Here is a 71878-nt window from a genome sequence, read left to right as displayed (position 1 = left end):
AGCCTGCCAAGTAGCTGGTATTATAGGTGCGCGCTACCATGCCCGGCTAATTTTTAAATTTTTTATAGAGACAGGGTCTCACCATGTTGGCTACGCTGGTCTTGAACTCCTGACCTCAAGTGATCCACCCGCCTCGGCCTCCCAAAGTCCTGGGATTACAGGCAGGAGCCACTGTGTCCGGGCGAGAAATATATTTGATTTTTGAATATTCATCTTGTATCTTGTAACCTTGCTAAACTCATTAGATCTAACAGTTTTTGGTTTTGTCTCTGTTTTAGATTTCTTAGGATATTTTATATGTCATCTGCAAATAGAGTTTTACCTCTTCTTTTCTAGGATTCTTTTTCAATACTGACCGGAGATCTGAAAAGATTAAGAAGCCTTTGCAAAAATAATATGAGATCATAAGGAAGCTCTGAGTTTCCTCTTTTCTGAAAAATCATGCTTCCTTGGTTTTTACTGTGGGACATGAAACTCACTTTAACAGAAACAGAACACATTTGAATGCACTGTAGAAAATGGAGCTTCTTCCGAGAATGTCTATGAAACCAGTTAACCTCTAACCTTATTCTTTGGTACTTTAAATGAATGTTAAGTTCAGTGGCTTTAATTGAAAGCTGTGCTTTAATAAGTGAGTAGAACTTTATGGTCATGAATGTGGCGTGCGTTTGAGCGGAAAGCCATGGCTGAAGCAATACTCACCTGTTTGCAGCATCCTCTCTTTTCAGTTCTGACTCTGAAAGTGAGCGCATCTCTTTTTGTTTTTAAATTTCTAAAAGAGGCCGGGCGAGGTGGCTCACGCCTGTAATCCCAGCACTTTGGGAGGCTGAGGCGGGTGGATCACGAGGTCAGGAGATCAAGATCATCCTGGCCAACATGGTGTAACCCCGTCTCTAGTAAAAATACAAAAATTAGCCAGGCATGGCAGCAGGCGCCTGTAATCCCAGCTACTCAGGAGGCTGAGGCAGGAGAATCGCTTGCACCCGGGAGGCAGAGGTTGCAGTGAGCCGAGATTGTACCACTGCACTCCACTCTGGTGACACAGTGAGACTCCATCTCAAAAAAAATTTTTTTTAATTAGTATTTTAACTACGTGAATATATTTACATTGTTCAAAATCCTAAAGGTGTGAAAGAATACACCACATAAAGTTTCCCTCTCACCTCTGTACCTCAGTTTCCCTCCCCAGTAGCAACTAGTAAAAACCATGTATTATGTAATTTTACAGATAATATATACATATACAAGCAAATACATAATGACTGTGGTAAGCAAAAGAGTGGCTTCCCAAGGTGTCCACGCCCTAACCCTGTGAATGTTACTTTGCATGGGAAAAGGGCTTTTGCAAATGTGATCGAAGTTATGAGCCTTGAGATGGCCGGATTAGCCTTGATTATCCAGGGGAACTCAATCTAATCACATAAATCCTTAAAAGCAGAGAATCTTTCCCAGCTGTGGTCAGAGAGAGAGGTTTGATGATGGCATAAGAGTCAGAGAGGTGCTATGTGAGAAGGATCTGACTTCCTTTTGCTGGTTTTGAAAATAGAGGAAGCCCCAAGCCAAGGAATGTAGGCGGCCTGTAGAACTTGGCAAAGGCAAGGAAACTGATCCTCCCTAGAGCTCCCAGAGGGAAACACAGCCAACACTTGGAGTTCAGCCCAGTGAGATCTGTCAGACTTCTGACTTACACAACTGCAAGATAATCAATCTGTGCTGTTTGAAGCTTGTGGTAATTTATTATAGCAGCCACAGAAAACCAACGTAATAACCATTTTCTCCATTTTTACACAAAAGGTACCTTAATATATACACTATTTTGTACCTGACTCTTTTGTCATTAAATATGAGAAATCACTGCATACCACTCTTTTGAAAAGAGAAAGTAAAATTCCATTGTCTGGATATGCCATCGTTTACTCACCCAGCCCCCTACTAATACTCACATAGGCTGTTTCCTATCTTGTATTATTACAAACGGTGCTGTAATGAATAACTTTACACATACATCATTTTTTATATCAGGAGGATGCATTCCCAGAAGTGAAATTGCTGGGCCAAAGAGTATAATATGTATTTTTAGCTTTGCTAGATATTGCCAAACTGCCCTCCGCAGAGGTTGTAAACTGGTATGGTCTCCCTGCAACATGTGCCAGGCAGCCTAGGAGGACCTGCTTCCCTTGACCTTCCCCACACAGTGGCAGCTTCCTCTAAAGCTAACTGTATACACCTGAAGTCTGGACTGAGCGCAGGCCTCTGAAGAAAGCATGATACAGATCCTTCAAATCCCCACCACCTCCCCAAAGCCTTGGTGACCAAATCCCTCCTCAGGGTCAGATGAGGAAAGTTTGGTGCACTCTGGAGTCCTACCTCCCTACAGCGAACACATCTGACTTTGCACAAGATTCAAAGATGACTTGTAGAATCGTGCACTGTTTCAGGTGAAAGGTATTTCCCATCATCCCCTTTTTTTTACAGAGTCTAGAATGTCACAGCGATTTTGGCTGAAGTGGGCACTGAAAAGAGCCCTTTACTCAGCATTCACCCCCCGCCCGCACATCCTATCCTAGTCACGGATTCTCATTGCAATCAATCTCTTGCCCAGTTGCCACTGGGAACAATGAGGCCCATTTTGTGTGGCTTCCCCAGGACAGGGCTCTGCGTCTGCACGACAGTGGGGAAGAGGTTGCAGGTCCCCAGAGAACCACAGGGTTTTGCTCTGCTTGTTGTCTCTGCAGTATCTCGGAAGATGGTACGAAATTGAGAAGATCCCAACAATCTTTGAGAATGGACGCTGCATCCAGGCCAACTACTCACTAATGGAAAACGGAAAGATCAAAGTGTTAAACCAGGAGTTGAGGTGAGTGGCTGTGGGCGTCCGGGGCCAGGCCTGCGGAGTGCTGACCCAGAGTGACTGGGTGTCCGGCAGCCTGGGTCAGGGAGGATGGGAACCTTGCTGGGTCGGGACTGCCTGCTCCTAGCAGGAATTGAGAGGAAAGCGTTTGGCAGGCAAGGATGGCAAGGGCTAGGATCCACTTATGCGTTTCCATGACCACCTGCGGGGCACAAACTGACAGGGCTCCTGCCCTCACTGCAAAATAGATACTCTGGTAGCAAAGAACATCAAGACCATCTCCTCTGACCTCCAGCCTGGGAGAGAAGCCGCTTCGACACCATCTGCTGACAGAAGCATCCAGCTTTGTTCAAACACTTCCAGGAACTGGGAGCTCATCACCTTCCAGGACAGTTCATCCCATCTCTGGGCAGCTTAGTCTATCAGAAAGCTCCTTTTCTTATTAAGCAAGAATCACATACACAATATTCCCACTCTAGGTTATGTAAACAGGATATCCTGTAGAAGTGTACATTTCTATTACTGAGGGCTTCTAACACAATAATTAATCCAAAAAGTTGCGCTTTGGAAAGCAAATATAAACTGAAAAAGAGCGCCAGGAAGAGCTCCTTCCTACCCACCTTCCACTCTTGAAAATACAAATGCAGTTTTTCCATGAACACGTTGTGACTTCATGGTCAGAGACTGGTGTCCTGAAAACCGTTCTGGAGCAAAATGCAACTGACGGTGAAAAGGGTAGAGTCTGTTGGGAGGAGACTGGTTTGTTGCTAAGTTAACATATGCAGATAGAAACAGACCATCTTCCCCAGCTGTCTGAGATGCAGATGAGAGAGGAGGGCATGGTCTCCAACTTTACATGGTGATAAACAGAGAACATACTTGGGAACATCAGAGCACAGTTCCCAGAATCCCTGGCCTGTTGCTCATTGTCCTGTTTCTAGGACATCCGTCACCACTAACCATAGCATTAACCTACTGACTTGCTTTTTTTTTTAAATTGTATTTTAGTAGAGACGGGGTTTCACCATCTTAGCCAGGCTGGTCTTGATCTCCTGACCTCGTGATCCGCCCCCCTTGGCCTCCCAAAGTGCTGGGATTACAGGCGTGAGCCACCACGCCCGGCCAACCTACTGACTTTCTAACACATACGACTGCTCTAATTTCAGTTGGCCTCCCTGCTCTGCCTTGAGGATTGATAATCAGACATCCTCTCTCTGTTGGCTTCCTAGGAAGAGCACCCTGATGCCTTAGCACCCTCCCTTTGGTGCCTCCATCTCCACACCTTTCCCCTTCTCCCAAGTTCATGGGGCCATTGGGAGTCATCTAGATAGTAGGCTCATTCAAAGAGGTGAAAGTATTGCATCCAATCTAAGCCCCCAGCTTTTAAGACACACCACTGCGTTATATGCCACTAAGAAAGGAATGACACTGCTAATTGTCAGGTGGCATCAATTGTGAGATATGTATTTCTTCACATTTAATGTCTCTGAAATCTGGGCATACCTGAGAATCACTGAGATAAAGTAAATGTTTCTTCACTGCCTCCTTTTACTTGGCCTACATTGAAATCCCCCACACTCACTCAGAGGCTTGCTGAACTGGAAGGAGTCTCCCGACTCAGGCCCCTTGATGGGACAGGCGATGTCACATGATATCACTAAGGCCCAAAGAAGGGAAACGCTTTTGTGTCTCCCTGTTTTGCATTATTTTCAGTGATCAAGTCCATCCTCATCTGTTCCTTTGGCCCTTCTCGTTTTAAAAAGAAGTGAATCTGCCAGGCGCAGCGGCTCACACCCGTAATCCCAGCACTTTGGGAGGCTGAGACAGGTAGATTGCCTGAGGTCAGGAGTTTGAGACCAGCCTGGCTAACACGGTGAAACCCCATCTCTACTAAAGATATAAAAAATTAGCCAGGCGTGGTGGTGCATGCCTGTAATCTCAGCTCCTGGGGAGGCTGAGGGAGGAGAATTGCTTGAACCCGGGAGGCAGAGGTTGCAGTAAGCCGAGATCGCACCACCGCACTCCAGCCTGGGGGACAGAGCAAGACTCCATCTCCAAAAAAAAAAAAAAAAAAAAATGAACCTTCTTTGTGTGTTGAGTTGTTTTTCCATTCTCTTTTCTCCCTTTCTTTGGAGTCTGGGAGCAGGAATTGGTCTTTCAGGCCATTGCAGATAGTCAGAGATAGTGTTGAAGTGCAAGGGCCTAACATACTGTTCCGTCCTGGAGCTTGTCAATTGTGGCTTCTTATCACCCCGCTGCTCTCTTCCCCTGCTTGCCTCAGAGACAGTCACAAGGGAAAGGGCAGGCCATGGAGCTAGGGTCTAGCCTGCCTTTCAGAGCCTCTCTTACCAGAAATCACGGTGTTGGCTGCCACGGTCCTTAGTGGCACAAATCTTGCCTTTCATTGCTTATCAGCCCTCAATGAGTTGTTTTTCTTTTCTCTTTTCTTTTTTGTTTTTTGTATTTTTTCTTTTTTTTACTCACTGCAGAGCTGATGGAACTGTGAATCAAATTGAAGGTGAAGCCACCCCAGTTAACCTCACAGAGCCTGCCAAGCTGGAAGTTAAGTTTTCCTGGTGTAAGTATCCACTTTTCCCAGGAGGATTCAGGGACAGGAAATATGCAGACTGAAGGCTAGCGCCCCGGCTTGGAGAATTCCTGAGACACCTGAGTGTCATCTATAATCACTCAGCACATAATTATCTGTCAAACACTTACTGCATGTCATGCACTAGGGTTGCCATGATGAGCCAGGCAGAGCTGGCCTTGTTACTTACGGAGCTCACATCCCAGTGTGGATACTGACACATGACCCCGCAATTTACTATAACTAGCTAGCGTTTCAATAGGTGAAACACAAGTAGGTGCACACAGGGTGTGGGCTGTAGAAAACACAACCCAGTCTTGTTTGCCAAAGGAAACTGGGGCCCGAAAAATTAGCAGATATTAGCAGAACAACCTGCACGGCGCAGAAACTAGGAAGCAAGAGATGACAAGAGTGACGGCAAGTTTGAATCCTGCTTCCGCCACTTTCCAGTCCCATTGTTGGGGATCCTGTGAGATATCTAATGACAGGCATTTGCCTCTGGGTTCTGAGCTAACTGAGGAAGGGACACAGGCAATAGAGAAAGCACCAAACATTAGTTTTATTTCCGATGAAGATACACTAGAGAGTTCAACCCAGAGCCGTGAGGCTTTCTAACACGAACAGTGCTTGAACGCCCCTTTCCCACCTGCAGGGCAGACACTGAAGTCATCAGCTACAAAAATTACTCCCTGCACTTCCCACTTCTCACCCCTGCCACTCCTCCACCCCACACCAGTCGAGTTCCTAGAGGGGGGCGGAGAGGAAGTTCTAATTTTATAGACCAAGAAAGGAATGCTGGGAGGAGAAAACAGTTCTTCTCACACATATGAATATGGACAACTAACTTCACATGTGCAAGCCAGAAATAACTGCCCAGTGTCGTGAAAATAAACTAGATAAACACACTCTGTAAACTGTAAAGGGCTTTATACACAGTTTCTCTTGTTATTTTTATCAAGAAGCAAGCTAAAGTGCAGGCAGGCTGAGTGACGCAGGCCGTCACTGAACTCATTAGAAGTAGAGTTGGGACCTAAACCTAGGTCTCCAAACTCTCAACTGAGTATTTTTCCCGTAGGGATCAGGGACGGGAATTGGAGCGAAAGCTAACTATTACATGCATAACAAGGATTAGATGTTTGCGTTAGGCCTTGTAGGATGTATGGGAGATTATGGAAAAGGATTTCCAAGTGAAGGGAACTGGAACATAGAAGAAGGCCTGAATACAGGCGTATCACGAAGTCAGGAGTTCAAGACCAGCCTGGCCAACATGGTGAAACCTTGTCTCTACTAAAGATACAAAAAATTAGCTGGGCATAGTGGCATGTGCCTGTAATCCCAACTACTCAGGATGCTGAGGCAGGAGAATCGCTTGAACCCAGGAGGTGGAGGTTGCAGTGAGCTGAGATTGCGCCATTGCACTCCAGCCTGGGCGACAAGAGCGAAACTCCATCTCAAAAAACAAAAAAAACAAAAAACGAAGAAGAAGAAGGCCTGAATAAAGAAGCCTAGAGCCTGGGAGTGCACATGGAGAGGGACATGAGGTTAGGAAGGGCCTTGAATGCCACATTAGACGGCTTGAAGTTTCTTCCATAAACAATAGGAGACTGTTAAAGTTTTCAAATAAGGAGAGACGCATGAAGTTTTCTGTATTGTATCTGGGTAAATTTATTCTTCAGAGCTGGACCACGAGAGGAAGGCAGAATGTGCCGGCCTGGGTGAGTGCAGGTGGGCCATGATGCCGCTGCTGGCAGAGGTGGGAGACAGATTTTTTCAAAATCACTCTGGGCTTAAGAGTTCTCAGTCCACCTGGGAATACACAGAGCAGCTGAAATGTGCAGATGGGTGATGACTATAACGCTCTCTCTCTCTCTCTCTGTCTCTCTGTCTGGGTGAGTGAGGCAGGCAGGCAAGCAGGGCACCAACAGTGCTAGAAAGGGTAAGTCAGAAACACTCAGTCTAAGCTTTCGTCCAAACTTCTTTCCAGGGTCTTTCTGTTTCTGGATTGATAAACAAAATCAGAGGTGGGGGGGCTTGGTGGGTGGTCGTCTGGGCCAGCCTTCTTGTGTTGTCCTGAGATTTCTCTTGCCCTCTCCCTCCAATAATGCTGCCTCTCTCTGGTTCTCAGTTATGCCATCGGCACCGTACTGGGTCCTGGCCACCGACTATGAGAACTATGCCCTCGTGTATTCCTGTACCACCATCATCCAACTTTTTCACGTGGATTTTGCTTGGATCTTGGCAAGAAACTCTTATCTCCCTCCAGAAACAGTGGACTCTCTAAAAAATAACCTGACTGCTAATAACATTGATGTCAAGAAAATGACGGTCACAGACCAGGTGAACTGCCCCGAGTTCTCGTAACCAGGTTCTACAGGGAGGCTGCACCCACTCCATGTTACTACTTCTGCTTCGCTTTCCCCCACCCCACCCACCCCTCATAAAGACAAACCAATCAACCATGACAAAGGAAGTTGACCTGAACACGTAGCCATGCCCTACCCTGTTACCCTGCTAGCTGCAAAATAAACTTGTTGCTGAGCTGCTGTGCTCACAGTAGATGCCAAGTTGGATTAATTATTGTGGGTTTTTCATTATAAGCTTATGCTTAGACATCCTTAAACAGGCTGGTCGTGGTGGCTAATGCCTGTAATCCCAGCACTTTGGGAGGCTGAGGCAGGAGGATCACCTGAGGCCGGGAGTTCAAGACCAGTCTGGGCAACATAGCAAGACCTCATCTCTACAAAAATGTTTTTTAAAATTAGCTGGGTATGGTGGTGCACACCCATGCTAGCTACTCAGGAGGTGGTGGCAGGAGGATCACTTGAGCCCAAGAATTCGAGGGTACAGTGAGCTATGATGGCACCACTGCACTCTAGCCTGGGCAACAGAGCAAGACCCTGCCTCTAAAAAGAAAAAAGAAAAAAAAATCCTTAAGCAGTTATGTTGAAAAAAACCAAGCACTGAATTGTCCTCGTTTAAAGGTAACAATCCTGTTTCTGGAGTGGCGGTAGCTGACGGCAAAGGCATATTTTGGGTGACCTGAATCCAGATGCCCCCATTCTGGAGTAGATGCTCCTTTCAGGGTGAATTACTTGGGGGTTCGGAGTCCCTGTGGGGCAGTTTCTTTGAAGTGTTTACTTTCTCCTCAGGTCTTCAGAGCCAGGCTGAAGAATGAGCCCATCTAGGGGTTTATGTAAGGAAGAATCTCTGAGGAAGAACATAGGGAGTTTCTTTTAAGGAAAAAAATACATATATATATGTTGTCATTCATTCAACTGATATTTATGGAAGCCCAATCGCATTCCAGGCATTGAAAAATACAGAATCCCTGTCCTCCCACAGAAGCTCACAGTCTAGTGACAGAGAAACAAATAAAGATGCAGTTATAATCCAAGGTGAAGAATGCAAAGGCAGAGGCACACAGAGGGTGCCAGGGAGCTCCACGAAAGTCCCAACCCCTCTCAGACACAGGTAAGCAGTAGGGTTGTGCAGCTACACCTACGAGCACTCCAATTTCCCAAGACCAACAGGTCTCGAGAACCTCTTTGTGGCCAGGCACGGTGGCTCACGCCTGTAATACCAGCACTTTGGGAGGCCAAGGCGGGTGGATCACCTGAGGTCAGGAGTTCAAAACCAGCCTGCCCAACATGGTGAAACCCTGTCTCTACTAAAAATACAAAACTTAGCCAGGTGTGGTGGCGGGCACCTGTAGTCCCAGCTACTCAGGAGGCTGAGGCAGGAGAATCTCTTGAACCCGGCAGGCAGAGGTTGCAGTGAGCCGAGATTGCACCACTGCACTCCAGCGTGGATGACACGAGACTCCATCTCAAAAACAAAAAAACCTCCTTGAGTTTGTTTTTTAACATTAAACAAACTCAGAAAGACCTCAGAATGATCGCCCTGTAATTTAACTTAGCTCACATAACTGACAATTTACTGTTTTGGGAAATGAATAGAAAATTAAGCCATTGCATTAGATTTTTGCTTTTTTAGCATGAATATGAAATGTTCATTTTCTGGAGCACTCGAGTCTCTTTGATGCTTTAATGATTACAAAAATCCCAAGGATTTTAATATATACAATTTTCATTTAACTAAATAAATACGACCTCAGAATGTAGCTTCCAATTCTAAATCCCAAAAGGCTGAAAGCCGTTAGCAAAAAGGCAGTGAGGAGGAGGTGGGCATGGAGGGAGGAGGGCCCCTCCTGGGCTCTGCCTGCAGCTGCACCCTACACTCTGGCACACTGGCCCCACCACCCCCCGCCAGAGGGCATTTGGCTCCTCTGCTGAAAGACAGTTATTCCTGAGTGTTGCACTGGGGAGCTGGCTTTTATCTCAGGGTGCAAAATAAGTTGTGATTTCATTCCTCTTAAGAGCTGTCTAGTAACATCTAAAACAATGAATGTCACTATATTTTGCAACATTTTTCATGTCTTGAGCAATACATAGGCTCACTTTTTTTTATGTGAATGAATTACTGAATAGGTAGATAGACAAATGGACTTGAGTTTTTAGGTAAGGAAGGAAAAGGAACCTATGAGGCAGATGTCAGGGGTAACCGAACCTGAGAAAAATTGGGGGGAATCACAGGGCAGTATATGAGTACCACATGTCTAGAGGAAACATGGGGACTAACAACAAAAAAATCCAGAGGGGACAGAAAGAGAAAGGAAGTAGGACATAAACCACAAAACAGAGGCAATAGTGTATCATAAATCTCACGCACCCATCATCAGCTCCAGCAGTATATATAAAATATAAAATCATCTTAAATTCCATAGAGATTACATTCTCTGAGCACCTCCAGAACGGAAAACATAACCTTGCACTTTTCTATTGTTTAAAAAGTGTATTTGCGAGAGATTTCACCAATCTTGCTTCAGCTTTCAGCACCCCCTAATTTTTTTCCTAGAGTGCTTTGAAGCAGATCCCACGTATCACATCCTATTATTTTGCCCATAGCTTCTTCAGTAGAAATCTCTAGCAAATACAGACATTTTTTAGACAACAAGAAAAAATTGCAAGGTTATGTTTTCTGTTCTGGAGGTGCTCAAAGAATGTAATCTCTCTGTAATTTAAAGATTATTTTATATAATCTGGAAGATGAAAAGGAAGATGTATGCCCAAAAATGTTCATAGTTTTACTTGTAGCCATCCCCAAGCTGAAAGGGGTGATAAACTAAAGCTAACAGCAGAGGAAGGGTCATAAATCATGAAACAGCCACTTGATGTGATGTCATCTGTGCATGAACATTTGTAGTTGTAAGAACTACGAAGCCACACTCACTGCTGGGGGGGTCCCAGTGCACGGCCTTGCTGCCCTGCAGAGCTAGAATCTAAAGCATGTGACTCCACCTCCCCAGCCACAGCTGATTGGACCAATATGTGTCCACCTGAGCTAACGACAGCCAATCCACAGGCTGAACAGAAACCTCTGACTTTTATGGCCTCACTAGATGGAAATGATAAATTGAGACAATCAAATAAGGGTTTGACTTTAAGCAGTCTGGAAAGAGGATCATTGAAAGCTCTGGTACTGCAAGGTCACGTGGTTTGTAGTGGCCACTACTGGCCATGCACTACTGAAGTGATGTGTGCGGAGCAGAAACGCAGGGTAAGCAGAGATGTCCCCGCCCACCCAAGGCCCCTGACAGCAGCTTCAGTAGCTGTTGGCGCTCCCTGTCCTAGCACCAATTCCCGGGGAGCTTAGCCAGCTTAGACGCCTGCCCTTGGTTTCTGTAAGATTAGGCACGTACACACAACTATTTTCCGAGACAATTTAACTTGACTGAGTAAATGTTCCTTGCAACCAAAATAGTCCTCAGACAAAAGCGTTCACAATATAATGTTGAGTGAAAGACAGAATGCTGCATTTTAACTATGCTGTATTTATAGCCTCATGAAATGATGGCATAAAATTAAGAACTAAAAGTGAACAGAGGAAATGAAGGCAATTAATGTGTTAGAGTGGTGGAATTATGGGTAATTTTTCCCCCTTTTATAGTTTTGCTGCTGCTACTCATAGTGGAGGCCCTAAAACTTCAGACCCTAAAACCTCCTTCTAGTTCAGCCTGACCCTCCTGTAAGTCAGGTGTCCAAAGAAATAGGCTTCTTCTTCCAGCAACTACCTCAGACTTTGAGACCTTTCTGGACTATTCTCCTATCCCACCACATCCACAGAACAGCTGTGATGTACGAGTTTGTGAATACAGGATGTGTTGTAGTTTAAAATTTCTCTATTAAAGCGATCTTTATTTACTACCAAAAAGGCTCTCTATACACTTTTCTAGGAGACATTAAGATAGATATCAAGTAATTTAGAAAGTTTTTATTCTTATTTTTATTTTATTTACTTATTTATTTATTTTTTTGAGACGGAGTTTCGCTCTTGTTAAGCCTAGGCTGGAGTGCAGCGGCGTGATCTCTGCTCACTGCAACCTCCGCCTCCCGGGTTCAAGCGATTCTCCTGCTTCAGCGTCCCGAGTCGCTGAGATTACAGGCATGCGCTACCATGCCCAGCTAATTTTTGTATTTTTAGTAGAGACGGGGTTTCACCATGTTGGCCAGGCTGATCTCGAACTCCTGACCTCAGGTGACCCACCTGCCTCAGCCTCCCAAAGTGCTGGGATTACAGATGTGAGCCACTGTGCTTGGCTGAAAGTTTTTATTTTTGTAGTTGTCTAAACATTGTTTTATTTTATAACAGATTTCCACCCCAAAAGCAATCATTTTCACCTTGGTAGTGAGAAACTACTACAACTTTTTTATATTTGTTAAATATGGTCAACTTTCACGCTACAATCAATGTTTCGAGTAAACACAACATTCAAATAGACTTCAGAGTTCTCTAACATTTCCAGCAGAATAAGGCGATCGGAACTAATCATTGGAAGTGCTAAGGAGCAGTGTGGTGGGAGGTACTGGGAGTGGGCCCAGCACTAGCCCTACCCCACTCATGAGCCACTCACTCCACCAGATCTCTCTAACAACTCTTCTAGGTCAAACATTTAGTCTTGTAGTTTTGTATATGACAAATAAGATGAGATTTTGCTGACAAAGAGGGAGTCTTATATCATTTTTAGGGACAATAAGCCACAAACTTATTTATAAGACCAACCCTATAGATTGTTTTGTCTTTCTAAACCTTACCAATGTATATGTTATTTTGCAGTCAAATGTTCTAGCCCCAAGCTATGCCCCCACTTAATTATTTTGATGTATATCTGGCTCCTTGGGGATACGTATATTTTACTCATATTCCATATTATAGTCTATAAATGCAAGAAAGTACTGTATTTTATTCTCCGGAGTTTTCCTAGTATTCTAATTATAATTAAAATATTAAAAAGCCAACCTTCAGCATCTTCAGTACACCCAGAGATCCAGGAGGAACAACAGCTCATTGAATTATAAAGCGACTCTCTCAGTGAACAAGGTTGGAAGACTTGAGAAAAGAGCTATCAAAGCTGGATCATAATACATGTGGTTAAACTCTACCCCAGAGCTCTTGGTCTAAGGGTGCTGTAGCCCTAATGCTGCCTCTGGGTATCTGCAGAGGGGAAGGTGCTCAGCTTCTGCTTAGAGACTTTCTGTGACCCTTGATTGACATGCATCCTCCTGGCTGGGCATCTCAGTCCTCCCCACCCAACTTGCCTGCCTCTTCTCCTGTGTCTCCTTCTCAGGCAGCCATTTTTGGTTTTCAACCAAAGCATGTCGTAATTACCCGGGGCGGAAATATATTGGTTCCTTGGGAAGACATCCCAGAATGGGAAGACAGAGGGCAAAAGGCTGCAAAACATTCTCCAGGGTGATTCAAACCTGCTTCCCTGACTTGACTGGGAACCACTGCTTTTTCAAAGAAAACTAATGACCACTTCCCATGCCTCCGCTATCTGTACCTTTAGTACACATCACTCCTTTTGTTGAAATGTCCTGCTGCCAAAATCCAACCCACATCTGCTCTTTCGCGGAGCGATTTGGCAAAAGCTAGTAAAGCTGAGGATGACCTAGTAATTCTCTTCCCTGGTAAATATCCTAGAAACACTTCTGCACATAAGCAAAGAAGACACATATGAAAATGTTCACTGCAACACTGTTTGAAAGACGGAAAAACCAAAAACAACCTAAATGTTCATTAACAGAAGAACTGATTTAAAAATTGTAGGCTGGGTACAGTGGCTCACGCCTGTAATCCCAGCACTTTGGGAGGCCGAGGTGGGCAGTTTACTTGAGGCCAGGAGTTCGAGACCAGCCTGGCCAACACAGTGAAACCCTGTCTCTACTAAAAATACAAAAATTAGCTGGGCATGGTGGCGCACGCCTGTAATCCCAGCTACTTGGGAGGCTGAGGCACGAGAATCACTGGAATCTGGGAGGTGGAGGTTGTAGTGAGCCAAGATGGCGCCACTACACTCCAGCCTGGGTGACAGAGCAAAACTCCACCTCAAAAAAAAAAAAATTGTAGCATGCACACATATGTGCAGGTACGCATACATACCATGGAATACTATGCTACAGAGAAAATTAGAGCTACATGTATCAACATATATAATCTATAAAATATGTTGGGCAAAATGCAATATACAGGATATAGTATGAAATATATAAAATGACATTATTTCAGAATACATAAGTATGCAATAAAGTATAATGAAATACAGGAAATAATAAACACCAAATTCAAGGTCCTGGTTCTCTCTGGAGAGTGGAGGGAGAGGGTTGCAGTTGGGTAGAGGAACACCAGTGGCTTTCATTGCATGGGTAACTGTATTAGTTTCTGTGGCTGCTGTAGCAAATGACCACAAACTCAGTGGTTTAAAGCACCTGAAATTTATTCTCTCATAGTTCTGGAGGCCAGAATTCCAAACTCAGTATCACTGGGCCGAAATGAAGGTGTGGGCAGGGCTGTGGAGGCTCTAGGGGAGAATCTGATCTGTTCTTACCTCTTCCAATTCTGGTGTTTTGGTGGCTGCTGGCACTCCTTGGTTTGTGGCCACAACACTGCAATCTTCCAATCTGCTTGTCTTCACAGGGCGTGTCTGTGTGTGTGTGTGTGTGTGTGTGTGTGTTGTGTGTGAAATCTTCTGCCTGTCTCCAAAAGAATACATGCAATTACATTTAGGGCCCACCTGGATAATCCAGGATAATCTCCCTACTTCAAAAGTCTAACTCGGCCGTGTGCGGTGGCTCACGCCTGTAATTCCAGCACTTTAGGAGGCTGAGGCAGGTGGATCACTTGAGGTAAGAAGTTTGAGACCAGCCTGGCCAACATGGTGAAACCCCGTCTCTACTAAAAATACAAAAATTAGCTGGGCGTGGTGGCGCATGCCTGTAATCCCAGCTACTCAGGAGGCTGAGGCAGGAGAATTGCTTGAACCCAGGAGGTGGAGGTTGCCTTGAGCCACTGCATCACTGCACCACTGCACCCCAGCCTGGGCGACAGAGTGAGACTCTGTCACAAAGGAAAAAAAAAGTCTTATTCATATCTGCTATGACATTTTTTCCAAATTTAACATTTCCAGGCTTCAGAGATGAGGACCTGGTAGCTTTGGAAGAGCATTTTTCAGCCTATCACTGTAATATTTTCTTAAACTGAAAGGTAGGTAATAGAAGATATAATGGCTTCCCACTTGGGCCCAGCAGAATGACTCCTGCAAAAAGGGTAGCCAGAAAAAGGGGGGTCATTCTGCCATCAATGAGGCAGTGACCTGAGGATACACCACCAACATTCACAGGTGCACCCATGGAGTGGGCTTCAAGAAGAATGCCCCTCAGGCACTCAAGAGAGATCCAGAAGTCTGCCATGATGGAGATGGGGACTCCAGATGTACGCACTAATACTAGGCTCAACAAATGTCTGGGTGAAAGGAAGGGCCCTACCACATCCATGTTTATCGTGCAGAAAACATAATGAGGGTGAAGGTTCACCAAACAAACTCCATACTTTTGTTTAACTATGTACCTGTGACCACTTTCAAAAATCTATAGACAGTCAGTATGGGTGAGAGCCAACCACTGATTGTCAAATAAAGTGATAAAATCATACACACACAAATAGACATACAATCATGGCCCTTTACCTTTTTTTTGAGACAGGGTCTCATTCTATTGCCCAGGCTGGTGTGTAGTGGTGCGATCATAGCTCACTGCATCCTCTGCCTCCTGGGGTCAAGTGATTCTCCCACCTCGGTCTTCTGAGTAGCTGGGACCACAGATGCGTGCCACCATGCCCAGCTAATTTTTGAAGTTTTTTGTATTTCACCATGTTGCCCAGGCTGGTCTCAAACTCCTGGGCTCCAGCAATCCACCTGCCTCAGCCTCCCAAAGTGCTGGGATTACAAGTGTGAGCCACTGTGTCCAACCTTATGGCCCCTTACTTTGAATAACAGTTGTCTATGACTATATCTTAAGGCAGATACAGACTGTGAATCTTTCATAGAAAAAGAGGTCTCCATACCCCTGAACCCAAAATGAAAGCTTTTTTTAAAGAAAAAGAGGTCTCCAGGAAGCTGAAGGGCACTGTAATATGGGTAACTCAGTGGGAAGGTTAGAAGACTATGTGTCATGCTCTAAAAGTAGAGTGTATGAATTTGTCATTTCAGAGGTGGGACAATTCTGGATAAAATGAGATCCAGGGCCTAACATCTATAACCTGATTTTGCCATTCTGAGATTTTTTTGTGAGTCTTTTTTAATATGTTAAATTATGTTTCTAAACAGTGGTATCCTCCTCCAAACATTCACATTAGTGAGAGAGCTGAAGATCAAAAATCAAAGAAAACCTTTCAGAACCAAGTGGATTGGATACTAACTTCTAGCAGAATTCCAAGAATTGTGGACAGGTCAGTGGACAAAAATTCCCATCATACTACCTAGGCAGCCACCAGCTCCACCTGCTTTTAATCTCCAAGCCTTCTGTTTCCCACCCCTCCCAGGCCAAAATTACCGCCAGTTCTCTATGAGTCAGCTCTGTCCCCAGGAAGTGACAAATGGGCTCAGGAGCTGGCATGGACAGCACTGGAGGAAGCAAATGGCCACTCCTTTGTCATCACAGTTCACTAAGTAGTTGTTTGTTCTTTGCCTGCAGCCTGGTCCCAGCAGGACTGGTGAGAGCTCGTGTGTGCACCAGAGTCAGAGGACACCCTGTGTCCTCCCTCCCCAAACGGGGGAGTGGTTGGTAACGACAATGACCAACCTTACTGGAAGATGGTATGAAAATCCACAAAACTGAAGCTGACATCTGTGGCATTTTGCTTCAGGGCATTTTGTCAACAAAGCATACTGTGCACTAGAAACAGTCTAGGTGGGTCATTTGCACCTGTAAATTACTAATAAAAATAACATCTCAAGCTTGGCAGGCTTAGAGGCTGAGATTGTTGGCACTTCATCTGTCAAGTCTCAGCTCAGATGGCATCTCAGAGGCATCTGCCTAAAAGTGATTGCCCCAGTTACCTTCCATCCGGTCACACTTTTTATCTCTTTCTTACCATTTTTCATAATCTGCAATGATTTTATGTATGTATTTGCTTATGTATTTGTGGTCCATCTCTCCCACTAGGAGGTAGGCTCTCTGAAAAAAAAAAAATAAAAGACCCTGCTTTTTTGGTACCCTCTTATATCCTCAGACCTAGAATGGTTCCTGGCACATATTTAAGTACTCAATAAATATTTATTGAATAAATGAGTGGGTGAATGAACAAATGAATGTACAAATGCAGAGGCTGAATATAAATGTCCCAGGGCCCAGAAAGAATCAGTCACAGAAGGGAAAACAGGACCTAGATAAAAATGTCTTATATTCATGTGCCTCAACAGATCTGGCTACAATTGCTTCCCAGTTTGCTATATCTGGTATGTTCCCACAACTTACACTGGACTATCACAGGCACATTCATTCATTTTTCAACTGGGGAGACTGAAGCCCAGCATAATGAAATGACTTAAGTGAAACTATGTGGCTAGTTACACTTATAACTTGAACTTGGACCCTGTCTTCCATCAGAAAAATAACTTACTCATAGGATGATTTGGGTTTTTTGCCTCATTTTGTTCATTTCCCCACAAACAAAACGTATTCTATGAGAAAAGTGTTTTTGTCTCCATGAGACAAAAAAACATGGTATAAAGTCAGTGTTATATTTTGCAAGTCAATAACCACTACCTAGGGGATTCTATTCAAGGACTAATTATTAAGGAGGCAACTTTGGCCAGGCTTGGTAGGACTCACAGTAACAGAGATGAGTGAGATGAGGACGTCCTGCTCCCAGGGCCACCAGGTACATGAGACCGTCAACAGGAAAGTCCTGGACTCAGACCCTGGCTATTTTTAGCATTAGGGAGATATGGTTTCAATGGTTAAGGGGCAACTCTACCAGGACGCAGGGAACTGAATGACTCCATGAGACACTCCCAGCTCCAAGGGGCCTTCTGGACAAGAACAGCACAGGCAGCAGGAAGAATAGGTGTTTTGAACAGACCCACTTCCCCTCCTCCCATGAGACTATGCTGCCTCCTTGTGATTGAAGAAGCAAATGCTGATTGCAAGTACTTCATACATCAACTGAGAAACATTAAAATGTTCTTAATAAGCATGAAAGATTTATCTGCATCCAGTTCCCATTTCCCCCTTATATGTTATAGAAAGTTTACTCCAGCTCATTCCTTCATCCTTTGCTTCTCCCTGAAAATGTCAGGTGTTCCTAAACCTGTTTTGAATTATAACAGAAAAGCACCACTGTCTGTTACTGAAAGGAGAAAGAATTTTTTCATTTCATACAAATAAAAGCCCTGAAGGATGATATCTTCTCCTAAGTAGGTTCACTGTCAACCAACAGCAAACAAATTACCCACAGTAAGCAGTGACTCTGTGAAAATGAGTGATTTATCAAAGAATAACCTTAGAGAATCTTTCCTAGTTCTCAAACCTCTTTGTTAACTAATATTATTCATTAACTATGTCTAGTATTGTGGGTTTGTTTTTTTTTTTTTTTCCGAGATGGAGTCTTGCTCTGTCACCCAGGCCACAGTGCAGTGGCGCCATCTCAGCTCACTGCAACCTCTGCCTCCCGGGTTCAAGCAATTCTGCCTCAGCCTCCTGAGTAGCTGGGATTATAGGTGCCCACCACCACACCCGGGCAATTTTTGTATTTTTCATAGAGACGGGGTTTCACCGTGTCAGCGAGCCTGGTCTCAAACTCCTGAACTTGTGATCCACTGCCTCAACCTCCCAAAGTGCTGGGATTACAGGCATGAGGCACTGTGCCTGGCCCTATGTCTAGTATTGTAGCAAACACTTCCACCACCATCTCATAGAAAAGCATCTCCTTGAAAATCACAAAAAGCAAACGATGGATGGCTTCCTAAGGGGCAATTTTCTACACAAATAATGTTTAACAAAAAACTGAAAAAAAAAAAAAAAAGGACAAAGCAAAGCAACTTATAATGTAGAATAATTAGAATAATAAAAGAAAATTCAAAGGAAACTATTCAGGTAGTAAAGCAAATCTCTAAAACAGAATTCACAGGACACCCCGGAAAATATCGCATACACGGCCACCAAATTCAATACCAGCAAGAAATAGTATGGTGGATTGCTGCCTGCGGGACAATGGTTGGTAACCTAAGCAAACCTATGTTTGCAGTTATCTCCTCTGAGGACTGGTTCGACTCATTATTTGATTTATGCCTGAGAACTCTGACCCTCACATGTGCGCTCTGGCAGAAAGGCAGTTAGTTCTTGTCCTTGGAATTACTGCCTCCAAAGATAAATCCAATATGTCAACTCAAAATCATTTACCTAAATTACCTCCTTGATTAACTGTTGGTTTGCCAGCCTGTCTCTCCCACTAGATGGTGACAGGAACCCTGTCTCATTCATCTTTGTATTCCTCACTTCTAGTACAGAGAAATGAAGTTACCAAAAATTAGCGTGGAGCTGGGCTTAAAAATCAATCCTTTTTTGAATATTTAATTGTTCCTATCTTTTTGGCATTTTAAGGAAGTTTAAAAATATTTTTAAGGCCAGGTGCGGTGGCTCACGTCTGTAATCCCAGTACTTTGAATCACTTGAGGACAGGCGCTTGAGACCAGCCTGGGCAACATAAGGAGACTCCGTATCTACAAAAAATAAAATGAGCCAGGTATGGTGGGGTGTGCCTATAGTCCCAGGCACTCAGGAGGCTGAGGTAGGAGGATCTCTCGAGCCTGGGGACTTGAGGCTGCAACGAGCCACGATTGCATCCCTGTACTCCAGCCTGGGCAACACAGTGAGACTCTGTCTCAAAAAAAAAAAAAAAAAAAATTTTTTTTAACCAAAAACACCTTAGGCTCCGTATCTCAAATTAGCTCATAACAGATTCACATTTTATGAATGATGGTGTTGTTTAGTTCCCTTGGGGCTGTTACTATTCTGCTATTATTAATCAAGATCTCAAAAATCACAAAATAATACATTGAATTCTGAAATATTAATTATAAAACCTATAAAGTACAAATCCTAATTTGTACCAAATATTACAGGTGACTGCAAGCAAGTTATCTCAAGCATTTACAGCTGGGATCCACCCAGAAACGATCATCGTTAGAGTCTCCACGTGTAACCTCAGCATCTCATCCACAGCAACGCCCCCAGCTGCCTGCTGATTGCTCCATCCCCAACTCAGTGTTCGTGGCTCAGTATCCATTGCAGTACTAACACTATGCCTTCGGAGAGGAGTGCCTTAGAGTCCACAGCTGAAGTCTATAGAAATCTAGCAATTCTATCAAGAGAAAGCAAAATAAAATGTCGAAAATCAGGCCAAAAGAAAAGAAAAAAAAAAAAGCACAGGATACTCCCAATATGTGCCAATAGAGCAATGATTTAGGTACAGTGTTTTGGGGAGAACTGGAGTCTGCTGGAGTTGCTCAGAGTCTAGAGGGAAAGAGAAACAAGAAAACCGGCCGTGTAGATGTGGAGATCAAATAAGATGAGAGGCTGCAATGGAAGGTAGAATGAGGGATTCTGGGGGAACAGAGGAGGGCCACCTGATGCTGTCCTGAAGAGGTAGAGGAGGCTTCATTCCAGAGCAAATCCTGAGCTGCGTTTGGAAAAACAAGCTGGAGGTAGTCAAAAATAGAAGGGGGAGGCCGGGCGCGGTGACTGACACCTGTAATCCCAGCACTTTGGGAGGCTGATGTGGGCAGATCACGAGGTCAGGAGTTTGCGACCAGCCTGGCCAACATGGTGAAACCCCGTCTCTACTAAAAATGCAAAAATTAGCCGGGCATGGTGGTGTGCACCTGTAATCCCAGCTACTCAGGAGGCTGAGGCAGAAGAATCGCTTGAACCCAGGAGGTGGAGGTTGCAGTGAGCTGAGATCGCGCCATTGCACTCCAGCCTGAGAGACAAAGCGAGACTCCGTCTCAAAAAAAAAAACAAAGAAAGAAAAGAAAAGAAATAAAAGGGGGAGGAGGCGGTATCCCAGGCAGAGGAAAGACTGCCACCAAGTAGGAACTCAATTCCGCAGCACCCAGGGTCCGGGATCCTGTAGAGGAGAAGTAGAACAGGTGGCCAAAGGTCAGATCACTGACAGCTTTGTAAACCATGACATGGAGCTCAGATTACAATCTGAAGGTGACTTGATTCAAGGACTCAATTCCAGGAAACAATTTAACTTACATCTTAAAAATGAAATCCAAATACCAACTTGTTAATTCACGGCAGGAAAAAAGTCACTAAAGAGCAAATCGAGGCTGGAGTTCTCTGAAAGCAAACGCTCTGTCTTCAGGTTGGCTATAGAGAATGCCAGGATCTGATGAGGAAGGGGCTGGTAAAGTTCAGGCAGCTGACTAAAGCAGCGTCATTCATGACGCTATGGGGATCCACCTACCTCTTGCCCTGGGAGGGGTACCGTCCGCAGCACTGAGTGATGGCTCTAGCAGCAGAGGAGAATGGAGAGAGGATGCATGGGCCTGACAGCAGGAGGACCTGTGAGATGGCCAGTGCTCCACTGTGTCATGATGAGGGCCTGAACTAGAAAGTGGAAGTAGAAAGGAGAAGGTAGATTTAGGAGATTTTTATTTTCTTCTTCTTCTTCTTCTTCTTCTTCTTCTTCTTCTTCTTCTTCTTCTTATTATTATTATTATTATTAGAGTTATAATCCAATCTTTATTTAAAAATCTAATCTGCCAGTTTAGTGTTTTCCACCAACTCAGGGAGCTGAAACTTTCACAGGCTTCACAATCTTTTGCTTAGGTGCTGCCTTTGTAGGTGCCTTAGCAGCAGCCATTGCAGTCTCTTTAGATGCTTGCTTAGCCATTTTTTGCTTCCTTAGCAGCCCTGATAGCTTGTTCTCTTTGAGCCTTTCTAACTTCAGGTTTCTGATTCCTCTTGGCCATTATAGCAGCAAGAGATACACCGTAATGGCCCTCTGGAATTTGACTGCTCAGAGGGTTCTTTTCTTTTGAATTTATTCCAACTGTCCCTTTTTGTGTTTCCTTCTGTAGAGGACAGTCCAGTTTATCTGCCGAGGATTCCTCTTGGAAAGGAACGCCAACTCGCATTTTGAATTAAGAAACTGGAAAACCCTCCCGTCGGTCCTGGCGTGGCACCTCCTGTGTCCGGGGTAGATCTCGTACCCGCTGAAACTGCACAGGTCAACCTTCATGGCAGCGGCTCCACAGGAAGAGAAATGATGGCAAAGAGAACTATTATTATTTTTTGAGATGGTGTTTAGTTTCGCTCTTGTCGCCCAGGCTGGAGTACTGAGGTGTGATCTCAGCTCACTGCAACCTCCACCGCCAGGTTCAAGAGATTCTCCCTAACTCAGCCTCTGGAGTAGCTGGGATTACAGGCGCCCACCACCAGGCCAGGCTAATTTTTGTTTTTGTTGTTGGTTTTTTTGTTTGTTTTTTTATGAGACGGAGTCTCGCTCTGTTGCCAGGCTGGAGTGCAGTGGCATGATCTTGGCTCACTGTAACCTCCGCCTCCCAGGTTCAAGTGATTCTTCTGCCTCAGCCTCCAGAGTAGCTGAGACTATAGGTGTGCACCACCACACCCAGCTAATTTTTGCATTTTTTTTTTTTAGTAGGGATAGAGTTTCACCATGTTGGCCAGGATGGTCTCGATCTCTTGACCTCATGCTCCACCCGCCTCAGCCTCCCAAAGTGCTGGGATTACAGGTGTGAGCCACCACGCCCAGCCTAATTTTTGTATTTTTAGTAGAGATGGGGTTTCACCATGTTGGCCAGGCTGGTCTCGAACTCCGAACCTCAGGTGATCCACCCACCTCAGCCTCCCAAAGCGCTGGGATTACAGGCATGGGCCACCACACCCGGCCTGATTTAGGAGATTTTTAGGAGGCAGAATCAGGTGATCTGAGGGATCAACTGCGTGTGGGAAGTGAGTGGGAAGTAGGGGTTTGAGATGACTGATCACTGTCAGCCAGAAAAGGGGAATAAAGGAATGCAGGCACTCCCCTGTGTGGGGAGACGATGAGATTCATGACTTGGCTCCTGTCAACTCATAGGATTATCTTCTGCCACTACCGAGCATAGATCCTTTATGCCTGTCAGACTGAACACCTTGCAGTTTCCAAAGGGGTCACCCTCTCGGGCCCCAGTCTGTTTATATACATCATTCCAGACAACACAACACCCTTCTCCCTGCCCTGCTGACTCCTGTTTACCAGCTCGCCAAGCCTGTCTGGCCAGCCTTCTCTGGTCCTTCCCCTGCTCTCCTGACTATCCCACTGTTATGGGTTGAACTGTGTCCCCCAAAAAGATATGTTGAGGTCCTAACTCCCAGTACCTGGAAATGTGACCTTATTTGGAAATAGGGTCTTTGCATATTGAATTAAGATAAGCTCATTAGGGTAGGCCCTAATACAATACAACTAATATCCTCATAAGAAAAGGAGAATACCACGTGAAGACAGAAACACATGGGGAGAACACAGGACGACAGCAGAGACTGGAGTGATGCAGCGGAAAGCGGGGAACGCCAAGGATCGCTGGCCAGCACTGGAAGCTAGGAGAAGGCAGGAAAAGATTCTGCCTGGAGTCTCAGAGGGTGGATGGCCCTGCTGTCACCTTGATTTCAGATGTCTAGCCTCCAGAACTGTGGGAGAATACATTTCTGTTGTTTTAAGCCACAGGAAACTAGTACATCATCATTTCCACGTGTCCATGTTTCTGTGTTTGTAAACACTGTATGTCCACTTAGGCATTTACCACCTAGTCTGGCCATTCTTTTTTTATATTTATTTATTAAACTATGAGCTTACAGCTGGGTGCGGTGGCTCACGCCTGTAATCCCAGCACTTTGGGAGGCCAAGACGGGCAGATCACCTGAGGTCAGAAGTTCGAGACCAGCCTGGCCAACATGGTGAAAACCCGTCTCTACTAAAAATACAAAAATGAGCTGGGCATGGTGGCATGCACCTGTGATCCCAGCTACTCAGGAGGCTGAGGCAGGAGAATCACTGGAACCCGGGAGGCAGAGGTTGTAGTGAGCCGAGATTGCACCATTGCACTCCAGCCTGGGCGACAGAGCAAGACTCCATCTCAAAAAAAACAAAAACAAAAAAACTAGCTTACCTTTCAGGACAAGAATCATGTTTTATACATCTCTGGACATACAGCAAGTTGTTTGGCACAGTGAATGCTTAAGAAATATTTCTTAAATGAGAAAAAATATGGACCAAAGTTCTTGATGCCATTTAGAGATCAGCAAGAGCTTACTAGATGGCAGCCACTGGAAGGAGCACACAGGGGGATGTCATTGACATGAGCCTCAAGAAATTTTTACCCTGGGCCATGGGTCAGGATGGAGGGAATGATGGTAACAGCAGCAGTCGTCTTGGGAGTCAAGCAGAAACCTAACTCCTGCCCAGCTCTGTGCTCCATGGCACGGAATTGCCGGCCACTATTTGTGAGTTGCCTGGGACAGAAAACCCAGCCTTCTGTTAAGGCGAGGAGTGCAGGCAACATTCTGGGAAGGCATCTGGGGTCTCACACTGGCTGATGTGACAGGCGGGTGTGTACCAACACACAGCAGTTCTACTCTGTGCACGGCCACTCTTTTGAGCCTCCAGAATGTTCCCCATCTTGTGACCATCCCTGGGACTCCCCAGTGAGCCCAAAAACTAAAGGGGTAACACCTGGTAGCAGAGGCTTCTCTGAGTGACATGGAGCCATGCCTGCATGATAGCCATTTTCCTTCCTGCTTGGTTGGGGCCTGTTCACACCGTTTGGGTTCTCAAATATCCCGAGTATCACCCTGCACATAAGCAGTGTGTGAGGAATGGAGGCTGGCATGCCCAGCAGGCAGGGCGGCCGAGGAGAAGCTACACGGAGAGGCCGGAAGATGACAGTGGGGAAAGAGGCTGCACGTTCAGGAGCCCGAGGGTGACAGGGATGGGAGGCATGGTGAGCAGACTGGCCTTGGGTGTGAAAGGCCATTCGACTCCCTGAGAGCTGGCTGGGCTTGCTTGGTTGGCTCCTAAAGCAACTATCCCAGGAGGGAAGGGCTTGGCCTAGTGCCAGAGCTGAAAAGATTGAAAGAAGAGTTCAGTACTTGTGAGGGGGAGGAAAAGACACTGCTTGGTTCTGCTTAGAGCTATTATAGCACTGACTTAATTGTATTTTATTTCTAATCCTTCAAGAAGCATTCTGTCACATTTAATAAGCCTGCAGACTTGATTCACCAGAAGATTTTGTTCCTGCCCACTCTGTATAAATTTTCTTAACTTCTATTTTTTTTTTTTTAGACTGAGTCTCACTCTATTGCCAAGGCTGGAGGGCAGTGGCATAATCTCAGCTCACTGCAACCTCTGCCTCCTGGGTTCAAGCAATTCTCCAGCCTCAGCCTCCCAAGTAGCTGGGATTACAGGGGTGCGCCACTATGCCTGGCTAATTTTTCTATTTTTAGTAGAGACGGGGTTTCACCATGTTAGCCAGGCTGGTCTCAAACTCCTGACTTCAGGTGATCCACCCTCCTTGGCCTCCCAAAGTGTTGGGATTACAGGTGTGAGCAACCACATCCGGCAATTTTCTTAATTTCTCTGTCCCTCTATGGAGGGAGAGGAAACATGAAACAAAAGCAGTTAATGCTTTTATGCGTTCTCTTTGACCCTGCAGTCTTAGTTAATTTTTTCCGACTTGGCGGCATCTAGCAAGATCAAAGTGAGTTTCAGCTGTGGTCAGCCATAGAGCTCCACAGTCTTGCACTGCAGCCGTTCCTAGCACAGAGCCAAATGGACTCTGTCTGGACTCTCTTCTGAAATGTAGCAAACACAATTGCCTTTGACAAGCACAGCTGAGCAGCGTATTTAAGAATGTCAGAATATTAGGGGTGTGATAGACCTTCATAAAAAAATTAAGATGAAATTTGTGTTGACTAGGGTCCAGTCTTGGACAGGGTTAAGCTTCCAAGTAGGTAAATCATGAATGACAGGCAGTTAAAAAGAACATTCTAGTTGGTACCTACAAGGTAACAGTATAGGTGCCACCATAAAAAAGAATGAAAAATTTAAAATCTAGAGATAAAGCTAGTTTTTACTTTGGTTTTATTTTTAATTCAATTCCATTCAGGATGCTAGTTAGAAAACCTCCATATATGAGAAACAGTGAGAGGCAAACTCTTTTGTCCCGTAGAATGTTGTTGACATCAAAAAAGAGCACTAGAAGCCTTCAACATTTCCTGTTTATGTTGCACAGATCAGAGGTTCACACAGAAACCACCTGCCCACATGGCCCCTGCTGCTGGTTTCCCAAGCCCCAGCTCTCCTCTGCAGTCCCCTCTCGCACTGCTATCTTCTGATGAAGTCTGGCGAAGTCCTTGGGGGAGAAACCAACGAGACAGCAGTTTATCCTGTGAGAGCCTTGTGGTTCCTACTAAGGGATTCCCCCCTCCTGCCTCAGCCACGGGAGAGCAAAGAAGGTCTTGAGTCCTATCTAGAGCACCACTTGATAAAAACACCTGCTAACACAGGTGCACCTGATACAGGAAGCTATGCCTTTGTGAAAACAGCAACAGCATTCTCCTGGAGCCCAGAGCCAGAGCTAGGAGAGACACATGAAATGAGGGGTGGACATGTGTGTGTGCATGTGTGTATGTGTGTATCTAATAACAAACTTTGTTTTGTTTTGTTTGAGACAGGGTTTCACTCTTGTCACCCAGGCTGGAGTGCAATGGCATGATCTCAGCTTGCTGCAACCTCCATCTCCCAGGTTCAAGGGATTCTCCTGCCTCAGCTTCCTGAGTAGCTGGGATTACAGGTGCCTGCCACCATGCCTGGCTAATTTTTGTATCTTTAGTAGAGACAGGGTTTCACCATGTTGGCCAGGCTGGTCTCAAACTCTTCACCTCAGGTGATCCACCTGCCTTGGCCTCCCAAAGTGCTAGGATTACAGCCATGAGCCACCGCACCCGGCCTAACAATGAACTTTTTAAAGAAAAGGTTCTGAACCTAAAAGGAAAAGAGGAGGCCAGGCATGGTGGCTCATACCTGTAATCCCAGCACTTTGGGAGGCCGAGGAGGGTGGATCACATGAGGTGAGGAGTTCGAGACCAGCCTGGCCAACATGGTGAAACTCCATCTGTACTAAAAATACAAAAAGTAGCTGGGCATGGTGGCGTGTGCCTATAATCCCAGCTATTTGGGTGGCTGAGGCAAGAGAATCTCTTGAACCCAGAAGGCAGAGTTTGTGGTGAGCTGAGATCACGCCACTGTACTCCGGCCTGGGCGACAGAGCGACACTCCATCTCAAAAAACAATTAAATTAAAATGAAAAGAGCAAATACAGTACCTGCTGTAGTTTATTTATGCAATAAACTAAGCAATAGACAATACCTAGAAAAGGACCTGGCACATAACAGACCTCAATAAAGATTTCTGACTGGTGACAGGACAATTTCCTCTTTTTAATGCATTCTCTATTGACTCAGCAGTCTTTCTTATTTCTATTATTTCCTTTCCAGCATTATAGCTGCTAATGCCTTCCTTAGCCATGCAGAACAAGATATATAGTCAGATTGCTTTCCAAGAAATTCATGTTGTTATGGGCACCATTATTGGGGAGGTCGAATTTAGGAACAGTTAATTCATTTATTCTCTGATTCAACTGTGAAAGGAAAATAAATCTTGGGACCCTAAACTCACTAAGCCAAAGGGGAAAAGTCCAGCTGGGAACTGGGTCTTGCACACCTGCCTCCCATTTTGTTCCTAAATAGATAGCTATAAGATAAAAAAGCTACAGACCTCCCTCACAGTTTGCCCACAGGGAAATCCTGTGGGCGCCCAGATCTTTACTCTAAAACAGTTCTGTCGAATCTCACCCTGGCAATGTACATTGATAGCTTATCTTTGCAGGTATGGGGCAAAGGACAGAACTCAAAGACATCCCTCTGCTTACCTGAGACAAAGGTGTATCTGATTGCTTCCTCTGCCCTATGTTTATGTTATGTAAAAAATGCAGATTCGTTGAATGTATAAGTGAATGTATAAGTGACTGTACCTCTACCACCCTCTCACATGTAAATGGCTGATCAAAGACTCAAAAGAATGCAACTGCTTGCCTCTTATCCACCCACGCCCTTTGTAAAAAAAAAACTTTCTATTTCTCCAATATTCATTTTTTCCCTTTAAATATTGAGGTCCCCAGACCCTCTTTGGAAAAAGCATGGACCACAGTTCTTCCTGTGGATCTGTGTTCTTTCCTGAGCACATCCTTAACCTTGGCAAATAAACCTAAATCATCGAGACTCGCCTTGGTCATTTTCTTTGGTTTACATAACCAACATGTATTGAGGGCCTCTTACGGCAGACACTGTATTCATTAAGTTATGCTGTCAGGGGAGAAAGAGGAGGAAGACATGCACCTGCTCCCAAAGAGGCCAAAGCAGAGGGACAGACACTTGGAGAATGATGATACAATGAGACAGAGGAATGCAAACCGTTCCTTAGGATCTCCGTGAAGGTGAACACTGACTCGGCCTGCATGGAGTCAGAGAAGGAGATGACCTTTGAAATGGGGTAATTTAAGAGCAAGAATAGGGGATAGCATTTCACATAGATTAGTAAAGGCATGAAAAAGGGACAGAATATAGGGTGCTCTGACACCCTGAGAAGGGCAGTGTGACTAGTGTGAAGAACACAGCGGAAAGCAAGTGGATGTAAAAAGAAAAGGAGACTAGAAAACCAGATCGGGCTGGATTGTGAAGGCCCAAGGGATTTGGACTTCATCCTAGACAATGAGCAACCACTGCAGACTGAGTTCCTTGAGCAAAAAAAAAAAAAAAAAAAAAAAAAAAAGAAGGGCAAGTTCTTTTTTTTTTTTTTTGAGACGGAGTCTTGCTCTGTCACCAGGCTGGAATGCAGCGGCGCAATCTCACTGCAACCTCCGTCTCCCGGGTTCAAGTGATTCTCCTGCCTCAGCCTCCCAAATAGCTGGGACTACAGGCGCGTGCCACCATGCCCAGCTAATTTTTGTATTTTTAGTAGAGACGGGGTTTCACCATGTTGGCCAGGATGGTCTCCATCTCTTGACCTCGTGATCTGCCCGCCTCGGCCTCCCAAAGTGCTGGGATCACAGGCGGGAGCCACCGTGCCTGGCCAAGAAGGGCAAGTTCTAATTGTTTGCCCAAGCCTAACACTGTGAGTGGCAAAGTGGAGTTGAATTTATAAACTAAGAATCGTTGCGTATCCCAATTTAAAAAATATATGAGAGCAGTACGAAGATGAATGGGCAGTGAAGAAAATGGAGTCCTCAGACCAATCTGGAGACAACAGCCAAATAAAATAATAAAATTACACATTTGAGATGTTTCAAACAAGAATGAGTGCTAACGAGCATAAATACAATAATAAAGTAGAAAAGTCTTCCAATGGTGACTTTTGACTATGTAGGCTTCAAAATATATTTAGGGTTTTCCATGAAGCATTTATAGCAACATCACATATGTTCTGAATCAAAGCCTATACTCCTTATCCCATTATGAGTTCATAGAATAACAAAATGCAAGATAATTTGGCAAAATTGACACAATGAAATTATAATACATGACATTGCTCCCTTACTTCTTGCAATAATTTATAAACCAAACCAGTTAACACTTACAGAAAATTTGCAGTCACAAAAGACTGAGTGATTTCTGGCAGGCACAAGGTAAATTCATAGCTTAGCCAAAAAACTAACTCATATTTCCTACTTACCATTCCAAGGTTTGTTACACTGCGTGTCCTGCATTCTTCATTTGTTTTTGCCTCATAGGTTCTGAAAGAAGTAATTGCCTAGAGTCTCTGAATTTAACCAGTTTTTAAAAGGGTCAGGAAACATCTAGGGACTAATGAAATCTCTGTGTACCCTAGGGGGCCCTATGCCCTGTGAATCTTCTCAGAAAAGTATTTTGGCCACTTGGTAAGGTTAAGGAATCCTTTCAGTAGATGTCTTTAAAGAGAAGAAACAGTGGAGCATTCCATGGTTGCAAATCAAAGCCATTTTTCTTAAGCAGAAAATGATTAATCTTTGTCCTTGGCTTTTTCTCTGAAACTTTGTTTTGTTTAAATGATCTTGCCCCTGCTACCATGAATTTCTACAATGTATTTAATACGACAAAATCTGTGATCTTCTCTTTCCGGGGAGGGATTACCTGAAAAGGAAAAGAACAATGTGCTATTCTTGGCAAGAAAAGAGTTGCTGCTGACTCAGTGGTCATGAAGTGACAACTTTTGGGAATTTTTCCAGATGTTAGGTGGGGGCACTACCCACTTCTCTACTCTGTGGACCTAGCTGATGACTCAGGCAGGCTGGGTGAGCCAACCATGGAAGCCATGGTTGCTTTGGAATTCTGTCCTTGGTGAGAAACCCAATGGTGTTGCCCATAGTCATCTGTTCCAGTGAATGGAGAGCCAAATGACTCAGCCACGTGATGGGGTACAATAAAAGTGTCCCCTCTCCTCCTCCAAATATGTTGTGTTGGGTCAGGCAACCATGATAATGAAGTCTTCAAAAAGAGAGCAGAGATAAATGCCAGATTATCCTTAAATCATGTAAATCTCTTTAAATATATGATTTGCCTTGAGCTCAATAGCTACTTCCAGAATGAAACCAGAATGAAAGATTCCATCTACAATTCACCTCTTGGCAGCCAAACCCTCAATACACAGGAAATGTAACACCAATGCAGCTAAATTCAGTGCTCGGGCTGTTTGGTCCAGATAACTTCCTACAGGAACAAACCTCAGCAGAGGAACAGAAGGAGAGCTCTGTTTAGAGGCATTTGAAAATCTTATTTGGGCCGCCCTGAGGAATAAAGTAGTTCAACTACTCTGAAAGATAAGGAAAAGCAGGCCGTGCGTGGTGGCTCATGCCTATAATCCCAGCACTTTGGGAGGCTGAGGCGGGCAGATCACCTGAGGTCAGAAGTTTGAGACCAGCCTGGCCAACATGATGAAATCCCATCTCTACTAAAAATACAAAAATTAGCTGGGTGTGGTGGCGGGCACCTGTAGTCCCACCTACTCGGGAGGCTAAGGCAGGAGAATCACTTGAACCCAGGAGGTGGAAGTTGCAGTGAGCAGAGATTGTGTCATTGCATTCCAGCCTGGGCAACAGAGCAAGACTTTGTCTCAAAAAAAAAAAAAAAAGCAGTACTGGCCCTCACAATTTTACAAACTATTTTTTTTTAAGTGCTACCAAAGTCATCTTCATCTGCATTCATTTGTTGTGGGTTTGGGAGTGGAAGAACCAGTACAGGAGACAAAAGTTTAACTCTTGATGAGGGAAATACGTTTCCAAGGTTCTTCAGAGAACTCTTCATCACATCCTGTTCCAATGTTTGTTAGTTAATTGACTGTAATAAAACATTTTATGTCATACGATCATAGTCCCTTTCATTAGAGGGTCTGAAAGCAAGCTGTTGCTTAATTAAGGGCCCAGTCACAGTTGAGTTCAGGGCTGCTGAACTCAGTGATGCTTCCCAGCCCAAGCAGGAACAAAGCAAATCTGCCCAATAATTTAGAACATACAGGGAAGTTTGTGTATTCCCTTGAAAACAGGATTGCCATCACTGACCTAGGCTCCTGCTGACAGGGCAGGAGACGCAACACAGGTGTTGAACACTGTGGTGGAAAGAACTCAGGAAGGGAAGGGAGGTGGCCATCCTGCTTCCCCTCGCTGAGAACCCTCTCTCTGCTCCATGGGCTGGACAGGGCTGTCAGGGTGTAATGTTAGATCCACTGAGCAGTCCTGGCCTGGGAGGGAGAGATGGCACCAGTGGATATTCGACTGGGAACAAAGGTGGGGCCAGTGCCAACAGTGACTGTGCAGGCCCCTGGCTGAGGCAAATCCCTGGGGAACACATTCCACTCTGTGACCAGCAACCCTGTTTCCCTTCTCCCCTTCCAGCTCACTTCCCCTCCATTATCTCCGTCCACATCCATTCCCATACTGAGGCCCTGTTCTGTGCCAGGAACTCAGCTAGGAGCTAGGGGCTAGGGGCCAGACGATAAAAACAATCGTTTTCAGAACTCTACAGTCATCCCTGAGGGGCGGAGTCCTAAGGACACAGAACAGGGTCATCCTCAAAAGGCACAGAGCCTGTGTTAAAGAAGATGAGACTGTGCTCCAGAGATGAGCCATGGGAGTGAGACTGCTGCTATAGGGGCTAGATAGGGGAAAACACTTCCTCTCACCCCCAACAGCAGTGGACAGACATTGCTGGGAGCCAGGTGTCAGCTCAATCTAAGAACTCCCTGAGTCAGAGCTGTCCAAAAATAAAATGAGTTGCACGGGGGTGTGGCGAGCTTCTAGCCCCTGGGGTTGTTGGAGAAACAGGCTGGATAGCCACCTCATGGGCCTGCTTGACAGGGTCCCTTCCAGGCCCAGCGGTCTGGGACTCCGCAGGGGCTGGTTCACCGGAGGGGCCAGTTCTGGGTGGCTCAGTCTGCTGTGCTCTAACCTGTGGTGAGGACGATAAAAAGGCCTGATCAAGAAGGAGTCATGGAAAAGAGCCTGGTGATGAGCGAGCTGCGGACTGGACTTAGCAGAGGGAGGGAAGGGAGTGTACAGGAGACACAACAAATACCACACACTGGGTGGCTTTAAGCAATGGAAATGGGCTCTCCGTTCTGCAGGCTTGAAGTCCACATCAACCTGCGGCAGAGTTGGTTCCCTCCGTGGGGGGAACCTGTCGCGGCCTCTGCGGGCCCAGGGGGTCCTTGGCTGGGAGATGTGTCCCTGCCACCCTCCCGTCTCCTGCGCTCTCTGCCTAGACGGGTTGTGCGACGGCGGGAGTCGCTGCCCGTCTGTCCGTCGGCTTCTCCAACGATAAAAGGAGGTGAGGCGATTCCAATGCAGACATTCTATGATTTCATAACAGGCCTCTAAGGACCACTCCAATGCTGACGGTCCATGCTTTTATAATAGGCAGTTCGGCTGTTTACACGGGCGAAATGGAAAGAGGAGATATCCGTTTTCTTCAAGTCAGCTAACCTCTCTGCGGAGTGACGTCACCTCGAGTCTCAGTCTGCTGATCTAAAAAATAAAAATAACACTACGGCCTCACAAGGTGGTGGGACGAGGGTGCTCGAGAGGGTGCGCGGGTCCGGGAAGCTGCAAGCCCAGGAGCTCTCCCGCAAGTTCTCAGAAACAGCTCCCGCCTCCCAGCGCCGCGCGGGGGCGGCGCGAGCAGCCCGGGCGGGACGGAGGGGGCGGGGCGAGGAGGTCGGCTTTGTTCTCGCCCCGCCCTCTCCCCGCCCCCTCCCTAGATATCGCGAGAGGGCGGGCCCGCTTAGCTTCGGCGTCGGCGTCGCTCCAGCCCTGGAGCTCTAGGCCGGCGTCTCTCTGGGAGCCGCGGGTCAAGTGCCGGCGGCTGAGGGTGCGCGAGGAGCCGCCACCCGTTCGGCGTTGGCTCTGGCGTCGGGGTCGTTGTGTCGTGACAACCGCTCCGGTAGCCGTTTCCGAGGCAGCAGGTGCGGCCGCTTTAGCCCTGAGCGGACTCTGCGGCTGCCTGCGAGTCTGCTGTGCCGGCCCTTCTCTTCGCGGACCCCACGCCAAGCAGCGACCCTGAGCCGACAGCCGGAGCGCCCGGCAATGGCGGCCTCGACGGCCTCGCACCGGCCCATCAAGGGGATCTTGAAGAACAAGACCTCTACGACTTCCTCTATGGTGGCGTCGGCCGAACAGCCCCGCGGGAATGTCGACGAGGAGCTGAGGTGAGCGCTGGGAGGGACGGCCTGGGAGCCCCTCCTTCCCGCCGGGCCCGTTACCTACCCAGACCCCAGGCGCGGGCGGGCGGCGTGGATGCGGCTCGGGTGCCGCTCGAGTCTCTTCTCCTGCCCGGCTAGCCGCGGGTGGGAGCGATCTTTAAGAAGGCTGGGCGATGACGTTTATCATGCTTCCTTTTTTTTTTTTTAAGCATATGGGCATATATAATATTTTTAAACATCATCTTTGAACTTTCTGTAATCGGGAACGTCAAAGAATGAAATTGAAGCTTCAGATCTTCGACTGTTAAGCTTTTACTATTTCTTAACCTCATCTCTGAGGTATCTAAAATTCTTCGATAATTACAGTGTATTTTCTTGCTTTGGGAACCCTTTAAGATCTAGTCTCAAGCTAATAGGCGATCCTTCAAAGAAGAGACCATTTCCCCCATTAGCATCGTGCCACACTGTATTTCTGCATCTGCAGCCAGAGTTTTAGGTGCTTTCTAGTTTTTGTTCCTGTTCAGAGATAGATCTAGGCTCAAAACAGTTCAAAGAGGAGCAGCTTGAAATGACCCAGTGATAATTTAGTTGCTCTTGCATACGCTAAAGATACACATGTAAAAAGCTGTTGACCTGAGCATTGTATGTGATAATTATAATATAATTGGAAACGACCCGAAGTCCATTAGTAAGAACTGGTGAAATATTAATTACGGTACGTTTGTATAATGGAACAATATACCAGCCTGTAGAAAAAGAAAGAGGTAGGCGTTTATGCACAGAGAAGATGTTGCAGTACAGTATCTGTAGTGGGTTAGAAGTGCAAGGGAGCTTGGGCGTTGCAAGATACTACAAATATAAGGACTCTACTTTCTGAAAATAAGGCTTAAGAAAATTTACCATTGAAATTGGTAGTCATGAAGCTAAAATGAGGATGTTTGTGAAATCTCAGAATATAGGAACCTAGGGCATTCCTGTATAAAGGATCTTATTTAGGACCACGAAAGGAACTACTGCTTGGTGGTGGTAAATTTTAGGGATTTGTGTTACCTTGAAGAAAATATTGAGTAGATTCACAGCTTAGAATCGTGGCCTTTTGGGGCTGGAAAGGACCTTAGTTTTGTCTAGCAACTCCCACGCTGATGGATGCTTGAATCTTAAATTCTCTCACACACAATTTTCCAACCTCTATTTGGGCTAAGCCACGTTAAACGGAGTGCTGGGGGAGTGTGATGTATAGGTCATGGAATTAAGAAGACAAAATTTCACCAGAACGTAACTGAAGCAGGAGAACCAAGTTAGTTAAAAGATAAATAACATCCAGGCGTGGTGGCTCACGCCTGTAATCTCAGCACTTGGAGAGGTCAAGGTGGGAGGATTGCTTGATCCCAGGAGTTTGAGACCAGCCTGGGCAACATAGTGAGACCTCATCTCTTAAAAAAAAAAAAAAAAAAGAGAATTAAAAGATAAGTAACGTAACTACAGAAGGCTCAAATATAGCTTCAGGGTTTTCAGCAGCAGGAATGTGGTCCTTACTGGCATTTATGTTATTTAGCTATTCTCCAGTGTGAGCTTCTTTTGGTCCATTTACCAAGTGACTTACTCTTTATTTCTGCTTCTTTAGTTTCTGTTTATTCTCAACTTGGATCTGCGGTAATTTCCCATGGTCCCAATCTATGGATTGGCCTCTTTCTTTCTGTAATTGGTTGGGATTTACATTCAGGTCTTTCTGCCTCAAAAGCCACTATACTAGACTGACTCAACTACATAGGGCTGCCTCTTCTGTAGTAACTGTGGCAGGGTAGATTCACTTAAAAGGGACTGCCCTGTCTAGTTAGAGTTATAGTCCCGTCTTTAAAGAGAACTATCAAACCCTAATTCATTGAAGTTCATGATGTTTGGTTCCAAGTGGTAAAAAGGATGGGTTTTTTTGTTTGTTTGTTTGTTATACTTTAGGGTTTTAGGGTACATGTGCACAATGTGCAGGTTTGTTACATATGTATCCATGTGCCATGTTGATTTCCTGCACCCATTAACTCGTCATTTAGCATTAGGTGTATCTCCTAATGCTGTCCCTCCCCCCTCCCCCCACCCCACAACAGTCCCCGGAGTGTGATGTTCCCCCTTCCTGTGTCCATGAGTTCTCATTGTTCAATTCCCACCTATGAGTGAGAACATGAGGTGTTTGGTTTTTTGTCCTTGGGATAGTTTACTGAGAATGATGTTTTCCAGTTTCATCCATGTCCCTACAAAGGACACGAACTCATCATTTTTTATGGCTGCATAGTATTCCATGGTGTATATGTGCCACATTTTCTTAATCCAGTCTATTGTTGTTGGACATTTGGGTTGGTTCCAACTCTTTGCTATTGTGAATAGTGCTGCAATAAACATATGTGTGCATGTGTCTTTATAGCAGCCTGATTTATAGTCCTTTGGGTATATACCCAGTAATGGGATGGCTGGGTCAAATGGTATTTCTAGTTCTAGATCCCTGAGGAATCGCCACACTGACTTCCACAATGGTTGAACTAGTTTACAGTCCCACCAACAGTGTAAAAGTGTTCCTATTTCTCCACATCCTCTCCAGCACCTGTTGTTTCCTGATTTTTTAATGATGGCCATTCTAACTGGTGTGAGATGGTATCTCACTGTGGTTTTGATTTGCATTTCTCTGATGGCCAGTGATGATGAGCATTTCTTCATGTGTTTTTTGGCTGCATAAATGTCTTCTTTTGAGAAGTGTCTGTTCATGTCCTTTGCCCACTTTTTGATGGGGTTGTTTTTTTCTTGTAAATTTGTTTGAGTTCATTGTAGACTCTGGATATTAGCCCTTTGTCAGATGAGTAGGTTGCAAAAATTTTCTCCCATTCTGTAGGTTGCCTGTTCACTCTGATGGTAGTTTCTTTTGCTGTGCAGAAGCTCTTTAGTTTAATGAGATCCCATTTGTCAATTTTGCCTCTTGTTGCCATTGCTTTTGGTGTTTTAGACATGAAGTCCTTGCCCACGCCTATGTCCTGAATGGTATTGCCTAGGTTTTCTTGTAGGATTTTAATGGTTCTAGGTCTAACATATAAGTCTTTAATCCATCTTGAATTAATTTTTGTATAAGGTGTAAGGAAGGGATCCAGTTTCAGCTTTCTACATATGGCTAGCCAGTTTTCCCAGCACCATTTATTAAATAGGGAATCCTTTCCCCATTTCTTGTTTTTGTCAGGTTTGTCAAAGATCAGATAGTTGTAGATATGCGGCATCATTTCTGAGGGCTCTGTTCTGTTCCATTGATCTGTGTCTCTGTTGTGGTACCAGTACCATGCTGTTTTGGTTACTGTAGCCTTGTAGTATAGTTTAAAGTCAGGTAGCATGATGCCTCCAGCTTTGTTCTTTTGGCTTAGGATTGACTTGGCGATGCGGGCTCTTTTTTGGTTCCATATGAACTTTAAAGTAGTTTTTTCCAATTCTGTGAAGAAAGTCATTGGTAGCTTGATGGGGATGACATTGAATCTATAAATTACCTTGGGCAGTATGGCCATTTTCACGATATTGATTCTTCCAACCCATGAGCATGGAATGTTCTTCCATTTGTTTGTATCCTCTTTTATTTCACTGAGCAGTGGTTTGTAGTTCTCCTTGAAGAGGTCCTTCACATCCCTTGTAAGTTGGATTCCTAGGTATTTTATTTTCTTTGAAGCAATTGTGAATGGGAGTTCACTCATGATTTGGCTCTCTGTTTGTCTGTTATTGGTGTACAAGAATGCTTGTGATTTTTGTACATTAATTTTGTATCCTGAGACTTTGCTGAAGTTGCTAATCAGCTTAAGGAGGTTTTGGGCTGAGACAATGGGGTTTTCTAGATATACAATCATGTCATCTGCAAACAGGGACAATCTGACTTCCTCTTTTCCTAATTGAATACCCTTTATTTCCTTCTCCTGCCTGATTGCTCTGGCCAGAACTTCCAGCACTATGTTGAATAGGAGCGGTGAGAGAGGGCATCCCTGTCTTGTGCCAGTTTTCAGAGGGAATGCTTCCAGTTTTTGCCCATTCAGTATGATATTGGCTGTGGGTTTGTCGTAGATAGCTCTTATTATTTTGAGATACGTCCCATCAATACCTAATTTATTGAGAGTTTTTAGCATGAAGGGTTGTTGAATTTTGTCAAAGGCCTTTTCTGCATCTATTGAGATAATCATGTGGTTTTTGTCTTTGGTTCTGTTTATATGCTGGATGACATTTATTGATTTGCGTATGTTGAACCAGCCTTGCATCCCAGGGATGAAGCCCACTTGATCATGGTGGATAAGCTTTTTGATGTGCTGCTGGATTCGGTTTGCCAGTATTTTATTGAGGATTTTTGCATCAATGTTCATCAAGGATATTGGTCTGAAATTCTCTTTTTTGGTTATGTCTCTGCCAGGCTTTGGTATCAGGACGATGCTGGCTTCGTAAAATGTGTTAGGGAGGATTCCCTCTTTTTCTGTCGATTGGAATAGTTTCAGAAGGAATGGTACCATTTCCTCCTTGTACCTCTGGTAGAATTCAGCTGTGAATCCATCAGGTCCTGGACTCTTTTTGGTTGGTAAGCTATTGATTGTTGCCACAATTTCAGAAACTGTTATTGGTCTATTCAGAGATTCAACTTCTTCCTGATTTAGTCTTGGGAGGGTGTATGTGTGGAGGAATTTATCCATTTCTTCTAGATTTTCTAGTTTATTTGCATAGAGGTGTTTGTAGTATTCTCTGATGGTAGATTGTATTTCTGTGGGATCGGTGGTGATATCCCCTTTTTCGTTTTTTATTGCATCTATTTGATTCTTCTCTCTTTTCTTCTTTATTAGTCTTGCTAGCGGTCTATCAATTTTGTTGATCTTTTCAAAAAACCAGCTCCTGGATTCATTAATTTTTTTAAGGGTTTTTTGTGTCTCTATTTCCTTCAGTTATGCTCTGATTTTAGTTATTTCTAGCCTTCTGCTAGCTTTTGAATGTGTTTGCTCTTGCTTTTCTAGTTCTTTTAATTGTGATGTTAGGGTGTCGATTTTGGATCTTTCCTGCTTTCTCTTGTGGGCATTTAGTGCTATAAATTTCCCTCTACACACTGCTTTGAACGTGTCCCAGAGATTCTGGTATGTTGTGTCTTTGTTCTCATTGGTTTCAAAGAACATCTTTATTTCTGCCTTCATTTCATTATGTACCCAATAGTCATTCAGGAGCAGGTTGTTCAGTTTCCATGTAGTTGAGCGGTTTTGAGTGAGTTTCTTAATCCTGAGTTCTAGTTTGATTGCACTGTGGTCTGAGAGACAGTTTGTTATAATTTCTGTTCTTTTACATTTGCTGAGGAGAGCTTTACTTCCAACTATGTGGTCAATTTTGGAATAGGTGTGGTGTGGTGCTGAAAAGAATGTATATTCTGTTGACTTGGGGTGGAGAGTTCTGTAGATGTCTATTAGGTCCACTTTATGTAGAGCTGAGTTCAATTCCTGGATATCCTTGTTAACTTTCTGTCTCGTTGATCTGTCTAATGTTGACAGTGGGGTGTTAAAATCTCCCATTATTATTGTGTGGGAGTTTAAGTCCCTTGTAGGTCACTCAGGACTTGTTTATGAATCTGGTGCTCCTGTGTTGGGTGCATATATATTTAGGATAGTTAGCTCTTCTTGTTGAATTGATCCCTTTACCATTATGTAATGGGCTTCTTTGTCTCTTTTGATCTTTGTTGGTTTAAAGTCTATTTTATCAGAGACTAGGATTGCAACCCCTGCCTTTTTTTGATTTCCAGTTGCTTGATAGATCTTCCTCCATCCCTTTATTTTGAGTCTATGTGTGTCTCTGCACGTGAGATGGGTTTCCTGAATACAGCACACTGATGGGTCCTGACTCCTTATCCAGTTTGCCAGTCTGTGTCTTTTGATTGGAGCATTTAGCCCATTTACATTAAACGTTAATATTGTTATGTGTGAATCTGATCCTGTCATTATGATGTTAGTTGGTTATTTTGCTCGTTAGTTGCTATAGTTTCTTCCTAGCCTCGATGGTCTTTACAATTTGGCGTGTTTTTGCAGTGGCTGGTACCGGTTGTTCCTTTCCATGTTTAGTGCCTCCTTCAGGAGCTCTTTTAGGGCAGGCCTGGTGGTGACAGAATCACTCAGCGTTTGCTTGTCTGTAAAGTATTTTATTCCTCCTTCACATATGAAGCTTAGTTTGGCGGGATAGGAAATTCTGAGTTGAAAATTCTTTTCTTTAAGAATGTTGAATATCGGCCCCCACTCTCTTCTGGCTTGTAGAGTTTCTGCTGAGAGATCAGCTGTTAGTCTGATGGGCTTCCCTTTGTGGGTAACCCGACCTTTCTCTCTGGCTGCCCTTAACATTTTTTCCTTCATTTCAACTTTGGTGAATCTGACAATTATGTGTCTTGGAGTTGCTCTTCTCGAGGAGTATCTTTGTGGCGTTCTCTGTATTTCCTGAATCTGAATGCTGGCCTGCTTTGCTAGATTGGGGAAGTTCTCCTGGATAATATCTTGCAGAGTGTTTTCCAACTTGGTTCCATTCTCCCCATCATTTTCAGGTACACCAATCAGACGTAGGTTTGGTCTTTTCACATAGTCCCAAATTTCTTGGAGGCTTTGTTCATTTCTTTTTATTCTTTTTTCTCTAAACTTCCCTTCTCTCTTCATTTCATTCATTTCATCTTCCATCAGCGATACCCTTTCTTCCAGTTGATCGCATCTGCTACTGAGGCTTCTGCAATCTTCGCGTAGTTCTCGAAACTTGGCTTTCAGCTCCAGCAGCTCCTTTAAGCCCTTCTCTCCATTGGTTATTCTAGTTATCCATTCTTCTAATTTTTTTTCAAAGTTTTTAACTTCTTTGCTATTGTTTTGAATTTCCTCCCGTAGCTCAGAGTAGTTTGATCGTCTGAAGCCTTCTTCTCTCAACTCGTCAAAGTCATCCTCCATCCAGCTTTGTTCCGTTGCTGGTGAGGAACTGCTTCCTTTGGAGGAGGAGAGGTGCTCTGTTTTTTAGAGTTTCCAGTTTTTGTGCTCTGTTTTTTCCCCATCTTTGTGGTTTTATCTACTTTTTGTCTTTGATAATGGTGATGTACAGATGGGTTTTTGGTGTGGATGTCCTTTCTGTTTGTTAGTTTTCCTTCTACCAGACAGGACCCTCAGCTGCAGGTCTGTTGGAGTTTACTAGAGGTCCACTCCAGACCCTGTTTGGCTGGGTGTCAGCAGCGGTGGCTGCAGAACAGCGGATTTTCGTGAGACCACAAATTCAGCTGTCTGATAGTTCCTCTGAAAGTTTTGTCTCAGAGGAGTACCTGGCTGAATGAGGTGTCAGTCTGTCCCTACTGGGGGGGTGCCTCCCAGTTAGGCTGCTCAGGGGTGAGGGACCCACTTTAGGAGGCAGTCTGTCCGTTCTCAGATCTCCAGCTGCGTGCTGGGCTACTCTCTTCAAAGCTGTCAGTCAGACAGGGACATTTAAGTCTGTGGAGGTTCTTGCTGAGTTTTTGTTTGTCTGTGCCCTGCCCCCAGAGGTGGAGCCTACAGAGGCAGGCAGGCCTCCTTGAGCTGTGGTGGGCTCCACCCAGTTCGAGCTTCCTGGCTGCTTTGTTTACCTAAGCAAGCCTGGGCAATGGCGGGTGCCCCTCCCCCAGCCTCGCTGCCGCCTTGCAGCTTGATCTCAGACTGCTGTGCTAGCAATCAGCAAGACTCCGTGGGCATAGGATCCTCCGAGCCAGGTGCGGGACACAATCTCCTAGTGTGCCGTTTTCCAGGCCCGTTGGAAAAGCGCAGTATTAGGATGGGACTGACCCGATATTCCAGGTGCCGTCTGTTTCCCCTTTCTTTGACTAGGAAAGGGAACTCCCTGACCCCTTGCACTTCCCGAGTGAGGCAATGCCTCGCCCTGCTTCGGCTCGTGCACAGTGCGCTTCACCGACTGTCCTGTACCCACTGTTAGGCACTCCCTAGTGAAATGAAACCGGTACCTCAAGCAGAAATGCAGAAATGCAGAAATCATCCGTCTTCTGTGTCGCTGGGGCTGGGAGCTGGAGACCGGAGCTGTTCCTATTCGGCCATCTTGGCTCCACCCCCAAGGATGGGTTTTTTTATGATCATTGTTATGTGACTGTAAAGCAAATAAACTAATTCTACTAGTAATACAATATTGTCTTAGTCTGTTTTCTGTTGGTCATAACAGAATGTCTGAAATGATAATTTATAAGAAACTAAATTTATTTCTTACAGTTCTGGAGGCTTGGAAGTCCAAGATCTTAAGGGTGCATCTGGTAAGAGCCTTTTTGCTGGTGGGGACTCTGTGGAGTTCCAAGGTGGTGCAGGGCATCACATGGCAAGGGAGCTGAGCATGCCAGCTCAGGTCTCTCTTCCTCTTCTTATAAAGCCACCAGAACCACTCACTTGATAACCTATTAATCCATGAATAGATTAATCCATTCATCAGAGCAGAGCCCTCATGACCCAGTCACCTTTTAAAAGCTGCACCTCTCAACACTGCCACATTGGAGATCAAGTTTCAACATGAGTTTCAGAGAAGACAAACATTCAAACCATACCAAATATACATTATTATTTGTCACAAGTCATGCAAACAGTATCATTAACTTTATGAGATCCTCTTTGAACAGAAACAATAAAAGTATAGAGTTGGCCCCCTCCACGAATTCAGCCAATACCAAATAGCCCTTTACACTTGGGAGCCATTTTACACACCAGATTCACCAACAAAAATGCAAGAAAGTTAGCCCTAAATAGCCTACGAAAAGGACACTTGTTTATAGTACAGGAGCTGAAACAAGAAAGCAGAGCGTCGCTTTGTTTGACCCCATCTGGGAACATGCTACCTCGGCTGTGAACGTGTGCACTGGGCAACTCAGAATCTGCTCTGCTCTGTGGCAGTCTGTGAGCAACTGCTAACAGACCTCAAATGCTGGTTTTGGGATTACACGTTTTAGCAAGTAGGTGAACTTGCAAAGAAAGAATCAGAGTATAATGAGAATGAACCCTACCTTTTATCGGTGTCTTCATTGTGTAAAATGCGATGATAGTTTGACTCCTACCCATCCCCCAGTTGTGAGAGGATGTTATTTTACATAAATATTACCAAGGAATTTTTAAAAATAAAATTCAAACATACTTCAAATATATGTTTATAATTCGTATATGTATGTACTACTATCATTAGATAATTCTCAAAACTCAATGTACACTTAAAGTGAGGTTTATATAAAGCCATTCTCAGGTAGTCTTTAGCATTTCTATTTTTTTATCCAATTGTCAGGACCGATCAAACCATCATTGAGGGGGGTTTTATTTTATTTTATTATTTTTTTATTTTTTATTTATTTATTTTTTTTGAGACGGAGTCTTGCTCTGTCGCCCAGGCTGGAGTGCAGTGGCGCAATCTCGGCTCACTGCAAGCTCCGCCTCCTGGGTTCACGCCATTCTCCTGCCTCAGCCTCTCCGAGTAGCTGGGACTACAGGCGCCCGCCACCATGCCCGGCTAATTTTTTGTAGTTTTAGTAGAGACGGGGTTTCACTGTGGTCTCGATCTCCTGACCTCGTGATCCGCCCGCCTCGGCCTCCCAAAGTGCTGGGATTACAAGCATGAGCCACCGCACCCGGCCGAGGGGGATTTTATTTTTTTAGATGACTCAGTGCTGTTATTTTCTTATTGTTTATACTTTGCATTAGTGCTTATGTCTTTTTTTGTTTGTTTTTGAGACAAGATCTCACTCTGCCACCTGGGCTGGAGTGTGGTGGCACAGTCACAGCTCACTGCAGCCTCCATCTCCTGCGCTCAAATGATTGTCCCACCTCAGCCCACCACACCCAGCTAATTTTTGTATTTTTTGTAGGGATAGGGTTTTACCATATTGCTCAGGCTGGTCTCAAACTCCTGGGCTCAAGCGATCTGCCTGCCTCCCAGAGTGCTGGGATTACAGGTGAGAGCCACCATGCCCCACCAGTACTTATGTCTTTAATGAGTGGTTTCTGCAGGTACCATTTGTCAGATACCAATCTTTGAGGGTTAAATTAAAACTGGATAGAATCCATAAATCCACATAACTAAGTATAGATAAATCTCAGTACATTGCAACACAGCATTCAGCTGCTTTAAACACCACTGTCATCTTCAATCATTGTGGAATTCCCATTCTTTCAGCATACCTTGAATATAGGGCACAACTTATGAAGGTCTAATTTAGCAGGCCTAGTGAGTACATATGTGTATCTTAATGAAAACAAGACACTGTTGATTCTCAGATGTACTATCCAGAAAGAAAAAATACTGCCAACTGTGATTATAAGATGCCATCCTTTTAAGACATGTTCTTTTTCAGAGATGTGAAAATGTAAAAAATGTGTTTTGGGAATTATTGAAAATATGACAGTAAATATTGCTAAAGCCTATCATTTGAGAAGGATTATAGTTTAGTGGTTAATCTGGTGCCAGATTGCCTGGGTTTGAATCTTGTCTGCTGCTTATTAGCAAACTTTATTAGTTGTGACTTTCAGTGAATTATTCATTATATCTGTGCCTTAGTTTAAATATTAAATGAATTAATAAATGTAAAGTGTTTAACCCAGTGCCTTGCCCTCAAATGTTAGTTTTATTGTAATAGAAATAAATATAGAAATTCATTTTTTCTACATCTCAGTGGGTTTTTTACACAGTCTGCTTTGGAGTTCACTATTCTGTTCAATTGAAATTCTATAGTAGTCTTAGATAATGCAGGCAAATTCTGCTTGAAAAAATTATGCCTTAATTTCCTTTGATATAATTTAAGATATAAACACGCTTCAACTTTGTCTTTTTCTGCCTATAAAGGGAAGTGGAATATTAGAGTCAAAGGTTTACTGAGTAAAATAAAAAGTTTGTTTTCTAAAAGTTACTTTTTGCTTACTTGTAATGGCTTTTATTGTTAAGTCTTAGTTTAATTGTTCTGTAACGATATCAGGCTTCGAAGTCTTACATTGTGTGTCAATCTATATAAGTTGAATCTTCATTTAAAGAAAGAACCATTTCTTGAAATGTGCAATTAAAGTTAAATCACCTTGAAGCAAAATCTTGCTTCCCATTCCAGACACAGTCACAACTATCAAATGAGCAAGTCACAAGCAACAAGAAGTTCCAGTAGGTCTTTGAGGTGGCACCATATGAGCTAACAAAGTAAAAGTGAGAAGCGGTGACTTTTTCAGCACCAGATTTAGGCTGTAGGAAAACCAGTCACCCAAGAGGGAGGGGGAAAACTGAAACCAGCAGGTGCTTTCACCATCATGGCAGATCTGCCATGTAAATGGTGGTGCCCCTATTTTTGTCTGCAGGGATACTGACCTCAAAGGAAGTCATACAGTTCATGATGGTATTGGGATTAGTTATTCCTTGGGTTTTTGTTACTCCACAACTAACGTTAATTCTGCCATCACTTTAGAGATGCTGACTTTCATATCCAGTGTCCCCTGCTGACAGTTTCCTCTATTTCACTAACTTTCTAAGATTTCCTAGCATTTTTGGAGTCTGTTTTGTAATACCCTTATTTAAATGCTTGTTTTTGCAAGATATTGTTGTCTTTTTTTGGATCTGAATAATTGTACTAATTTCTTTTTCTCAGTGCTCTGTTGAGAAAACAAGTTGAGTGAGGTTTTGAATATTTAGAACTTAAAATTTCATTTACAGTAGAAAGTAAACTAAATGGCAAACAAACTGGGAAAAATTGAAGTTATATAAAATGTGGTTTATATAAATCTAAAGAGCTCAAATTTATGGGAAGATTTCTAATAGGCAAAGGATGTAAACATAATTCACACGAGGAAAGTAAAATAATATTAGGCAAAGAAACAGCAGTTTTAAAATACTATTTTATACCTGCTGAAATGGAAACATACACACACACAATACCTAATCCTAGCAATGGTTTGGTAATTTACTGGGGACATTACAAACAGTCCTCTTTTAAAAAAAAAAATATCTATATGGCAACATGGAGTGAACTATAAAGTTCTTAATAAACTTTAATTCAGACTCTTAAACACTAGCAAATTTTCTTCACAACAGCATCGAATAGCATATATACAAATATGTTCATGTCTGCCTTATTTTAAATAGGAAAACTTACTTAGGTTATCAATCTAAATGAATCTTATACAGTCAGAAGGTAAAAAGAAAACACAAGCAACTTATAATCTACTACATATACTTAAAACATATCATCATATGTATTTTATATATACTGCATGTACTGTTTTATATATATAGTTATATATATTTTATATGTTTTGATAGCTTATACATATTTATATGTATTATACAAAGGAAAGAATATGCTGAAATCAAATTATGAATGGCTTAGGGTGCTGGGATTGTGATTATTAAATTTTATTTTTAATTTCAAGAAAACATAATTTCTGCTTGTGTTCTGTAGTTCTTTTTCTTCAATCATTATCTTGCAAAAAATATTTACAGGATGTGGCGTTCTCTTTTTCCCATTAGAGATACTTTTTAAACTCCAGAGGTCTTTACTCATTCTTTTTTATCCTAAGCAACGATTATCAGTTGTCGTTGTCTTTTTTTTTTTTTTTTTTGAGATGGAGTTTCGCTCTTGTCATCCAGGCTGGAGCACAATGGTGCAGTCTCAGCTCACTGCAACCTTTGCCTCCTGGGTGCAAGAGATTCTCCAGCTTCAGCCCCCTGAGTAGCTGGGATTATAGGCATGCGCCACCAAGCGTGGCTAATTTTTGTATTTTAGTAGAGACAGGGCTTCATCATGTTGGCTGGGCTGGTCTCGAACTCCTGACTTCAGGTGATCTGCCCACCTCCTAAATTGTCATTTTTAATTCAATATTGTTAACATCACTTAGGAAGTAACTTGTTTTACTTTGAGATTATTTTTAAAATATTTTATTACAGTGTAATACACATACAGAAAAGCATATTAAGTATAAATTTAAAGTGTCAGAAATTATTACTAAAGCACACTCTGGCTGGGTGCGGTGTCTCACACCTATAATCCCAGCACTTTTTTTTTTTTTTTTTTTAAAAGACAGGGCATCCCTACGTTGCCCAGGTTGATCTCATTAAACTCCTGGGTTCAAGTGATCCTCCCACTTTGGCTTCCCAAAGTGTTACGATTTATAGGCATGAGCCACTGTGCCCAGCCCCCCAAAACTTAACTACTAGTGGCCTCTTGTTGACTAAAAGCCTTACAGGTAACATAAACAATTGATTAACTATATGTTTTGTATGTTACAAGTATTATGTTACTACATTCTTATAATACAGTAAGCTAGAGAAAAGAAAATGTTAAAATCGTAAGGAAGTGGATCATCATAAAGATCTTTATCCTGGTGGTCTTTCACATTGAGTAGGCTGAGGAGGAGGAGGGGTTGGTCTCACTGTCTTGGGTGGTAAAGGAGATAGAAGGAGAGGCAGGCTCACTTGGTGTAAGTTTACGAAAATACATCATAATTTATGCCTAACTTTTGTGCTTTTTCATTTCTCTTAAGATGCTTCTGTGTGGTGCTAATAATCTTCCTTCTACTGTTTAGTTTCAGTGTCCGTATCATAAAAGGGTCCATGTTGTAAAATAAGTCAAGCAGTCTCAAATAGAACTCTTTGTCAGACTGTCTAATGCCAATTTGTTTCCTGGCTTTGCTGCTTCTACATATTCTTCCGTATCCTCTGGCACTGATTCAGAAGCACTCATCTTTATCAAGTCATCTTCTGTTAATTCCTCTGATGTGATGTCTATTAGCTCTTGAATTTCAGGATCTATATCTTGAAACCCTTCACCCCACCAAATAATCCACAATCTCATTGGTTCCTTGATTGGCACTGTCATAAATCCCGTGAAGTCATGCGTGACATCTGGATACAGTTTTCTCCAGCAGGAATTCATTGTTTCAGACTTGACAGCTTCCTTAGCTTTTTCTATAACAACAATGGCATACACAGTGGTGAAACCCTTCCAGACTTTCATGATGTTCTCCATGAGGGTTGGCAGACTTTTCCATAGAGCAAGGATCCCCACACCCCAGGCCACGTGGCAGATGCCTGAGCTCCGCCTCCTGTCAGATCAGTGGTGGCATTAGATTCTCACAGGAGTGCAAACCCTATTGTGAACTGTGCATGCGTGGGATCTAGATTGCCCACTCCTTATGAGAATCTAATGCCTGGTGATCTGAGGTGGAACAGTTTCATCCTGAAACCTTCCCACCTGACCCCACACCACGCAAAAATTGTCTTTCACGAAACCGGTCCCTGGTGCCAAAAAGGTTGGGGACCACTGCATAGAGTACCATGTGTACTGAATCTTAAAGGTCCTCTGTGACCCCCTGATCTAGAAGTTAAATTGGAGATGTTGTGTTTGAGGATGAGTAAACCACCTTGACGCCTTCATAGGGTTGAACTCGTAGAGAGACATTGTCCAGAATGAAAACAACTTTAAAAGGTACTTTACTGCCAGGCACGTGGCTTGCGCCTGCAGCCCTAGCTGCTCAGGTGGCTGACACAGTCAGATCACTTAAGCCCAGGAGTTCGAGCATGCAGTGAGCTATGATTATGCCAGTGCACTCCAGCCTGGGTGATGGAGTAATACCCTGTCTCTCTCTTTTTTTTTTTTTTTTTTTATTTTAAAGCAGTTCTGTATTGGCAAGGTACTTCCTTACCTTGGGGACAGAACATTGATGGAACCAGGAGGGTTCTCATTGTCCAGACCTTCTACAACCACAAGACTGGCAGCTGGTGTTTATCTTTTCCCTTCAAGCCTCCGGGGTTAGCAGCTTTATAGTGAAGGACAGTTCTGATCACAAACCCTACTGCATTGGCACAAGACAGTAGAGTTAGCCTGTCCCTTCCTGCCTTAAATCCTGATGCTTGCTTCTCTTTTCTTACAAATAAATGTCCTTTGTGTCATTTTTTTTCCCCAGAAGCGGGCACTTTTATTCTCATTAAAAACCTGTACAGGCAGATCAGATATCCTTTCTCCTTAATAATTTTTTCTTTTTCTGGGCAGTCTCACTTTGCCACCCAGGCTGGATTACAGTGGCTTGATTGCAGATGGCTCACTGCAGCCTTGACCTCCTGGGCTCAGGTCATCCTCCCACTTCAGGCCACCCCCAAGTAGCTGGGACTGCAGGTGTGTGTGTGCCATCATGCCTGGCTAATTTTAAAATTTTTTTGTAGAGATAGTGTCTCACTATGGTTGCCCAGGCTGTTCTCAAACTCCTGGGCTCAAGAGCTCCTCCTGCCTCAGCCTCCCAAAGTGTGGGATTACAGGTGTGAGCCACTGCACCTGGCCCTTTCTCATTAATGATTTTCTTAATGGCCTCTGGGAACTCATCTGCAGCCTGTTGGTTGGCAGAAGCTGCTTCTCTGTTATCCTGTAATTTTAAAGCCAAACCTCTTTCTAAAATTATCAAACCATGGTTTGCTTGCATTAAATTCTCCAACTTCAGATTCTTCACCTTCTTTTTGCTTTAAATTATCATATAGTGACATCATTTTTTCTCAAATCATATTAGAGTCTATAGTCTTGTAGCAATCCTGCACTCACATAAAAGATGCATCGGCAATACAAAGGTATTTCACAAAATATGCAAGGTTTTCATGCTGGTATCGCTACTACAATGACAGCTTTGTGAATTCCCTTTTATTTTATTTTATTTTTACAATGGTCTTTATGATGGATTCATGTTTAAATGACTGGCAACCACAGTTGCAGAGCTCCATCTAAGGTACTCATCAAGCAGTTCAACTTTTTCTTGTAATGTCACAACTTTGCTTCTTGGGAATGCTTCCAGCATCTCTAGTGGCATTTTGTATGGATCCCATGGTGTTACTCAAGGTTTACAGTATTGCACTAAATAGGATAAAAAATACTCAAAAACCAAGAGAGATCACTTTTTATTGCAATAGGCAATTTACTGGAGCAACAAACTACTCACACTGAAACAACTAGCATCACTGAGCTTCTTTTTTTTTTTTTTTTCTGAGGCAGAGTCTTAATCTGTTGCCCAGGCTGGAGTGCAGTGGCATGATCTCAGCTCACTGCAACCCCTGCCTCCTGGGTTCAAGCGATTCTCCTGCGTCAGCCTCCATAGTAGCTAGAACTACAAGCGCAAGCCACCATGCCTAATTTTTTGTATTTTTGGTGGAGATGGGGGTTTCACCATGTTGGCTAGGCTGGTCTCGAACTCCTAACCTCAAGTGATCCACCCGCCTCGGCCTCCCAAAGTGCTGGGATTACAGACGTGCCTGGCTGCATCATAGAGCATTTTAAGCAAACTTGCAACACTTGAGGAGACTGCAGTAGCAATAAGAGATAGCTGTGAAACTGTGACATAGAGTAGTATGTACTGTGGTTAATTTTATGCAGTTATGATCCAACTGCAGAGGCACCATGTGTTGTATGTGCATGTTTTGATAAATTTTAACTTTACATTTTAACTAGGCTTGTGAATATTTTATGGTAGTAAATGATAGACTGTTCTCTACATATAATGCACTTATGACATAACTACTTTTAAGGTTTTTTTAATATTTATGGGCTATGTGGTTTATCTGAGTTTCTTCAAATTGTCACAAGCCTACAAAAAATTTTCCAGTAGATTTGTTGAAAAAAAATCTGCATATAAGTGGACCCACACAGTTCAAACTCATAATATTCAAGGGTCAACTATAAATAGAGTACAAGAAAAGATGTTTTTTTGGCTTCTCTATAGTAAAGGGTAACTGAAACTTGAACCTTCAATGTCTGTCTCCCAGTTAAATTTGTTTTTTGTTTTCTGCCACAAGCTCAACTATGACTGTGATAGGCAGAAGCCTAGGCATCTAAAGAAATCGGTATTGTTAAAGCAAGCTCTGTTTACCCAGTCTAGTTCAGTCCTAGAAGAGTGTGATGAGTTCCCTTAAAAATTACACAGTCCCACTCCTGGCAGGTGACTTTTTTCAAATCCTAAGGACATATTAATTTGATTAGGGCCAGGTGTGGTGGCTCATACCTGTAATTCCAGCACTTTGGGAGGCTAAGGCAGGGGAATTGCTTGAGGCCAGGAGTTTGAGACCAGCCTGACAACACAGCAAGACTCCACCTGTAAAAAAAACAAAAAAAAAAAATGAAAAATTAGCTGGGCATGGTGATGCATACCTGTGGTCCCACCTAGTCAGGAGGCTGAGGCAGGAGGATCACTTGAGTCCAGGAGTTCGAGACTGCAGTGAACTATGATCATGCCACTTTACCTAGCCTGGGGTGACAGAGTGAGACCCAGTCTCTTTAAAAAAGAGAGAAATTTTGACACATGCTACAATATGAATGAACCTTGAAGACATTATGCTTAGTGAGATACGCCAGTCACAAAAGGACAAATACTTTATGATTTCGCTTCTGCTAGGTACTGAGAGTGGTCACATTTCTAGAGATAGAAGTAGAATGGTGGTTGCCAGGTTTAGGGGCTGGGGAGAGTGGGGAGTTAGTACTAATGAGTACAGTTTCAGTTGGGGAAGATGAAAAAGTTCTGGAAATGAATGGTAGTGATGCTTGCACAATGATGTGAATGTTCTTAATGCCGTAGAATTGTACACTTCGTAATGGCTAGTGCTTACTTCAGGAGCACATACACTAGAATTGGAATGATACAGGGAAGATTAACCAAAAAACAAAAAGGTTAAAAAGGTGAATTTTATGTTATGTTTTACCACAATTTTAAAAAATGAAGAAAAAAAGTGCTTAGTCCGAAATGGGGACACTGTGGGTATATTAGGGTAGAAAGCAAAAGAATATGAAGTCACCTGCAAGAGTAAGCCTGTATAATTTTTACGGTAACTCATCAAACCATTTTGAGAGTTTGGAGAAGGGAATATGTTATTAAAATGTTGAGTATGTTATTCTTAAAGGGTATTTCAGGATCTGGGAAATTGAAAATACCTGCAGTAAAACCTTAACAATTTAGACCAAATGCAGAAAGGATTATTTAAATCAGTGTAACATTTACATTGATTCTTTTTAAGGCAGATTTTTCCAAGTACATACTAAGTAACAAACTATATGTAACAAAATAATGTTGGCTTGTAGAATGGTCTTTGAGGTCTTTTTTAAGGAGTATGTAAGAATTTAAAATGAAAGCATTCAATTATTGAGCACCTTAATAGTTGTGCAAATACTTCATTGAATGAAATTTAACAGATGTTTCTAAAGTACTTATAGGCCAGGCGCGGTGACTTACGCCTGGAATCCCAGCAGTTCAGGAGGCCCAGGCAGGCAGATCACATAAGGTCAGGAGTTCAAGACCAGCCTGGCCAACATGGTGAAACCCCATCTCTACCAAAAATACAAAAATTAGCCAGGTGTGGTGGCAGGCACCTTTAATCCCAGCTACTCAGGAGGCTGAGGCAGGAGAATCGCTTGAACCCAGGAGGCAGAGGTTGCAGTGAGCCGAGATTGCGCCATTGCACTCCAGCCTGGGCGACAAGAGCAAAACTCTGTCTCAAAAAACAAAAATAATGGCCCGGTCTGGTGGCTCATGCTTGTAATCCCAGCACTTTGGGAGGCCGAGGCAGGCAGATCACCAGATCAGGAGTTCAAGACCAGCCTGGCCAACATGGTGAAACCCTGTCTCTACTAAAAATACAAAATTAGGTGGGTGTGGTGGTGAGCGCCTGTAATCCCAGCTACTCAGGAGGCTGAGACAGGGGAAGCACGTGAACCGGGAAGGTGGAAGTTGCAGTGAGCCAAGATGGCGCCACTGCACTCCAGCCTGGGCAACAGAGTGAGACTCCATCTCAAAACAAAACAAAAATAATAAAGTACTTATAGAGAACTTCTATTGCTCTTCAAGTAAATCTGAATACACCATTTCTGAGCAAACCTTTATTTTTCTAGGTTAGAAATAAACAGAGCTGTAATTTATTTGCAATCTAATGATTTAGTGGTATCTGAGTTTGATGGGGTTTTCTCTATAGTTTTATGCTTTGAATCTTTATGTTCTGATTGTTAACAGATATCCCAGGAAGAAGTTATGCCAAGGAAATACTCCTGTTGTGTTTTTACCAAACAGTTCCTGGTATATAGATCAAAAATGCCTACTGACATCAGCGAATGTCTAGAGTTTGACTTGCATTATTTTATAGGCCAAATGAAGACTAAGCATGTCATAGTATAGTAATGTTTTGAATGCCTGATATAGATACTAAATATTGTGTTTTTAATATGTGGGCACTAGGTGTTCTATATTTACTGACATTTTATTGTAGTTACTTAATGGTTTTTACCCTGAGTCAGCTTCTATTCTAGGAAAGTATATGTGAAAATAGATGTTAGCCATCAGATAGAAGTTGAAATGTTAAATTTGGACATTTGTGAATTGTGATGTTCAGGTGTATCTTTTTCTGCATTGGGAAAAACATTTTTTCTTTTTAATTTTAGCAAAAAATCCCAGAAGTGGGATGAAATGAACATCTTGGCGACGTATCATCCAGCAGACAAAGACTATGGTTTGATGAAAATAGATGAACCAAGCACTCCTTACCATAGGTAATGCTACATAGACACCATTCCTCTTGTGACTGACTTCCATTTTGCATTTCATATGAACTTCTGGATAACAGCCTATTTGAATGTGTTTTATCGTAGGTTTGTTACTGGAGCACTAGTGAAGTCAGTAAACTAACTGCAATTGGTTTAGTGATGGTTTAAGTGATGTGTAAGTTTAACATTATGAAAGCCATTTTGTACATTGTAATGATAGTAGTAAATGTTTATTTGTTGCACCTCAGTGGTTGCCAGCTACTAATGGTGCATATATTAGTTTTAACTTCCATGAAAGGAAGATGAGATATGGGCTTGTCTGCTTCCCAAGTAGAAATCTGGGGTTTACTCAGTCTCTTTGCAGAGAAGCATAACTGCATGGATGGTAACCCACTGAAAGGTGTCATTATTACTGTTTATGTCTTTATTTTTTAACTTAATGTAATATTGTTGTTCAGATCATTACATGTAATTTTTGACAATTTCAAGTCTCAGAATTTTCTAAATGAATTGTGAAATTACATTATGCAGCAGTAACCAGTATGAAGACAAAAATAATGCAATAAGCATTATTATGAGAAGATGAAGATTCTAAATAAGTATAGATACCTAATTAAGATAATACCCTGGGCCAGGCGCTGTGGCTCACGCCTGTAATCCCAGCACTTTGGGAGGCCAAAGTGGGTGGATCACCTGAGGTGAGGTGTTCAAGACCAGCCTGGCCAACATGGTGAAACCCCATCTCTGCTAAAAAAAAAAATACAAAAATTAGCCGAGCATGGTGGCGGGCACCTCTGATCCCAGCTACTCGGGAGGCTGAGGCAGGAGAATTGCTTGAATCCAGGAGACGGAGGTTGCAGTAAGCCAAGATCATGCCATCGCACGCTAGTCTGGGCGACAAGAGCAAAACTCTGCCTCAAAAAAAAAAAAAAAAGATAATACCTTGGCTGGGCATGGTGACTCTTGCCTGTACTCCCAGCACTTTGAGATTACAGAGGCAGAGGTGGGAGTATTGCTTCAGGCCAGGAGATCAAGACCAGCCTAAGCAACATAGTAAGACTCTTTCTACCAAAAAAAAAAAAAGTTATGCCCTACCTACCTTGTATTGAAAAAAATAAAAGATTTCCAAGATTAAAATATTTTGTCATTGAATTAAGACAGCATAAATCCAGAAGTTGGCCGGGCACGGTGGCTTACGCTTGTAATCCCAGCACTTTGGGAGGCCGAGGCGGGCGGATCACGAGGTCAGGAGATCGAGACCACGGTGAAACCCCATCTCTACTAAAAATACAAAAAAATTAGCCAGGCGTGGTGGCGGGCACCTGTAGTCCCAGCTACGTGGGAGGCTGAGGCAGGAGAATGGCGTGAACCCCGGGGGGCAGAGCCTGCAGTGAGCCGAGATTGCGCCACTGCACTCCAGCCTGGGTGAAAGAGCGAGACTCCGTCTCAAAAAAAAAAAAAAAAAAAAAAAAATCCAGGAGTTACCATTAAAAGAGAGTTAACTGCAGTTTCCATTTGTTCTGTAGTGAAAGAAGAGTTAAGAACTACTGTATTTTAAGTCAGTGGGTGAAAACTTTGGAAGATAATTTGAAATAACCTGTTACTAACAAAAACAGTAAAAATAAAAAACATGAAGATATTAAAGATTGTGATGAACATAAAAAGAAATAATGAAATAGGTACAGATGCTGAAACTCAATGAAATTTGAGTGAATACACAGTTTTTTGTGGTGTATATGGATGTACCATGGAATATATATAAAAAAGAACAAAATAATGGCATTCACAGCCACCTGGATGGAGTTGGAGACCATTACTCTAAGTGAAGTAACCCAGGAATGGAAAACTAGACCTCGTATGTTCTCACTTTTAAGCGGGAGCTAAGCAAAGGCATAAGAATGATACAGTGGACTTTGGGGATGGGAGGGTTGAGAGGGGGTTGAGGGATAAAAGACTACACATTGGGTGCAGTGTACACTGCTCGGGTGATGGGTGCACCAAAATCTCAGAAATCGCCACTGAAGAACTTACCCGTGTAACCAAACACCACTTGTTTCCCAAAAACCTATTGAAGTAAAAATAAATTGAGGGGAAGAAAAACAATAAAATTACAATTAGTTAAAAAAAATACACATGTTAAAAAGAGGTTTATATTCTTTCTTTTCTCCTAAATTGCAGGTATATACTTTAAAAATCTTTAAAAAAAAAAAAAGATACAAGATCTGGCTATGTTGCCCAATGCAGTGGCTATTAACAGGCACAGTTACAGCACGCTACAGCCTGGAACTCCCAACTCAAGTGATCCTCCCTCCTCCGCCTCCCAAGTAGCTGACTATGGGCACACACCACCGTGCCCGACTTCTAAAACGTATATTAAAACCTTTATTGTACCAGAATCCAAAATCAGTGTTCTTTCTTTTTACTAAATGTAGTGGCCATCCCTCACGCACTCGTGTTAGTTGGGGATAAGTATCCTAAAAGAATTAAGATCAGACATGATTTAAAAAAAGTTGAGGCCAGGTGCAGTGGCTCAATGCCTGTAAATCTCAGCACTTTGGGAGCCCAAAGCGGGAGGATCGCTTAGCTTCCCAAAGAATGCTGGTTTTTTGGGTTTTTTTTGAGACGGAGTCTCACTCTGTGACCCGGTCTGGAGAGCAGTGGCACGATCTTGGCTCACTGCAAGCTCTGTGTCTCAGGTTCAAGAGATTCTTGTGCCTCAGCCTCCCAAGTAGCTGGGATTACAGGCATCCACTACCACGCCTGGCTAATTTTTGTATTTTTAGTATTGACAGGGTTTCACGGTGTTAGCCAAGCTGGTCTCAAACTCCTGACCTCAAGTGATCCACCCACCTCAGCCTCCCAAAGTGTGGGATTACAGGCGTGAGCCACCACGCCCTTCCCCAAAGAACTCTTGCCCAGGAGTTCAAGACCAACCTGGGCAACAGAGTGAGACTCTGTCTCCACAAAAAAAAAAAATTAAAACAAATTCGGCTAGGCGCAGCAGCTCACGCCTGTAATCCCAGCACTTTGGGAGCCTGAGGCGGGTGGATCACCTGAGGTCAGTTCAAGACCAGCCTAGCCAACATGGTGAAACCCCGTCTCTACTGAAAATACATAAAAATTTCCAGACGTGGTGGTGGGCGCCTGTAACCCCAGCTACTCAGGAGGTTGAGGCAGGAGAATCACTTGAACCTGGGAGGCAGAGGTTGCAGTGAGCTGAGATCACGCCATTGCACTCCATCCTGGGCAACCAGAGCGAAACTCTGTCTCAAATTAAAAAAGTAAAATTATCCAGAGGTGGTGGTGTGTACTTGTAGTCCCAGCTACCTAGGAGGCTGAGGCAGGAGGACTGTTTGAGCCCTGGAGGTCGTAGCTGCAGTTAGCCATGATCACATCATTGCACTCCAGCCTGGATGACAGGGAGACCTTGTCTCTAAAGAAAAAGAAAAAAAGATTTTCAGAATAGCTATGGCCATTATTTTTTGATTGTTAATAAATGTGATTTGAATGATAGATATTTGCCATTCAAATAGCCAGGAAAGTTATTTGGTCCCTAAGTAATTGAGGCTATGTGTATGCAGAGATACCTGTGTCCTGCTTTTACCAGTTCACTGCTCGGTTTTATCATTTCTTTCCATGACTTTCTTTTTTCTTTTTGAGAGTTTTATTTGGCCAGCCATGGTAGCTCACCCTTGTAATCCCAGCACTTTAGGAGGCTGAGGTGGGAGGATTGCTTGAGCTCAGGAATTGGAGATGAGCCTGGGCAACATAGAGAGACCCCGTCTCTACAAAAAATAAAAAGAATTAAGCCAGGAATGGTAGCACATGCTTGTAGTCCCCGCTACACAAGAGGCTGAGGTGGGAGTATCACTTGAGCCCGGGAAATTGAGGCTGTAGTGAGAGCCGTGATGGTGCCGCTGTACTCCTGGGTGACAGAATGAGACCTTGTCTCAAAAAAAAAAAAAAGTTTTATTTAAGTGAAGATGCTTTTTATAGAAACATCATGTCTTATTACCTAAGAATCGCACAGTTAGTATACAAGAAGTTATTGCTTCTATATACATGCACATATATAAACATAATTCAGTAAATTTTACAACTAGAATTTTCTATAGAACAATTCTATAAACAAAATGGGCCGGGCGCGGTGGCTCACGCTTGTAATCCCAGCACTTTGGGAGGCCGAGGCGGGCGGATCACAAGGTCAGGAGATCGAGACCACGGTGAAACCCTGTCTCTACTAAAAATACAAAAAATTAGCCGGGCGTGGTGGCGGGCGCCTGTAGTCCCAGCTACTTGGAGAGGCTGAGGCAGGAGAATGGCGTGAACCCGGGAGGCGGAGCTTGCAGTGAGCCGAGATTGCGCCACTGCACTCCAGCCTGGGCGACAGAGCGAGACTCCGTCTCAAAAAAAGAAAAAGAAAATGTTTATTTTACCTTACTTTGCTTAATTAAACCCAATAACATAGATCAGTTTATTTCAACTTCCCTTAGAAAAAAGAGCATCATCTAAACTATAGACTTACTTGTCACCTTAATTAACCAGGAAATGGATAAACTGGCAGTATTTTATAAATAGCTGAGTTCTGCTTTATATACTTTCCAGTGGCTTAAGAATTAAGGATGCCCATTTTTGCATTGAAGTGGGGAGCAAATTTTTCATTAGAGGGTAGAGTGAGAAAGCTAATGTAAACTTCTGGAATTAGATCTTTGGGATCGAATTTTGTTATTTTACCCAGTCTTGTGTCTGCATAGATCTTTTGTCTCTGTCTTAAGATTGATGTAGAAATACATGTTCTAAAACCAGACAGTGATTTACTTTGCATTACTTGTTCCTTCCCACTGGATGGAATAATTAAAACTTTTTTTTTTTTCAGATCATTTACGTTTTCAGTACAGTTGTTCGTCATTATCCATGGAGGTGTCAGGACCTCCCTCAGATACCAAAATCCTCAGATACTCAAGTCTCTGATATAAAATGGCATTGTAGATGTATATAATTATGCACATCCTCCTGTATATTTAAAATCATCTCTGTGTTACTTATATTACCTAATAAAATGTAAATACTATGCAAATAGTTGTTACACACTGTATCATTTAGGGAATAATGATAAGAAAAAAGTCTACATGTTTAGTACAGATGAAATTTTTCTTTTCTCCGGCTGTTTTCAGTCCACGGTTGAATTCATGGATGTGGATCCTGTGGATGTGGCAGGCGGACTGTATTTATGTTTTTTTTTTTAATCATTTGGAGTCTTTTCTTGATTGGGTGCTATACTTTTAAGTATTTGTATTGAATAGGAACTACATAAAGGGAAACCTCACAGATAACAACAGAGCTATAAATACATTGATATGTTAAGTAGGTTGATAAATTGTTTTTCTACCTTGTTTTTGTGGCTGAAAATTTATGTTTCAGGTATTAATTACAATGTGCTTGTCATACTAGTATGATGGGTGATGATGAAGATGCGTGTAGTGACACCGAGACCACTGAAGCCATGGCGCCAGACATCTTAGCCAAGAAGTAAGTACTAATGACTGGAGCACATTTTCACTTAGGCTGTTTATCATTGTGCAGAGTTAAAAGCATTCTACATTGCTTTCCCTGTATAAGCGGAAAGAAAAGGCTGTTTATCAACATTTTTTATGCCAACTTTTTTTTCCTTTTTTTCCCCTTTTTTCACCTTCTGAGTCATCAACTTTTATAGTCTTGTCTCTTGATTAAAATCAAGGTATGTAGGTGGCAGGAAGACCAGTGTACCTGCACTTGGGATACTGAAATATGTCACTTCCGTGTGGGGGTTTTTATTTGTTTTTTGAGACAAAGTCTCGCTCTGTCACTCAGGGTAGAGTGCAGTGGTGTGATCTCAACTTACTGCAACCTCCACCTCCCAAGTTCAAGCAATTCTCGTGCCTCAGCCTCCCCAGTAGTAGCTGGGATTATAGGCCCATGCCACCAAGCCTGGCTAATTTTTGTATTTTTAGTAGAGACAGGGTTTTGCCATATTGGGCAGGCTGGTCTCGAACTCTTGACCTCAAGAGATCTGCTGGCTTGAGCCTCCTAAAGTTCTGGGATTACAGGGGTGAACCACCGCGCCTGGCCCCTGCCTCCTGTTTTTAAAGGTAGCAGTGAGAAAGGCAAAAATAAGTTAATTCGTAAAAGCACTCTTCCTTTGCTACTTACTGATTTCTAGCACCCATTCCACTGTTCTTGTCTGTGCTCATGTCTACTCTTTTTATTCTTTTTTTTTTTTTTTTTTGAGACAGGGCCTTGTTCTGTCACTCAGGCTGGAGTGCAGAGGCGCAGTCAAAGCTCATTGCAACCTCAAACTCCTGGGTTTAACCCAGTGCTCCCACCTCAGCCTTCCAAGTAGCTAGGACCACAGGCGTGTACCACCATGCCCAGCCCATTTCTGCTCTCTTGCCTTTTATTTTCCTCATCAGGTTATAGCTAGCACATTAATGATCTTCAGATGTTTTTGTAAGAATCAACAGTTGAATAAGGCTCTTAAATAATATCAAAACATCACTGTTAATTTCTTTGTACATGATTGTTGCATAGATTAGCTGCTGCTGAAGGCTTGGAACCAAAGTATCGGATTCAGGAACAAGAAAGCAGTGGAGAGGAGGATAGTGACCTGTCACCTGAAGAACGAGGTAGTTTGTTTCCTTTCCTGCTTTCATCATGATGCTAGTAGTTTTTGCTAAGATAAATCCATTATTTGGAAGATGAGCAAATGATTTTCATTTTGGGGACACGGGGGAGGAAAATGAAAGCAACATCTTTATAATTCAAATACTACTTGTGTGTTTTGTTGTGTAATAGTTTTTTACCCCTAATTTCAAGAATATGGGGAAGTATTACCATCTTTAAAGTAATTATAAGTATTATTTTCTTTGTACTTTTTAGTGCAGAGTAGATACTCAGTAAATACTTTTTAAATTAATGCATTTCAAGTCATTGAGCGTTTGGACGGTCTTAAAGTGGATAGCCGAAAGAGCTAATTTCCCAATTGCTTATGCTTTTTCTGTTGTTGGACAGTGGTGTAACTTAACAAATGAACCAAGATGATCAGATGCAGAGTGAAGGTCTTTATTAGGTCCCATCAATCAAAAGGAGCAGTAGTGTCATAGGAAAGGAGATGGAGACAGCCGTCCCCTTCACAGGGATGGAAGAGGGTCTTGTAGGCCATTCAGCACATACACATTTAAGGCATTGCTGCCAGCTCATGCTTTCTGTTTCCACAAGTAAAAGTGGTTACCTGTGGAGGCTGGGAGAAAAGGAATATGTCTTATCTTGTTGCATTTTATACTTTTTGATTCATGTGAATATATAATCTTCTCAGGAATTAAAAAATTGTGTGTAGTTTATTTGCAACTATTTTTAAAGGAGAATCCAAGCTTGTGGGTAGAGGGGAAAGATATAAGAAAAGCACATACTCACAAAAAAGAGGAAGAAGGAAAATACGGTAGAAACCTACTTGAAGTGTTCGGCATAGGGACTACCTATACTGTGAAGAAGCTGAAAAACTTGAGAACAAAGGATCTTTGTCGTGTAGCTGCTAAGGTATCATTTACTAGTCTTTCCTATCATCTTCAGAATATAGCCTGTTCAACAGAGCTGTGATGGGCTGAGCCTAATACTTGTACGAGAGAAATTTTACATGTAGCATATTCTCGAGTTGTATTGTATCTCAACTTCCAGTGACTTCCAATTTATTTTCCCAAAATATACCCCAAAAGATCCTTGAAAAGTATTTTAAATAAAAATAGTTTCTGGAGTTTGTTTCCTCATTACTCTCTAAAAACATGATCTGTTGAGAATAAAGAATTTTTTGTTAATGTCAGTTTTAATTGAGAGATCTTTTTCTCAAGTTGTGATTTCATGAGTCAACCAGCAGGGGGAGCCATTTGACTAATTATTTCATTAATTCATTTTCCACTGGTGGGGTTGTTGAATTATATAGATGTTACGTGGCTGAAAAATTGTTGTCTATTGACAGTAAATAGCTTAGGGAGAAAAAAATTGTAACTCACAGCATAGCAATTAAGATTATTGTCTAAGGAGACAGACAAACCTAAGTTTGTGCTCCAGGTATGCCACTTGGCTAATCTGCATAATTTCTCCGAGCCTCAGTTTTCTCATTTCTAAATTGGCAGCTGTAAAAATATTTTGGTGACTACTAAATGAGTTAAAGCATTTAAAGCACTTAGCACTGATCTTGGCATATTGTGAGCACTCACTAAATACTAACTTTTAACAACTTAATCAAGATATTCCCCCATAAAAAGTAAAAGTAGGTATAAAAAGAATAATTCACTTGTTGTGTTCATATAAATAGTCTACCTTAACCTTTTTAAATGTTAGTTATGACTTATTAAGAATCATGATGGCCGGGTTTGGTGGCTTATTCCTGTAATCCCAGCACTTTGGGAGGCTGAGACAGGAGGATTTCTTGAGGCCAGGAGTTTGAGACCAGCCTGGCCAACGTGGCGAAACCCCATCTCTACTAAAAATACAAAAATTAGCCAGGCGTGGTGGTGTGCGCCTCTAATCCCAGCTACTCGGGAGGCTGGGGCACAAGAATTGCTTGAACCTGGGAGGTGGAGGTTGCAGTGAGCCGGTATCATGCCACTGCACTCCAGCCTGGGTGACAGAGTGAGACTTTGTCTTTAAAAAATAAATAAATACATAAACATGATGCACAGTTTGAAAAACGCTGGCTCATATTGAGAAAATAATAGAACAAATGCACAATATATTATATATGTAGTCTTAAAAACATTGAAAATTGCTGATATACCTTCACAAAATACAAACGAACCAAAAGAAATATTGGAAACTTGAAGCAAATCGGAAATCTTTAACCAAGAATAGGGAATTAAATTATAACTCAATAACTTGTAACGATTTTAAAATTATATAAATCATTGTGTACATGGCAGAATGTTTACTGTATGTTCATATACTTTATTGTCTAAACTGGGTAATTATTACAGTTCTTTTTTTTTTTTTTTTTTTTGAGGCAGAGTCCTGCTCTGTCGCCCAGGCTGGAGTGCGGTGGTGCGATCTCCTCCACTCACTGCAACCTCCACCTCCCAGGTTCAAGTGATTCTCCTGCCTCAGCCTCCTGAGTAGCTGGGATTACAGACGCACGCCACCACACCCAGCAAATTTTTTGTATTTTCAGTAGAGATGAGGTTTCACCGTGTTAGCCAGGATGTTCTCAAACTCCCGACCTCGTGATCTGCCCGCCTTGGCCTCCCAAAGTGCTGGGATTACAGGCATGAGCACTGCGCCCAGACTTTAGTATAAGTTTTAAAAATATAAGTATAGATGTTGATAAAGCTTAGGGAATTAAGAAAGTACTGGCCAGGTGCGGTGGCTTACACCTGTAATCCCAGTGCTTTGGGAGGCCGAGGCAGGTGGATCACTTGAGGTCAGGAGTTCAAGACCAGCCTGACCTACATGATGAAACCCCATCTCTAGTAAAAAAAACAAACAGAGAGAAAGTACTTTGGAGGCCAGGTGTGGTGGCACGCATCTGTAGTTCCAGCTACTTGGGAGGCTGAGGTAGGAGGACTGCTTGAGCCCAGAAGTTGGAAGCCAGCCTGAGCAACAGTGAGATCTTATCTCTAAAAATTAAAAATTTAAAAAAAGAAGAAAGTACTGTAAATACCCTTATTGAGAGATGTCTCTGCTCTTTAAAAAATAAATAAATTTTTGAGCTATGGTCTCGCTTGTCAACCCAGGCTGGAGTGCAGTGGCATAGTCGCGGCTCACTGCAGTCTCAGCCTTCTAAGCTTAGCCAATCCTCCCATCTCAGCCTTCCCAGTAGCTGGGACCACAGTTGTGTACCACCACACCCAGCTAATTTTTTGAAATTTTTTTGTAGAGATAGGGTCTTGCCATGTTGCCCAGGCTGGTCTTGAACTCCTGGGATTACAGGCATGAGCCCTAGCATCTGGCCTCTGCATTTTTGACATTGAAATATTTTAATGAAATTTTTAATAAAACAATGGTGAAGCCAGGCGCAGTGGCTCATGCCTGTAATCCCAGCACTTTTGGAGGCCAAGGCAGGCACATCACCTGAGGTCAGGAGTTCGAGACCAGCCTGGCCAACATGATGAAACCCTGTCTCTACTAAAACTACAAAAATTAGCTGGGAGTGGTGGCACATGCCTGTGATCCCAACTACTCGGGAGACTGAGGCAGGAGAATCGCTTGAACCTAGGAGGCTAAGGTTGCCGTGAGCCAAGATTGCGCCATTGCACTCCAGCCTGGGCAATTAGAGCGAAACTCCATCTCGAAAAAAAGAAAAAATAAAACAACGGTGAATGATTTTAATGCTGTTCATTGGTAAAATAGCTGGCAATTTTATATTGGCCCCCTCTTTTCTGTTTTTTTTTTTTAATTTTCTGATCTAAGGAAGTTAAAAACCTTAAAATTATGTATTCATAAATAGTTGCTCTAATGTGATCAGTTGTGTTGCTGCCAGCTTTATGTGTCTATGGTGAAGACTAAAATGAAAGAATAATTTGGAGTCACTTCACCATTACTTTATAATAGGTTTTTCTTAAAATTACTCTGAAAATGAGGTTATGTTTTTAGCCAACAATGTCTTAAATCATGGCAGTTTCTTAACAGGTAATTGTTTTAAAGGATTTTTTCTTAATTATAAAAATAGAAAATAATAAAATATTAAAACTACTTCGTTGTTCCTTGACTCAGAATTAACCACTGTTAATTGCTGAGTCTTATTTTTCTCTGTGTGTGTGTATGTGACAGGCATTGTACATAATAAATATAGTATATGGTGTTGTAACTTGCTTTTTTGTCATCATTTAACTCTTTCTGGATAATTTTCCCGTAGCTTTAATCTTTCTTCACAAATATAATTTCTAATGGCTGGGTATATTCTTGTTCTTCCATTGAGATGAATGCCAGAAGTAAATATTTTAAATTTTGCAGGCCCAGTGGTCTCTATTACGAACTACTCAACTCTGCCATTGAACACAAAAGCAGCCTTAAGCATGACAAAAACAAATGAGCATGACTGTTTCAATAAAATTTTATTTATAAAACAGGCATGGGCCAATCCTTGAGCTCAAACTTCCTAAGTTTACATTTTGCATCTTATAGAAAAAAAGCGACAATTCGAAATGAAAAGGAAGCTTCACTACAATGAAGGACTCAATATCAAACTAGCCAGACAATTAATTTCAAAAGATCTACATGATGATGATGAAGATGAAGAAATGTTAGAGACTACAGATGGAGAAAGCATGAATACGGAAGAATCAAATCAAGGTTAAATGTTTGGAAAATGTCACTGAGACTTTTGTGATGCTCTGTGCCTAAGATAATATACTTTATTTTGCTTTAAACTTGTGAAAAAACAGAAAATTTTGCTGAGATTCACTTTATTATACCAAATGTTCCTAAAATTTTAACCCCCATGGCCAGTTTCAGAATAATAAAGTTTTAATACCCAGAGTTGATTTGATTTTAGACCATATGTTTTATTATATGGCTTTCTTCTGGTTTACTTGCCTTTAGGCAAGGATGTTTGTCTTCATATTAAGCTATATTTTATTTTGAATATTTTAGGTCATGTTGTATTTGTCATAACGATCTAAAGTTTAAAAATTTTTAAATGAAACATTTTTTTTTGAGACAGAGTCTCGCTCTGTCGCCCAGGCTGGAGTGCAGTGGTGCGATCTTGGCTCACTGCAAGCTCCGCCTCCCGGGTTCCTGCCATTCTCCTGCCTCAGCCTCCTGAGTAGCTGGGACTACAGGTGCCCGCCACCACGCCTGGCTAATTTTTTGTATTTTTAGTAGAGACGGGGTTTCACCGTGTTAGCCAGGATGGTCTCAATCTCCTGACCTTGTGATCCGCCCGCCTTGGCCTCCCAAAGTGCTGGGATTACAGGCGCGAGCCACCGTGCCCGGCCTGAAACATGTTTTTAGTATGGAAGATTTGTTTTTACATCCCTTTAGGTACAAAGTATGTCATGTCTTTCCAATACGGATTCTTTTGACTGTTGGATTAAGTTATTTAACTGTTTTTGTTTTTGTTTTTATTTTTTTGAGTGTTAGACGCCCAGCCCCTGCAGCCTAGCAACTCCTGATCTGTCATAGGAAATAGGTTCTATTTATTTTTTATGAACTGTTACTCTGGTATTTAATGAAGTGAATCTTCTGCACCACTAATGAAGATTTTTTTGTGCCCACCACCTACTCCTTGTACTTAACAAACTTCATACTTTTCAGTGGAGGCGTAACTGATTTTATTTGTGGTGCCCAAAATGGTTAAGTCTTAGGAAATTAAATAATTATTATACTACCATTTTGGTAAGCATAGTATGAAATATGAATAATTCTATGATACAGCCTGATGAGTTGCTGTCTCACAGTGTCAGGATTACAGTACTTTTTGTTATTCCATAATATGCTTCAGCCTTTTAGTCTATTTCATATAGCCTTTCATTTCCATTATATATCCCATAGTCTGTTTAACTTATATTTCACTTGAGCAAACTTCATCTTACATAGTAGCTGTGGCATGTTTCTATTATCCGTTTTTATTTTTATTTTATTTTTTATTTGTTATAGAGGCAGGGTTTTTTGTTTGTTTTAATGCCATTTCTTTTGAAAAATAACTATGGCATTTTGTCCGTCTCTGCTTATAAGATACTACATTTCACACATTTAGTACATAAATATATTTTTTGTTTAAGTTTAATGGAGGATTAGAATTTTGTATTAGCTCAGTGCCTGATTTTTCTTCACTGGAGATGAAGTACACCTTGCAAAGGAGTATATCCTGCTTAGCATTATAAAACCCACAAGAATAGGGTGAGACTTAGGGAAATAAGTACCTTATTTATCCCCTACCCTTTTTGGGCCCTTAACATTTTACCAGCTTTTAAGATCTCTAAGTTCTGTAGAACCCATTAGTTTTTGGGCAGTGTCAGTCTCCTCCCTTCCCCCTTTCCTCCCCCATTCACACAATTCGTTGGAGAAAATTGACGTGTTTGGACTCTTAGGTGATATTTTATAGCTTTGACGTAATAAATATATATCTTTTTATAGCTCTGGATATTTGAGTTGTCGTAAACTCTTACCTTTCCACCTGTGACTTACAGAAATGTTCAATCTGAAACCTGTTTGTTTTATCAGCAAGTAGACACTTCTGTTCTTTAGACTATTTAGGGGAGTGTATAGATTCTTCAATTTCAGTCTAAATCAGCCTACATGAAATATACCTTATTTGTTTTTAAAATTTTTATATTTGCTTGTCATGCATGCTAATAGAAGGGAACTTTAGCCAGGGTTGACAATATATAACAAATTATGTTGACTTTTTCTTTTATCTTTGCAGGATCTACTCCAAGTGACCAACAGCAAAACAAATTACGAAGTTCATAGAAGAGATTTGTTCAACACTGCAATTGTTTGTTAGATATAAACCCTATGACTATAATACATTGCTTCTTGTTCTCCACAATTCATGACTTAAGTACCAAAATGCATACCAGTTATTATATATTGCCAAGAATTAAATGATAAACTTAGAGACTGATTAGACTGAAAATGCCTAATTGATATATATATTCTTGTGCCTAGTACTTTACCACAAATACAGTGTAATATCATCAGTCCAAAACTGCATTACTTTTGTAAAAACACTGGTTAATTTGTATAAGATATTATAGAGCTTTTTATGCTTTAGAAGTTAAACAATATCTTTGGGGGGGAACTAATTTATTTTCATCACTCGAAATGTGGTAGCTCTTACAAAGTTTGTTGATTTGTTTTTTTAAAAATCAAAAGCCAATTGAACAACAGGATATATAGACTGATAAATATTCAGGCTGTATTTTAACACTTGTCTTCAACTTGATTTGTCTCTTTAATTGAAAGAATTATAAGAGTTACTGTTGCATTTTCTGACCTACTACCTTTAAAATTCCTGTTGAGGTTCTTTGTGTTTACAAGGAAAGGACTGAACTTTTTCTCATCAAAACTAGCTTTTTTCCCCACAAATAAATTATCAGGTTAAACTTTCACCAATGTCTGCTCTGTTTTTTGTTTTTTGGGGGCTTTTTTGTTTGTTTTTGTTTTTTAATGTTTTTGGTTCACTGGGCAGACTTCAGAGCAGTTTTTTAAAAAAATAAATATTCTAATGTAACTGTCTCTCCATTCCCTTTAAATACCTGTCTTAACCTCCTGCTTTTATTTCCTACTCCTTTCCACACACACGCACACAATCTTTTACCTTTTAAAGGATCATTAAGATTGTCACGACATTAGGAATTCTTTCTGTCACTCTTCTGTCATTTGCTGCTATGTTGAAATTCTTATTTTGACCATCAATGCCTATGAATTCTTCTAATACACGAAGAAAATAGATTGAGTAGCAGCAGTACTATAGGTGGGAAATACCATTTAACTGCTGAATTTCTATACCTCTCTGATTTACAGATTGCTAATTAAATGGCTATTATTAGTTTGGCTTAATTAGACTTAAGAAAACAACTAACTGAGGGGTTTTTTTGTTTTTTGAGGGTTTTCTTTGCATGAGAATTGTATGTAACCAGTGATATGATTATTCCTGAATGTACAGACAGAAGTAAGCCTGGACATTGTTTAACTTAAAAACTTTAAATAGTCCCTGCTTTAAGGGAATACGATAATGTGTACTATGACAAATGTACTTTATTCTTCTAACACAGTAAGAATTATGTGGAATTTTTTCCTTAAACAAAGTGCAGGAAAGCCCTGTGTGTCTTGGTTTAGTTATGGTTTCATTTCTAGCCATACAATTGATGAATTGTATATAATTTTTGTTAGTACCAAAATAATCCGTAATATGAACAGACTTCTAAAATAATGTCTGTGTATTTTATATATATATATACATATATAAAAGAAGGCTTTTATTGAACAGCTTATCTTCCACTTGCAGGTTTATGGAAATATCAGTATTTCAAAATAAATAAAAAGTGGGAGAATTCTTTGCTGTTAGAAGAATGTGGTTATTATTTTGATTTTTTTAAATGAGATATATAATCCAAGTACTGCTGAACTATAAGTGCAGTATTCTAAACATTTCAGCCTAGTAATACCACTGATTTAGAAACAAAACTGTTTATCTCTGGTTTCTGAATTTAGAATGTTGGGATTACCTGTTTAAATCTGTCTTGGGGGATGTAGAGATTTAAGTCTGTACATATGCGTGCACATATATTCATGCACCCTCTGATTTTGGTTTTCTTGTTTCTGAGTTCTTAGAAAGTATCCACATACTCTTTTTTTTTGTAGAAGTAGCTGTCGTAGAGTGAAGAAAAGGATAAGACTTTAAACAGTTGATTCTTTTTGTGTTTTCTACAAACTATTTTTTGAAATTTAAATCACAAGCAAACTTGTTTTCTGGTTTTTAGAAAGTAGATGATGATTTCAGAGGAGTAAGGCATGCCAAGCAGCATGCTCAGTGGGTTTTAGGCTGTCAAATGTAGCCGAGAAAAGGTATGTTCAAGTCATAAGTAGCTAATTGATAGGGTATGAACTAGTCAAAATATGAACCATTATGATTCAAGTTAGATTTTCCTCTGGAGTGACAGATCTGAATGTTCAGTTCTAGCCATGGTAGATTTTACTTTCAACTTTTTAATCAGTATCACTTTCTGTGCTTAACTCTTTGGTGTTACCTTGTCCGTTTTCATTTGTCTAAAATTCTGCAGAGGTGACTAAAATTTGACATAATGGTATAAATGGATTGTTAAGGTAACTTTCAGTTGAAGATTAAAGCAAGATACCATTTTCCCCATGACTTTGATTTTGTTTACATTTTTCCCTTTCAGTTAGTATACACTACACATACTGTAATAAAATACAATAATATGACAATTGTCTGTGTGTCGATTTTATTTTATTGCTACTTAGCTATCTCAAGACCATAATCCATTGACCAAGTGCTCTGGATACCAGGAGTGGATCATGGATTACGCTGTGGCAAAGTAGTTTTTTTAGTCATAGTAGCATTGTGCTCAGTCCCTTACATCTAATCCTCAAAACCGCCACACAGAGCAAGCATTCTTACCTACGCTTTGTAAGTGAGGAAAATGCCCTTGGTCAAATTATTTATTAATAGTTTCAGTGCCTCACACATGCTAAATGACAGGATTTAAATCCAAATCTAACTAAATTTCATGGTCTTTAGTCATACATTTTTTGATGTAGAAAACATTTTAGAAATTGTACCTTACAAATAAATGTATATGGATTATTGATACGTAACTGTATGCTTTAGGAGTAGCATTTTTCAGGTGTTTGGGCTTCTGGGGTTTGTTAAAATCTGAAAAATTGGAAATAATTTAATTTTGTTTGCAGTTTGTGTGCCATCTAGGAAAAATCGCTCAAAAGCACAAATAGCCAGTGGCTGGAGGTGAATGCATGTCATTTGGTTGTGTTTTGGAAGTTTGTTTCTTAGCAGGCTGTTTCAAGCTCAGAACATGATTTTTTTTCATAGAATCCGTCTGAAGTCAAGGACCATGCCAGCCTATAAAAACCAACATGGACCTAACCCAGGATTTCCCAGTGTGTTCCTTGAAACCCTTGTCCTGCAAGATGTTCCATGAAAATGATAACGATAAACAAGCCTTGCACATACTACGTACTTTATTCCCCTACCCTCTTGGAGACTTATGTACATTATTATCATAATAAGGAGTCTGAGCAGTCCTGCTTATAGGAACCTATTTAAAACTTAGTTTTACCTTTTTCAAACATATTTCACTATAACCACCCCGCTTTGTCCATCAAATAACATCCCGAGTAGGACAATAGGCCAGGGTCTCTTAATATATCAAACTTGGACTTTCTCCTAAAAAAGGAAGAGAATGGTTTATCAGTGAAAGAAGGAAGACATGGTAGCAATAACTGCAGAGTATTGATGGATTGGATACAACTTGCCAAACATAAGATTTTAATTTTTGGTAACTTATGTAAGAAACTGCAAAATATATATTCAGGACAGATGAATGTGTAGTTGTGGTTGGTTATAAGCTGCAGTGGTTTTGTACTGAGAGACTATTATTCCAAAGACCTGCTGCTCAAGCAGTTTTTTGGAATGTCTTACACTTGCTATCAACTCTTTGCATAGCTGGTTGGCAAGAGCACATCTGCTACCCATCAAGAAAACAGAAGAGCAGATAACAAGTGTCTCTGGTCTGTGGCTCATACCCCCAAACTTGGTTACTCCAGCAAAGTGGTTTTGGGATTTGACTCATCTGGTTTTTGATTTGAGGAATTATTTGGGGGAGGTAACGCTGAGAGTAGGTGAGTGAGGGTGGATTTGGCAAGTGTTTAGTCATGATTTTATCTCAACTGCCCAACCTGAAATTTTTTTCAGTAAAGTCTGCCAAGTGTTTAGCATTTCAGTTCTATTACCAATGGGAATTGTTGCAATTGGAAGATAACTCCTGTAAATTGTTCCTATCTGTTTAATTGTGTGTGGATTGATGACAGTGTTGACTAAAACTGGAAGAGGATTCTGCAGGCTAATTTTTTATATCTTAATATCATTTGACCTCACTTATTAAGCAAAGAGGATTATAAGCAGCTTTTCAGTATGCCTTGTTCTAATGGTTCAATCTGAAAAAGTGTTACCAATAATAGAGCTAATGAAATGAACATAGGAAGCAAACTTTAGTTACATTCCCGTTTAGTTAGGCTCCTTGGTCTCGGAAGTATCCCTATATAAGCAATTACTTAGCGTCAGAATTCTGTATTTTTATCTTCCTATGTAAAAGACACTCTCAATTGAAAAATAAGCATTTTATCGTAGGGCACTGTGCCAAGCTAAATTGGGAAATGCAAACATAATATTATTTCCCTGCCTTTAGAGAGTTTCAAGCTTAGGTGTGCAGAGCAGAGAGAGAGCACTGCTTTGCAAGAACAAGGAAGGAGTAAGAAGACACTCACCCTCTGCAGCCATTCTCGGGAGGCCTTTCTGGTAGGTGAGACTGAGAAGGGTAGGCTAGCAAGACACTGCTATTTATCAGAGTTTTATGTGGATTTTCTTAATACCAAATTAAGATCTCTGATTGGTTTGGCTCTGTGTCCCCACTCAAATCTCACGTTGAATTGTAATCCCCATTTTGGGGGAGGGACCCAATAAGAGGTGATTGGATCATGGGGGTAGATTTCCCCCTTGCTGTTCTTGTGCTAATGAGTGAGTTCTCAGGAGAGTTAGTTGTTTAAAAGTGTGTAGCACTTACTCCTTTTCTCTCTCTCTCCTGCCACCATGTGAAGATGTGCCTACTTCCCCTTTGCCTTCCACCATGATTGTAAGTTTCCGGAGGCCTCCCAGTCATGCTTCTTGTTAAGCCTGTGGAACTGTGAGTTAATTCAACCTCTTTTTTAAATAAATTACCCAGTCTCAGGTAGTTCTTTATAGCAGTGTGAGAACAGACTAATACAATGTCTCTAGTCACCTACCTCAAAATTTTTACTAAGCAAGATAGTTCTCACAAAAATCAGAAATGTCAAATGATTTTTTTTTTAAACACAAAAGCCTAGTACAAATGTTGGATTTCAGAAGTTGAAGCAGATTTGTGGATTGTTGCCATTTAAGCTTCTGCTGCTGTTGTAATGATCCCTAAGTTGATTTACTGGGGGACAAGGGGCTGAGGAAGGAAAGGCTGGG

General features: G+C 42.3%; 2 protein-coding genes and 2 pseudogenes across 2 annotated transcripts in view; 3 read left to right on the top strand and 1 right to left on the bottom strand.

Moving 5' to 3' along the window:
- APOD (apolipoprotein D) overlaps positions 1–8002 on the top strand; it is a 15795-nt gene extending 7793 nt beyond the window's left edge. The window contains exons 3-5 of the mRNA XM_003280424.4: positions 2736–2857; positions 5341–5429; positions 7564–8002. Coding sequence (XP_003280472.2) covers positions 2736–2857; positions 5341–5429; positions 7564–7799 — 447 coding nt within the window. The 3' untranslated portion in view covers positions 7800–8002. The remainder of the gene's footprint in view (positions 1–2735; positions 2858–5340; positions 5430–7563) is intronic.
- A 13533-nt stretch (positions 8003–21535) lies between these two features.
- LOC100581574 lies at positions 21536–22091 on the bottom strand (annotated as a pseudogene).
- Positions 22092–33150: 11059 nt separating this feature from the next.
- Positions 33151–69078, top strand: PPP1R2 (protein phosphatase 1 regulatory inhibitor subunit 2). The gene is made up of 6 exons (XM_003280422.4): positions 33151–33632; positions 53059–53166; positions 58612–58689; positions 59728–59822; positions 64309–64476; positions 66551–69078. The coding sequence occupies exons 1-6, from the start codon at positions 33511–33513 to the stop codon at positions 66595–66597; spliced, it is 618 nt and encodes a 205-aa protein (XP_003280470.1). The 5' UTR covers positions 33151–33510; the 3' UTR covers positions 66598–69078.
- On the top strand, positions 60291–60403 carry LOC115837427 (annotated as a pseudogene).
- Positions 69079–71878: the final 2800 nt, after the last annotated feature.

This window comes from Nomascus leucogenys, chromosome 11 (genome assembly GCF_006542625.1).
Source record: "Nomascus leucogenys isolate Asia chromosome 11, Asia_NLE_v1, whole genome shotgun sequence".
In the NCBI taxonomy this organism is placed as follows: Eukaryota; Metazoa; Chordata; class Mammalia; order Primates; family Hylobatidae; genus Nomascus; species Nomascus leucogenys.
The sequence above is the reverse complement of the archived record's forward strand: the minus strand, read 5'-3'. Positions and strand labels throughout refer to the sequence as shown.

Bases quoted from the DNA above. Each gene is read 5' to 3' on its own strand.
- PPP1R2 (XM_003280422.4), top strand. From the start codon at position 33,511: ATGGCGGCCTCGACGGCCTCGCACCGGCCCATCAAGGGGATCTTGAAG. The intron at 58,690-59,727 runs GTAAGTACTAAT...ATTGTTGCATAG, and splicing joins CCAGACATCTTAGCCAAGAA to ATTAGCTGCTGCTGAAGGCT. The intron at 64,477-66,550 runs GTTAAATGTTTG...TTATCTTTGCAG, and splicing joins TACGGAAGAATCAAATCAAG to GATCTACTCCAAGTGACCAA.